The sequence below is a fragment of the Ranitomeya imitator genome, chromosome 6 (assembly GCF_032444005.1).
Source record: "Ranitomeya imitator isolate aRanImi1 chromosome 6, aRanImi1.pri, whole genome shotgun sequence".
Lineage (NCBI taxonomy): Eukaryota > Metazoa > Chordata > Amphibia > Anura > Dendrobatidae > Ranitomeya > Ranitomeya imitator.
The window spans coordinates 4,756,431-4,817,378 of NC_091287.1; the positions used below are offsets into that span (position 1 = coordinate 4,756,431).

Below are 60,948 nucleotides of genomic sequence, written 5' to 3' on the forward strand. Positions count from 1 at the left end.
AGATAATAAATGGGAAATGTTTAAGAACATCCTAAATAGGCAGTGTAAGCGGTTTATACCTTGTGGGAATAAAAGGACTAGAAATAGGAAAAACCCAATGTGGCTAAACAAAGAAGTAAGACAGGCAATTAACAGTAAAAAGAAAGAATTTGCACTACTAAAGCAGGATGGCACCATTGAAGCTCTAAAAAACTATAGGGAGAAAAATACTTTATCTAAAAAACTAATTAAAGCTGCCAAAAAGGAAACAGAGAAGCACATTGCTAAGGAGAGTAAAACTAATCCCAAACTGTTCTTCAACTATATCAATAGTAAAAGAATAAAAACTGAAAATGTAGGCCCCTTAAAAAATAGTGAGGAAAGAATGGTTGTAGATGACGAGGAAAAAGCTAACATATTAAACACCTTCTTCTCCACGGTATTCACGGTGGAAAATGAAATGCTAGGTGAAATCCCAAGAAACAATGAAAACCCTATATTAAGGGTCACCAATCTAACCCAAGAAGAGGTGCGAAACCGGCTAAATAAGATTAAAATAGATAAATCTCCGGGTCCGGATGGCATACACCCACGAGTACTAAGAGAACTAAGTAATGTAATAGATAAACCATTATTTCTTATTTTTAGGGACTCTATAGCGACAGGGTCTGTTCCGCAGGATTGGCGCATAGCAAATGTGGTGCCAATATTCAAAAAGGGCTCTAAAAGTGAACCTGGAAATTATAGGCCAGTAAGTCTAACCTCTATTGTTGGTAAAATATTTGAAGGGTTTCTGAGGGATGTTATTCTGGATTATCTCAATGAGAATAACTGTTTAACTCCATATCAGCATGGGTTTATGAGAAATCGCTCCTGTCAAACCAATCTAATCAGTTTTATGAAGAGGTAAGCTATAGACTGGACCACGGTGAGTCATTGGACGTGGTATATCTCGATTTTTCCAAAGCGTTTGATACCGTGCCGCACAAGAGGTTGGTACACAAAATGAGAATGCTTGGTCTGGGGGAAAATGTGTGTAAATGGGTTAGTAACTGGCTTAGCGATAGAAAGCAGAGGGTGGTTATAAATGGTATAGTCTCTAACTGGGTCGCTGTGACCAGTGGGGTACCGCAGGGGTCAGTATTGGGACCTGTTCTCTTCAACATATTCATTAATGATCTGGTAGAAGGTTTACACAGTAAAATATCGATATTTGCAGATGATACAAAACTATGTAAAGCAGTTAATACAAGAGAAGATAGTATTCTGCTACAGATGGATCTGGATAAGTTGGAAACTTGGGCTGAAAGGTGGCAGATGAGGTTTAACAATGATAAATGTAAGGTTATACACATGGGAAGAGGGAATCAATATCACCATTACACACTGAACGGGAAACCACTGGGTAAATCTGACAGGGAGAAGGACTTGGGGATCCTAGTTAATGATAAACTTACCTGGAGCAGCCAGTGCCAGGCAGCAGCTGCCAAGGCAAACAGGATCATGGGGTGCATTAAAAGAGGTCTGGATACACATGATGAGAGCATTATACTGCCTCTGTACAAATCCCTAGTTAGACCGCACATGGAGTACTGTGTCCAGTTTTGGGCACCGGTGCTCAGGAAGGATATAATGGAACTAGAGAGAGTACAAAGGAGGGCAACAAAATTAATTAAGGGGATGGGAGAACTACAATACCCAGATAGATTAGCGAAATTAGGATTATTTAGTCTAGAAAAAAGACGACTGAGGGGCGATCTAATAACCATGTATAAGTATATAAGGGGACAATACAAATATCTCGCTGAGGATCTGTTTATACCAAGGAAGGTGACTGGCACAAGGGGGCATTCATTGCATCTGGAGGAGAGAAGGTTTTTCCACCAACATAGAAGAGGATTCTTTACTGTTAGGGCAGTGAGAATCTGGAATTGCTTGCCTGAGGAGGTGGTGATGGCGAACTCAGTCGAGGGGTTCAAGAGAGGCCTGGATGTCTTCCTGGAGCAGAACAATATTGTATCATACAATTATTAGGTTCTGTAGAAGGACGTAGATCTGGGTATTTATTATAATGGAATATAGGCTGAACTGGATGGACAAATGTCTTTTTTCGGCCTTACTAACTATGTTACTATGTTACTATGTTACTATCTGTGTCCAGCACTCTGCCCCATCTGTGTCCAGCACTCTGCCCCATCTGTGTCCAATCCTGCCCCATCTGTGTCCAGCACTCTGCCCCATCTGTGTCCAATCCTGCCCCATCTGTGTCCAGCACTCTGCCCCATCTGTGTCCAATCCTGCCCCATCTGTGTCCAGCACTCTGCCCCATTTGTGTCCAATCCTGCCCCATCTGTGTCCAGCACTCTGCCCCATCTGTGTCCAATCCTGCCCCATCTGTGTCCAGCACTCTGCCCCATCTGTGTCCAGCACTCTGCCCCATCTGTGTCCAGCACTCTGCCCCATCTGTGTCCAGCACTCTGCCCCATCTGTGTCCAGCACTCTGCCCCATCTGTGTCCAGCACTCTGCCCCATCTGTGTCCAGCACTCTGCCCCATCTGTGTCCAGCACTCTGCTCCATCTGTGTCCAGCACTCTGCCCCATCTGTGTCCAGCACTCTGCCCCGTCTGTGTCCAGCACTCGGCCCCGTCTGTGTCCAACACTCTACCCCGTCTGTTTCCAATCCTGCCCCATCTCTGTCCAGCACTCTGCCCCATCTCTGTCCAGCACTCTGCCCCATTTCTGTCCAGCACTCTGCCCTATCTCTGTCCAGCACTCTGCCCCATCTCTGTCCAGCACTCTGCCCCATCTCTGTCCAGCACTCTGCCCCATATTGTAGTGCCTCTATATATTGTGCCCCCATACTCTGTAGAGCCCCCATATATTGTAGCACCCCCATTCATTGAGCCCCCATACATTGTGCCCCATACAGTGTAGCGCCCCCATACGTGGTGCCCAGCTTGTGCTTGTGGCGATACGAGCCTGTAAATCATGTGCCTTCTCTCCATTACGATAATGCCAAACATGTAGCCTCTTCCTGTGGTTTAGGCACAGGGGACTCAGGAAAGGGGGGGCATTTGGATTTGGGGGAGCAGATGTCACTGGATTTTATTTGGGGGCGGGAGCCGTGCTTTTCCCAGAGTCTTTGTTCTACCAGTAACATGGGACCCCATATAGTTAAAAAAACGAAAAAGACGATAGTGATGGGACACTGCCGGAAGAGAGACCGGTCCATCTGCCTCATAAGGTAGAGGTTCTGCTTGGGGTTTTGTCTGAATCGCAGTTTTGGGGAATTTACACGGAAACCCCGACGTAAGTGCCCAGCGGAGAGCGCAGGATAACTGTGAGCCGAGCCTTAGTCCGATTTCTGGGCGGTAGAATGAACAAACAGAGCAGTACAAGACTAGTTCTTATTTTTATTTTTGCGCGGTTCACCGTGCAGTACTAGTGAGGAGGCGGATTTAGTCTTCGGATCGGTGCGATTACACCGATACCAGATTTATATTGTTTTGTTATCACACAGTAATAATGCCTTTTAATATACAGTAGTTTTTTGTGGCCACATTCTGAGAGCTGTAATTTTTTTTTTTTGGCGAACAGAGCTGTATGAGGGCTTATTTTTTGCAGGCCGAGTTGCAGATTTTTTTGGTACCATTTTGGGACACAATGTTTTTTTATAGTTTTTATTCAGATTTTTGAGACACAGAATGATGCCAGCAATTCAATTATTGTTTTTACTTTACTTTTTTGCGCCATTCACCGTGCGGTACAAGTGATTAGACCGATTTGTTCGTCGGCAATTTTGTCTATTTTTTTTGTTTATTTTTGTATTATCATGAACGCTGCATTTTGAGTGGTGAAACGGATTCCCGTGATTTGTGTGCGCATTTAATTTTTTTAGATATTTTATTTTACTTTTTTTCACTTTTCACTGTGTAATTTTCAGTTTGCTGACTGCTCTCATACACTCAGCACTCGTGTGCGGCTTATTGCTGGATCTCACAGGCTACCGTACCTTGCCGTCATCACATGACCCCATCAGGGCCCGCGATGAGTCCGATGGTTACTTAGGGGTCCATGTGAGCCCCTGGCAACAACTTAAATATCACTGTCATATATAAGGGGTTAATCGGCCCGATAGATCGCAAAACTGGCCGGGGCCGATCCTGCAGGGCGTCACAAACAGCTGACATTTGCGGGAATCGCCGCCACTCTGCGGGTTATACTCTTTTTATACCGCTGAAGAATAAGTAGCTTTAACGGTCGTTAAGGGGTTAAAGAAACATTTACTGCAAGGTATTTGCTTCCTTTGTTTTTATCTTCGGTTTTGTCTGTTTAGTGCCAGTGTGAACATGCGCCTACACGCTGCATTCAGGCCAGATCATACCCCTGTGAAGGAGGACAGAGGAATAAGATAAAGATGTCTGGGGGGAAGAAGACAGGGTCTCGAGGAGGTCAGAGGAGTCTGAGGAGGACAGAGGAGTCTGAGGAGGACAGAGGGGTCTGGGGGGAAGAAGAGTCTGGAGGAGGAGGAGGACAGAAGGGTCTGGGGGGAAGAAGACAGGGTCTCGAGGAGGTCAGAGGAGTCTGAGGAGGACAGAGGAGTCTGAGGAGGACAGAGGGGTCTGGGGGGAAGAAGAGTCTGGAGGAGGAGGAGGACAGAAGGGTCTGGGGGGAAGAAGACAGGGTCTCGAGGAGGTCAGAGGAGTCTGAGGAGGACAGAGGAGTCTGAGGAGGACAGAGGGGTCTGGGGGGAAGAAGAGTCTGGAGGAGGAGGAGGACAGAAGGGTCTGGGGGGAAGAAGACAGGGTCTCGAGGAGGTCAGAGGAGTCTGAGGAGGACAGAGGAGTCTGAGGAGGACAGAGGGGTCTCGAGGAGGTCAGAGGAGTCTGAGGAGGACAGAGGGGTCTGGGGGGAAGAAGAGTCCGGAGGAGGACAGAGGTGTTTGGAGAAGGACAAAGGAGTCTGAAGGAAAAAACTCTGGAGGGGGAGATGGATCTGGACGGGACAGCCATGTCTTGAGAAGGATAGTGTAGTCTTGAAGACGGAAGAGTCTGGAGGATGACAGAAGAGTCTAGAATAAGAGAACAAAGGAGTCCGGAGGAGGACAGACGTGTCTGGAGGGGGACAGATGAGTCTAGAATAAGAGAACAGAGGAGTCCGGAGGAGGACAGAGGACTCTGGAGAGGGACAGAAGAGTCTAGAATAAGAGAACAGAGGAGTTCGGAGGAAGGGGAAAGAGGAGTCTGGAGGGGAACAGAAGAGTCTAGAATAAGAGAACAGAGAAGTCCGGAGGAGGAGGACAGAGGAGCCTGGAGGGGGAGATGGATCTGGAGGGGACAGCCATGTCTTGAGAAGGATAGCGTAGTCTAGAAGACGGAAGAGTCTGGAGGAGGACAGAAGAGTCTAGAATAAGAGAACAGAGGAGTCGGGAGGAGGACAGACGTGTCTGGAGGGGGACAGAAGAGTCTAGAATAAGAGAACACAGGGTTTGCAAAAGGAGAAGGACAAAGGAGTCTGGTGGGGACAGAAGAGTCTAGAAAAAGAGAACAGAGGAGTCTGGAGGAAGATAGAAGAGTCTGGAGTGAAAGCCACGTGGCTGGAGCAGAGAAGGATATATTGTGGAAGACAGAGAAGTCTGGAGAAGGACAGCACAGTCTAGAGAAGGAGGACAGAGAGGTCTGGAGGCAGACAGAATAATGTGGTGTATGGAGGAGTCAGACGTGTTTGGCGGCAGTGGTTGATGGTGTCTGGGCGCTATACACACTGGTAAGTCTCGGAATGCTGCTCTAGGGCCGCTCTGTGATCTCTGGGACTGCTCTCCAGCCCTTCCTGAACACTGGAATAACTCCTACGTCTGTTGACTTCCATTCACATTACCAGTGCAGTCTGGCTACTATAAGATAGGAGGCCCAGCTCGTACCATGTCACTACTCCTGATGCTGTGAGGATTTTGCAGGACGCCCCCGTGGTATGTTGGACCTTGGCAGATAAACAGTCTCCCTCTCTTCCACCCAGTAGGGGCCTGAGCCCACCAGATGATCGTACAGAGAACCCCCAGTCTAACTGTGGCCAGGGCAGCCTAAAAGTGAGGTCACTGCAGGCGAGTGATGGCGCGTTTCCTGTTTGCGGCTTTGCCTGTCCTTTGTCGTGCCGGCCTCCACGGAGCTCACAACGCACGGTGCCTCTCTCCAGACTCCTGTCTGTTTCTTACTTCCTCTGCGCCTTCTCCTTCTCATCTTTTCTCCACGCTTCTTGCTCTTCCTCCTTATTTCCCGGCCCCTGCGCTTGGGCTGATGGATCGGAACAATCAGCTTTTTGTTTCACGTCTCCACGCACTGCGTCTTGGGGCTTCCGATTCTTGGCCGGCCCACCAGGATTTCATTTGGGTTGGTGAATTGAGAGGAGAATTAGTCCCTCAGGTAGAGGAGCCATGCAGGCCACCGCAGCACTCAGCTCTGCGAACAAATCAGCGCTCTGTGCCTTCACAGCGCCTCAGCCGTGCAGCTTTACAGAAAAGAAACTTGCGGTAAAATTGTGGCATTAGTCAGATTTGGGGCCATGGTCTTATCATCGGGGATCTGGCCAGTATCATTTGCCTTGTGGCGTCACTGCATGGCCTTTTGGCTGCTGATATATATATATATATTATTCCCATAAATACATTTCTTTATCTAAAAAAACCCGAAACAATAAAAGTACACGTATTTAGTATCGCCACGTCCGTAAAGACCCGACCTATAAAACTGTCCCACTAGTTAACCCCTTCAGTGATCACCGTAAAAAAAAAAAACGAGGCAAAATACAACGCTTTATTATCATACCGCCAAACAAATAGTGGAATAACACGCGATCAAAAATACGGATATAAATAACCATGGTACCGCTGAAAACGTTATCTTGTTGACAATCCGCCATACAGCATCATCAACGAAAAAATAAAAAAGTTATAGTCCTCAGAATAAAGCGATGCAAAAATAATTATTTTTTTATATAAAATAGTTTTTATTGTATAACAGCACCAAAACATAAAAAAATGATATAAATAAAGTATCGCTGTAATCGTACTGACCCAAAGAATAAAACTGCTTTATCAATTTTATCAAACGTGGAATGGTATAAACCATTGGGATTAGGGGTGTGGTTAGGGTTGGGGTTAGGGGTGTGGTTGGGATTAGGGTTAGGGGCATGTTCGGGTTAGGGGCTAGGGTTATGGTTAGGGGTGTGTCAGGGTTAGAGGTGTGGTTAGGGTTACCGTTGGGATTAGGGTTAGGGGTGTGTGTGGATTAGGGTTTCAGTTAGAATTGGGGGCTTCCACTGTTTAGGCACATCAGGGGCTCTCCAAACATGACATGGCGTCCGATCTCAATTCCAGCCAATTCTGCTTTGAAAAAGTAAAACAGTGCTCCTTCCCTTCTGAGCTCTGCCATGCGCCTAAACGGTAGTTCCCCCACATATGGGGTATCAGTGTACTCAGGACAAATTGGACAACAATGTTTTGGGTCCTATTTCTCTTGTTACCCTTGGGAAAATAAAAATTTGGGGGCTAAATTTTTGTGAAAAAAAAATAAATTTTATTTTCACGGTTCTGTGTTATAAACTGTAGTGAAACACTTGCGGGTTCAAAGTTCTCATGACACATCTAGATAAGTTTCTTGGGGGGTCTAGCTTACAACATGGGGTCACTTGTGAGGGGTTTCTACTGTTTAGGTACATTAGGGGTTTTGCAAATGCAATGTGAAGCCTGCAGACCAATCCATCTAAGTCTGCATTCCAAATGGTGCTCCTTCCCCTCCGAGCCCTCCCATGCGCCCAAACGGTGGTTCCCCCCCACATATGGGGTATCAGCGTACTCAGGACAAATTGGACAACAACTTTTGGGGTCCAATTTCTCCTGTTACCCTTGGGAAAATACAAAACTGGGAGCTAAAAAATAATTTTTGTGAAAAAAAATAAGAATTTTTATATTCACGGTCCTGCGTTATAAACTTTAGTGAAACACTTGGGGGTTCAAAGCTCTCACACATCTAGATAAGTTCCTTAGGGGGATTGATTAACACAGTCTAATAAAACCCCTGGCAAAAATTATGGAATCATTGGCCTTGGAGGATGTTCATTCAGTTGTTTAATTTGGTAGAAAAAAAGCCGATCACAGACATGGCACAATACTACAGTCATTTCAGATGGCAACTTTCTGGCTTTAAGAAACACTAAAATAAATGAAGAAGAAACAATGTGGTAGTCAGTAATGGTTCCTTTTTTTAACCAAGCATAGGGAAAAAAATTATGGAATCACTTAATTCTGAGGAAAAAATTATGGAATCACCCTGTAAATTTTCATACCCAAAACTAACACCTGCATCAAATTACATCTGTTCGTTAGTCTGCATCTAAACAGGAGTGATCTCACCATGGAGAGCTGCTGCACCAAGTGGATGGACATGAATCATGGCTCCAACACAAGAGATGTCAATTGCAACAAAGGAGAGAATTCTAAAACTCTTAAAAGAGGGTAAATTATCACATAATGTTGCAAAAGATGTTGGTTTTTCACAGTCAGTTGTGTCTAAAATCTGGACCAAATACAAACAACATGGGAAGGTTGTTAAAGGCAAACATACTGGCAGGTCAAGGAAGACATCAAAGCGTGAAGACCGGAAACTTAAATCAATATGTCTCCAAAACAGTAAATACACAACAAAACAAATGAGGAACGAATGGGAGGAAACTGGAGTCAACGTCTGTGACCGAACTATAAGAAACCGCCTAAAGAAATGGGATTTACATACAGAAAAGCTAAACAAAAGCATCATTAACACCTAAACAGGAAAAAACAAGGTTACAATGGGCTAAGGAAAACCAATCGTGGACTGTGGATGACTGGATGAAAGTCATATTCAGTGATGAATCGTGAATCTGCATTGGGCAAGATGATGATGATGGAACTTCTGTTTGAGATTTATAAAGATGACTGCCTGAAGAGAACATGCAAATTCCACAGTCATTGATGATATGGGGCTGCATGTCAGGTAAAGGCACTGGGGAGATGGCTGTCATTACATCTTCAATAAATGCACAAGTTTATGATGATATTTTGGACACTTTTCTTATCCCATCAACTGAAAGGATGTTTGGGGAAGATGAAATCATTTTTGAAGGTGATAATGCATCCTGCCAGTGGCTGACTGGCAAATTTTAGCCTGGGGGGCAAGCACACAGCAGTGGCCCATGAGTAGCGGCTCATCCTTAAAGGGGTTGTCGGATCTTATGCTACATGTCTACAGACACTATGTGTGAATCCTCATATCATGCGTTATGAAGATTCTCTGGTGCCGGCAACAGGTGGTCTTGTGACTGCAAGCATGCGATATATATATTCCCAGCCACATTTCGACTAGACTGTTTTGGGCCTTGTTCAATACAGTTGCATTAGGCCATGCAAGTCTGGTCGGCATGTGACCGCATGTATGCAAATCACAAACTTACAGCCACACACCCGCCAAATGACCACAGCACTGCCAGCAATGTGAGAAGCACAAGTCTGCAGTCACATAGAATGACAGAGTGAATGCACCAATGGCACACACACACACACACAGCCCCACTGTATAATGACAGACACATGCACAGCCCCACTGTATAATGACACACACACACAGCTACACTGTATAATGACACACAGCCCCACTGTATAATGACACACACACACAGCCACACTGTATAATGACACACACATAGCCCCACTGTATGACAGGCACATGCACAGCCCCACTGTATAATGACAGGCACACGTACAGCCCCACTGTATAATGACACACACACAGCCCCACTGTATAATGACACACACACGCACAGCCCCACTGTATAATGACACACACGCACAGCCCCACTGTATAATGACACACACGCACAGCCACACTGTATAATGGCATACACACACAGCCCCACTATATAATGGCATACACACACACATAGCCCCACTGTATGACAGGCACATGCACAGCCCCACTGTATAATGACAGGCACACGCACAGCCCCACTGTATAATGACACACACACAGCCCCACTGTATAATGACACACACACAGCCCCACTGTATGACACACACACGCACAGCCCCACTGTATAATGACAGGCACACGTACAGCCCCACTGTATAATGACAGGCACACGCACAGCCCCACTGTATAATGACACACACACAGCCCCACTGTATAATGACACACACACAGCCCCACTGTATGACACACACACGCACAGCCCCACTGTATAATGACACACACGCACAGCCACACTGTATAATGGCATACACACACAGCCCCACTATATAATGGCATACACACACGCACAGCCCCACTGTATAATGACACACACACGCACAGCCCCACTGTATAATTACACATGCACAGCCCCACTGTATGACAGGCACACGCACAGCCCCACTGTATAATGACAAACACACACCCACAGCCCCACTGTATAATGACACACACGCACAGCCCCACTGTATAATGACAAACACACACCCACAGCCCCACTGTATAATGACACACACGCACAACCCCACTATATAATGACAGGCACACGCACAGCCCTACTGTATGACACGCACAGCCCCACTCTATAATGACACACGCACAGCCCCACTCTATAATGACACGCACACAGCCCTACTATATAATGACATACACACACACACACACGCACAGCCCCACTGTATAATGACACACACACAGCCCCACTATATAATGACATACACACACACACACATGTACAGCCCCACTGTATAATGACACACACACGCACAGCCCGACTGTATAATGACACACACACACGCAACAGCACCACTCTATAATGACAGGCACACGCACGGCCCCACTGTATGACAGGCACACGCACGGCCCCACTGTATAATGACAGGCAAACGCACGGCCCCACTGTATAATGACAGGCACACGCACGGCCCCACTGTATAATGACACACCTGCACAGCCCCACTGTATAATGACACACACACACAGCCCCACTGTATAATGACAGGCACACGCACGGCCCCACTGTATAATGACAGGCACACGCACGGCCCCACTGTATAATGACACACACACACACAGCCCCACTGTATAATGACAGGCACAAGCACAGCCCCACTATATAATGACAGGCACAAGCACAGCCCCACTGTATAATGACAGGCACACGCACGGCCCCACTGTATAATGACAGGCACACGCACGGCCCCACTGTATAATGACACACACACACACAGCCCCACTGTATAATGACAGGCACAAGCACAGCCCCACTATATAATGACAGGCACACGCACGGCCCCACTGTATAATGACACACACACGCACGGCCCCACTGTATAATGACACACACACTCACACACAGCCCCCCTCTGTATAATGACAGGCACACGCACAGCCCCACTATATAATGACAGGCACATGCACGGCCCCACTGTATAATGACAGGCACATGCACGGCCCCACTGTATAATGACACACACACACACACCCATTGTATAATGACAGGCACACGCACGGCCCCACTATATAATGACAGGCACACGCACGGCCCCACTGTATAATGACACGCACACGCACGGCCCCACTGTATAATGACACACATGCAGCTCACAGATGCACGCAGCACACACACGCACGCAGCTCACACACACGCACGCAGCTCACACACACGCACGCAGCTCACACACACGCACGCAGCTCACACACGCACGCAGCTCACACACACACGCACGCAGCTCACACACACGCACGCAGCTCACACACACACGCACGCAGCTCACACACACGCACGCAGCTCACACACACACATGCACGCAGCTCACACACACACGCACGCACGCAGCTCACACACACACACTCTCCTCATACACACACACACTCTCTCCTCATACACACACAGACACTCTCCTCTGTGGTGCAGGGGCGGCTGATGTCCATGTGCAGCTCTTCAGTTTCTCCTGCTCACAGCTCTGCACTGTCCCGGCACCTCCCCCATCTCTCCTTCTCTGCCGGGATAGCAGATAAGAGCAGGAGAAGCCGGAGCTCCGTGCACACACAGGCGGGTATGCCGGTATGCCGACCTTTCATCTTGGCTGCTGGCTCTCTCCCTCAGAGTGGCAGTGGCGCATAGGAGCCTGCTCATCACATACCCCTGCAGCCTGCATGTCAGGGCTGCTGGCGGGATGACACCATCGCGCACTACAGGTGCGCTATGTATTAGTCACTGCCAGTCCTCCAGCGGCCCTGTGCAGCTGCTTAGACACCGGCCCGGGGGGCATATGCATTTCTGCCACCTGGGCCAGCCCGCGCCTGCCTCCTGCCATAGAGCAAAAACTGTGCAAACATTCCTGGAAAAAAGACACATAAGGTCAATGTCATGGGCTGCAAATAGTCCGGAGCTCAATCCAATGGAAAATCTTTGGTGGAAGTTGCAGAAAATGGTCCATGACAAGAATCCAACCTGCAAAGCTGATCTGGGGACAGCAATCAGAGAAAGTAGGAGGCAGATTGATGAAGAGTCCTGTGTGACCCTCATTAAGTCCAGGCCTCAGAGACTGCAAGCTGTTAGAAAAGCCAGAGGTGGTGCAACAAAATACTAGTGACGTGTTGGAGGGTTTTTGTTTGTTTGTTTTTCACGATTCCACAATTTTTTCCTCAGAATTGAGTGATTCCATAATTTTTCCCCTATGCTTGGTTAAAAGAAGTAACCATCACTGACTGCCACATTGTTTCTTCTTGATTTCTTTTACAGTTTCTTAAAGCCAGAAAGTTGCCATTAGAAATAACCTTAGTTCTGTGCCAGGTCTGTGATCGGCTTTTTTTTCTACAAAATTAAACAACTGAATGAACATCCTCCAAGGCCGGTGATTCCAGAATTTTCGGGCAAAGTCGGGCAAAAACTGTCTACTCTGACATACATATATATATATATATATATATATATATATATATATATACCCTCTATGCAAATAAAGAGGGAAAAACAGTGAAATGCAAAATAATAATTTAAAATATAACTTTATTATATTATTACATAATAACTGAATATTCAAGCAAAAAACAGATAAAAGAGAGGGCATGAGCTTGGAATCACCAAAACATCTATGACATTAGTATGCATATGAAGCACATAATGAAAAAGTTACAAATAAATAGGAGTAAAAAATAAAGAAAAAAAAACTATTATATATCAATCTACAGGTCCTTCTCAAAAAATTAGCATATAGTGTTAAATTTCATTATTTACCTTAATGTAATGATTACAATTAAACTTTCATATATTATAGATTCATTATCCACCAACTGAAATTTGTCAGGTCTTTTATTGTTTTAATACTGATGATTTTGGCATACAACTCCTGATAACCCAAAAAACCTGTCTCAATAAATTAGCATATTTCACCCATCCAATCAAATAAAAGTGTTTTTTAATAACAAACAAAAAAAACATCAAATAATAATGTTCAGTTATGCACTCAATACTTGGTCGGGAATCCTTTGGCAGAAATGACTGCTTCAATGCGGCGTGGCATGGAGGCAATCAGCCTGTGACACTGCTGAGATGTTATGGAGGCCCAGGATGCTTCAATAGCGGCCTTAAGCTCATCCAGAGTGTTGGGTCTTGCGTCTCTCAACTTTCTCTTCACAATATCCCACAGATTCTCTATGGGGTTCAGGTCAGGAGAGTTGGCAGGCCAATTGAGCACAGTAATACCATGGTCAGTAAACCATTTACCAGTGGTTTTGGCACTGTGAGCAGGTGCCAGGTCGTGCTGAAAAATGAAATCTTCATCTCCATAAAGCATTTCAGCCGATGGAAGCATGAAGTGCTCCAAAATCTCCTGATAGCTAGCTGCATTGACCCTGCCCTTGATGAAACACAGTGGACCAACACCAGCAGCTGACATGGCACCCCACACCATCACTGACTGTGGGTACTTGACACTGGACTTCAGGCATTTTGGCATTTCCTTCTCCCCAGTCTTCCTCCAGACTCTGGCACCTTGATTTCCGAATGACATGCAAAATTTGCTTTCATCAGAAAAAAGTACTTGGGACCACTTAGCAACAGTCCAGTGCTGCTTCTCTGTAGCCCAGGTCAGGCGCCTCTGCCGCTGTTTATGGTTCAAAAGTGGCTTTACCTGGGGAATGCGGCACCTGTAGCCCATTTCCTGCACACGCCTGTGCACGGTGGCTCTGGATGTTTCCACACCAGACTCAGTCCACTGCTTCCTCAGGTTCCCCAAGGTCTGGAATCGGTCCTTCTCCACAATCTTCCTCAGGGTCCGGTCTCCTCTTCTCGTTGTACAGCGTTTTCTGCCACATTGTTTCCTTCCAACAGACTTACCATTGAGGTGCCTTGATACAGCACTCTGGGAACAGCCTATTTGTTGAGAAATTTCTTTCTGGGTCTTACCCTCTTGCTTGAGGGTGTCAATGATGGCCTTCTTGACATCTGTCAGGTCGCTAGTCTTACCCATGATGGGGGTTTTGAGTAATGAACCAGGCAGGGAGTTTATAAAAGCCTCAGGTATCTTTTGCATGTGTTTAGAGTTAATTAGTTGATTCAGAAGATTAGGGTAATAGGTCGTTTAGAGAACCTTTTCTTGATATGCTAATTTATTGAGACAGGTTTTTTGGGTTATCAGGAGTTGTATGCCAAAATCATCAGTATTAAAACAACAAAAGACCTGACAAATTTCAGTTGGTGGATAATGAATCTATAATATATGAAAGTTTAATTGTAATCATTACATTATGGTAAATAATGACATTTAACACTATATGCTAATTTTTTGAGAAGGACCTGTATATGTGCATAAACAGTGACGCCAGTTCCTATCAATTCATATATGAGTATGTCATAAAGTGCGTAGTGCCACTGTGATAAGGAGAGATGGGGGGGCACTCTGGTCTATAGTATGAGGTGCTGGTGTAACGGACCGTGATGGCCCCAGAATATAGTAGTAGGAATTCACCGCACACTCTCGTTTGTCAATTTGCAGACGTGCTGTACACACTTTATTCCAAAAAAGATTGTTTCAAACAGATAAACAGACCACAAGCAGTGTAGAGATAACATTTGTCATAACAACCCAACGTTTCGACCCTCCAGGGTCTTAGTCATGGGGTTACTGGTGAAAAATAAAAAGACAAAATATAAGGCACTGAATACCATACATATTATATACATTATATACAAAACAATATAAGATAGCAAGATTATCATGATAGCATAGACAATTATAGTCTGCAACTTAGAGAGAGGCATTAAAACAGAGAAGGGGCAGCCAGTAGTAGTAACAGTAACGTACTAAGATGCGGCATTATCTAAATGAAGAGCGTACACAGCTTGTATTACCTTGGTTGTAGGTGTCAGAACGGAAGGTGGAGAATGTGGTAGAGACCCTTATACTCAGAGGACCAGAAACTGCAATGGATAATAGAGATGTTATGGGGAGAGATATCTGAGCCAGTCAGTCCTAACGTGTGTGTGGCTGTCTGTGTGTTCTGTTTATATACACTGTCTGTTGTATAATGGTGCCATGATGAAGGAAGATGTTGCGTAATTAGATGGCATGGCAGTAGCCCCTTAGTGTAATAGAAAACTTACCGTAATATAGGATGGCTGAGATGGAAGCCCAGGGTACAAAACTGACAATAGTAGTGAGGTATATTCCTGCAGTAATATGCTGGATGATGCGGTAATAGGGGCTAGCTTATATATCTGCTGCCACTGCCGTGGAGAACTATGAGTGGGGATACACAAGAACGCCATGGGAAGTAATGTGGCAGTGATATAGATGGTTGTGGTACCTTGCTGGCCAGGGATGTCGCGGTAAAACATGACGATGTGGCAGTATTTACCTGCTTTTTGTGTGGTATCCCGGATGGTGGAGCGGCACATCCGCGTCCTGCTCAGCGTGCAGCCGTTTGGAGCGTGCTGCAGCATTTTAAACGCTGTGCCTCATATCGCCGGACCGGAAGTGACGTACCGCTATTGGAAACGGTACACTGCGCATGTGCGTTTGTGGAATAATAGCGATGGATGTAATGAGGCAAGGAAAGAGGCAGTAGGGGTGGCTATAGGTATAATATACGCTGCATAACAGATTTAGGAATAGGGACATGGTATAAATGGGCATGAGGAGGTAAAAATACCGCATGGAGAGTGCAAGAAAGCACAACAGAAAACCATAGTTACCTATAAAATGGAGCATATGAGAATATTGATAAATGGGTACAGGGTTAATGAAATAGTACGGCTGACTTTTAATAAAATGGAATAACTCGCCTAGAGGAAATCATATTTAGCGGGTCTGAAAAATAAATGGTAAAGTTAATAGAATCAAATTAACCAATCAATCTCCCTATGCAGACCTCTAGGGGCCAGGGTGTCAAGTTTATGGATCCAGTAAGCCTCTCTGGTTTTTAATAATCTGATGTGAATCTTTTTTGGAATAAGTCTGTACAGCACATCTGCAAATTGACAAACAAGAGTGTGCGGTTAATTCCTACTACTATAGTGCAACTGTGAACGGCCATAATCAATTAGACAATATATAATAAATAATAATCTTTATATAGCGCTAACATATTCCGCAGCGCTTGACATTTTGCACACGTTATCATCGCTGTCCCCAATGGGGCTCACAATCTAGATTCCCTATCAGTATGTCTTTGTAATGTGGGAGGAAACCGGAGAACCCGGAGGAAACCCACGCAAACACAGAGAGAACATACAAACTCTTTGCAGATGTTGTCCTGGGTTGGATTAGAACCCAGGACCACAGCGCTGCAAGGCTGCTGTGCTAACCACTGAGCCACCGTACAGTGCTAACCACTGAGCCACCATACAGTGCCAACCACTGAGCCACCATACAGTGCTAACCACTGAGCCACCATACAGTGCTAACCATTGAGCCACCATACAGTGCTAACCACTGAGCCACCATACAGTGCTAACCACTGCGCCCCCATACAGTGCTATCCACTGAGCCACCATACAGTGCTAACCACTGACCCACCATACAGTGCTAACCACTGAGCCACCATACAGTGCTATCCACTGAGCCACCATACAGTGCTAACCACTGACCCACCATACAGTGCTAACCACTGCGCCACCATACAGTGCTATCCACTGCGCCACCATACAGTGCTAACCACTGAGCCACCATACAGTGCTAACCACTGAGCCACCATACAGTGCTATCCACTGCGCCACCATACTGTGCTAACCACTGAGCCACCATACAGTGCTAACCACTGAGCCACCATACAGTGCTAACCACTGAGCCTCCATACTGTGCTATCCACTGCGCCACCATACAGTGCTAACCACTGCGCCACCATACAGTGCTAACCACTGCACCACCATACAGTGCTAACCTCTGAGCCACCATACAGTGCTATCCACTGCGCCACCATACAGTGCTAACCACTGCGCCACCATACAGTGCTAACCACTGAGCCACCATACAGTGCTATTCACTGAGCCACCATACAGTGCTAACCACTGAGCCACCCTACAGTGCTAATCACTGAGCCATAATACAGTGCTAACCACTGCGCCACCATACAGTGCTATCCACTGAGCCACCATACAGTGCTATCCACTGCGCCACCATACAGTGCTAACCACTGCGCCACCATACAGTGCTAACCACTGCGCCACCATACAGTGCTAACCACTGAGCCACCGTACAGTGCTAACCACTGCGCCACCATACAGTGCTATCCACTGAGCCACCATACAGTGCTAACCACTGACCCACCATACAGTGCTAACCACTGAGCCACCATACAGTGCTATCCACTGAGCCACCATACAGTGCTAACCACTGACCCACCATACAGTGCTAACCACTGCGCCACCATACAGTGCTATCCACTGCGCCACCATACAGTGCTAACCACTGAGCCACCATACAGTGCTAACCACTGAGCCACCATACAGTGCTATCCACTGCGCCACCATACTGTGCTAACCACTGAGCCACCATACAGTGCTAACCACTGAGCCACCATACAGTGCTAACCACTGAGCCTCCATACTGTGCTATCCACTGCGCCACCATACAGTGCTAACCACTGCGCCACCATACAGTGCTAACCACTGCACCACCATACAGTGCTAACCTCTGAGCCACCATACAGTGCTATCCACTGCGCCACCATACAGTGCTAACCACTGCGCCACCATACAGTGCTAACCACTGAGCCACCATACAGTGCTATTCACTGAGCCACCATACAGTGCTAACCACTGAGCCACCCTACAGTGCTAATCACTGAGCCATAATACAGTGCTAACCACTGCGCCACCATACAGTGCTATCCACTGAGCCACCATACAGTGCTATCCACTGCGCCACCATACAGTGCTAACCACTGCGCCACCATACAGTGCTAACCACTGCGCCACCATACAGTGCTAACCACTGAGCCATCATACAGTGCTATTCACTGAGCCACCATACAGTGCTAACCACTGAGCCACCCTACAGTGCTAATCACTGAGCCATAATACAGTGCTAACCACTGCGCCACCATACAGTGCTATCCACTGAGCCACCATACAGTGCTAACCACTGAGCCACCCTACAGTGCTAATCACTGAGCCATAACACAGTGCTAACCACTGAGCCACCATACAGTGCTATCCACTGCGCCACCATACAGTGCTAACCACTGAGCCTCCATACAGTGCTATCCACTGTGCCACCATACAGTGCTAACCACTGCGCCACCATACAGTGCTATCCACTGAGCCTCCATACAGTGCTATGCACTGAGCCACCATACAGTGCTATCCACTGAGCCACCATACAGTGCTAACCACTGCGCCATACAGTGCTCTCCACTGAGCCACCATACAGTGCTAACCACTGAGCCACCCTACAGTGCTAATCACTGAGCCATAATACAGTGCTAACCACTGAGCCTCCATACAGTGCTATCCACTGCGCCACCATACAGTGCTATCCACTGAGCCACCCTACAGTGCTAACCACTGAGCCACCATACAGTGCTATCCACTGAGCCACCATACAGTGCTAACCACTGAGCCACCATACAGTGCTATCCACTGAGCCTCCATACAGTGCTAACCACTGCGCCACCATACAGTGCTATCCACTGACCCTCCATACAGTGCTATCCACTGCGCCACCATACAGTGCTATCCACTGAGCCACCATACAGTGCTAACCACTGCGCCACCATACAGTGCTCTCCACTGAGCCACCATACAGTGCTAACCACTGAGCCACCCTACAGTGCTAATCACTGAGCCATAATACAGTGCTAACCACTGCGCCTCCATACAGTGCTATCCACTGCGCCACCATACAGTGCTATCCACTGAGCCACCCTACAGTGCTAACCACTGAGCCACCATACAGTGCTATCCACTGAGCCACCATACAGTGCTAACCACTGAGCCACCATACAGTGCTATCCACTGAGCCTCCATACAGTGCTAACCACTGCGCCACCATACAGTGCTATCCACTGACCCTCCATACAGTGCTATCCACTGCGCCACCATACAGTGCTATCCACTGAGCCACCATACAGTGCTAACCACTGCGCCACCATACAGTGCTCTCCACTGAGCCACCATACAGTGCTAACCACTGAGCCACCCTACAGTGCTAATCACTGAGCCATAATACAGTGCTAACCACTGCGCCTCCATACAGTGCTATCCACTGACCCTCCATACAGTGCTATCCACTGCGCCACCATACAGTGCTATCCACTGAGCCACCATACAGTGCTAACCACTGCGCCACCATACAGTGCTCTCCACTGAGCCACCATACAGTGCTAACCACTGAGCCACCCTACAGTGCTAATCACTGAGCCATAATACAGTGCTAACCACTGCGCCTCCATACAGTGCTAACCACTGAGCCACCATACAGTGCTAACCACTGAGCCACCGTGCTGCCCAATATATATTTTCACATACACTGTGGGCAGTTTATCACTAGTTATACAGGTCCTTCTCAAAAAATTAGCATATAGTGTTAAATTTCATTATTTACCATAATGTAATGATTACAATTAAACTTTCATATATTATAGATTCATTATCCACCAACTGAAATTTGTCAGGTCTTTTATTGTTTTAATACTGATGATTTTGGCATACAACTCCTGGGTGGTGCGCTTCTCCACTATAAGATCGCCCTGACTTCCGGTCGTGCGCAATAGACACATCCTGCGTTCCATGTATGCGGTCCAGCGCTTGAACTGGAGGAGCGCCCTCATTTGGCTCACATATGACTTTCACAGATCACTTTCCTTTCTCGCGTATTTAGGGCTCCACCTTAGCCATGTGACACAACGCCCCCATGAGGAAGCATTGTGCGAAACGGCGTACTCAGGACAAATTGTACAACAAGGTTTGGGGTCCAATTTCTCCTGTCACCCTTGGTAAAATAAAATAAATTGGAGCTGAAGTAAATTTTTTGTGAAAAAAGTTACATGTTCATTTTTTTTCATTCCCAAAAATTCCTGTGAAACACCTGAAGGGTTAATGAACTTCTTGAATGTGGTTTTGAGCACCTTGAGGGGTGCAGTTTTTAGAATGGTGTCACACTTGGGTATTTTCTATCATATAGACCCCTCAAAATGACTTCAAATGAGATGTGGTCCCTAAAAAAATGGTGTGAAAATGAGAAATTGCTGGTCAACTTTTCACCCTTATAACTCCCTAACAAAAAAAAATTTGGGTTCCAAAATTGTGCTGATGTAAAGTAGACATGTGGGAAATGTTACTTATTAAGTATTTTGTGTGACATATGGAGCGCCCCCAGACGCAGGGCCGCGGGGTACTCGGTCCGGGGTGGTCACGGTGGCTAGACCCGGTCCGTGACCCTGCTAAGGGGCGTCCAATGAAAGGTGATGGTGCGTGGTGCAAGACTGAAGGCTTCGGGGTCCGCAATCCAGAGCACTGCTAACAGGGCTGGCTGAGACCGGGAGGTCCGAAGGCACATCCAGAGTTCCCTTTGCAGGTGGGAATCAGTGCCTACCACTAGCGCCTGTGTATTGTAGTCCTCACAACTGTCGTATCTGTTCTTCCTCTCTCCGTCCCCCTGACAATATGGCTAGGACGCACCCGTATGACAGGTAGGCCTGGAGTTATTCTGGGACCCTAGAGACGCCCCTCTCCCACGATTGCCTCCTATGTCCGTTTAGGTGATTCAGGTCAGACAGCCAACCTGTAATTAACTGTCCTGCCGCTGTTTGACGTAATGTGTAGAGTGTGTTACTTCCTCGGTGCTCCGGCCACCGGCTACGCGCCTCAGAAGGATGTTGCCGCGGTATTAGGGACACGACTCCTTCTGGCTCTCCTTCGTTCTATGATGCCGCTTCTCACTTCTCCACAATATTCTTCACTTCGTGTCCTTCCTTAGGATACCGCCGCAAGGTAGTGCAGGCGCGGCTCCGTAACAATCTGTCCTTTCTGCTAGGTACCTGCCAGGATCCCACTTCTGACAGGTCCTCTCCCGAACTCTCCCGGGCTGCTTTCTGCCTAACTTCCTGTCCAACCCCCAGTTTTACCAGAGTGTGAGGAGTGGCCTAATAGATAGAACCACCCCCCCTGGTGGCCGGAGTGTGAAGTGTGCTGTGTGGCTGTGATACCTGGTCAGGTGAACTCCTTTAGTGCCATCAGACATAACATCACTCCCCTTAGTGGCAGAGCGACGTTACTGCAACGACCAGGACTCTGGGGCGCTGCACATATCTCTGCGATTTAAGGGCATAAAAATTCAAAGTTGGAAAATTTCGTAATTTTCAAAATTTTTGCCAAATTTCTGTTTTTTCACAAATAAACGCAGGTAATATCAAAGAAATTACCACTATCATGAAGTACAATATGTCACAAGAAAACAGTGTCAGAATCATCAGGATCCATTCAAGCGTTCCAGAGTTATAACCTCATAAAGGGACAGTGGTCAGAACTGTAAAAATTGGCCCGGTCATCAACGTGGAAACCACCCTTGGGGTTAAGGGGTTAAATAGAACCGGTTCCTGTGATACCTCATCCCGCTCCCAAGCGAGTAGCAGTGTTACAGCCCCTATACATGGCGGCGGCACAACAACAGATCCCTCAGAACCTCTATCGGACCTCAGACACGCGGCGCTCCACCGTGCGAAGGATCCGGATCAGGTGATCGCTCCCAGACTCGCGGTGTCTTTTCTTCCTCTAGTGCTGATCTCCTTGTGACTTATGTGACCTCCCAGAACAAACACCGAGTGCTCGGCTGAAATACAGGAGCTGAGCCCCGGAGACTGACTGCAGCGGGGAGAGTGCACACGAGGGTAAGCCGGGGCACGGCGTGGGTACAAGTATTGGCTGTATTATTGCAGCACTATGTGCAGCCCTTGTTTCTGGGTTAAAGGGACGTGTGGCGGCTCTGCACATGCGCTGCACTTCCTTTGTTCTGTTCTTGCTCTGTATAACGCAGTTCTCACACTGTATGTAGCCATTCTTTTCATTATTCGATGGTGGTGGCACTGTATGGCGGTATTATTAGGGGACTATAGGACAGTATACAGGATGGTATATTCAGGCATTAGTCACCCCTGGTATTTGTACATTCTGGTGACACTATGAGTGCACTGTATGGCGGTATTATTAGGGCACTATAGGACAGTGTACAGGACGGTATATTCAGGCATTATTCACCCCTGGTATTTGTACATTCTGGTGGCACTATGAGTGCACTGTATGGCGGTATCATTAGGGCACTATAGGACAGTGTACAGGATGGTATATTCAGGCATTAGTCACCCCTGGTATTTGTACATTCTGGTGGCACTATGAGTGCACTGTATGGCAGTATTATTAGGGCACTATAGGACAGTGTACAGGATGGTATATTCAGGCATTAGTCACCCCTGGTATTTGTACATTCTGGTGGCACTATGAGTGCACTGTATGGCAGTATTATTAGGGCACTATAGGACAGTATACAGGACGGTATATTCAGGCATTAGTCACCCCTGGTATTTGTACATTCTGGTGGCACTATGAGTGCACTGTATGGCGGTATTATTAGGGCACTATAGGACAGTGTACAGGACGGTATATTCAGGCATTAGTCACCCCTGGTATTTGTACATTCTGGTGACACTATGAGTGCACTGTATGGCGGTATTATTAGCACACTATAGGACAGTGTACAGGACGGTATATTCAGGCATTAGTCACCCCTGGTATTTGTACATTCTGGTGGCTCTATGAGTGCACTGTATGGCGGTATTATTAGGGCACTATAGGACAGTGTACTGGACGGTATATTCAGGCATTAGTCACCCCTGGTATTTGTACATTCTGGTGGCTCTATGAGTGCACTGTATGGCGGTATTATTAGGGCACTATAGGACAGTGTACAGGACGGTATATTCAGGCATTAGTCACCCCTGGTATTTGTACATTCTGGTGACACTATGAGTGCACTGTATGGCGGTATTATTAGCACACTATAGGACAGTGTACAGGACGGTATATTCAGGCATTAGTCACCCCTGGTATTTGTACATTCTGGTGGCTCTATGAGTGCACTGTATGGCGGTATTATTAGGGCACTATAGGACAGTGTACTGGACGGTATATTCAGGCATTAGTCACCCCTGGTATTTGTACATTCTGGTGGCTCTATGAGTGCACTGTATGGCGGTATTATTAGGGCACTATAGGACAGTATACAGGATGGTATATTCAGGCATTAGTCACCCCTGGTATTTGTACACTCTGGTGGCACTATGAGTGCACTGTATGGCGGTATTATTAGCACACTATAGGACAGTATACAGGACGGTATATTCAGGCATTAGTCACCCCTGGTATTTGTACATTCTGGTGGCTCTATGAGTGCACTGTATGGCAGTATTATTAGGGCACTATAGGACAGTGTACAGGACGGTATATTCAGGCATTAGTCACCCCTGGTATTTGTACATTCTGGTGACACTATGAGTGCACTGTATGGCGGTATTATTAGGGCACTATAGGACAGTGTACAGGACGGTATATTCAGGCATTAGTCACCCCTGGTATTTGTACATTCTGGTGGCTCTATGAGTGCACTGTATGGCGGTATTATTAGGGCACTATAGGACAGTATACAGGATGGTATATTCAGGCATTAGTCACCCCTGGTATTTGTACATTCTGGTGGCACTATGAGTGCACTGTATGGCGGTATTATTAGCACACTATAGGACAGTATACAGGACGGTATATTCAGGCATTAGTCACCCCTGGTATTTGTACATTCTGGTGGCACTATGAGTGCACTGTATGGCAGTATTATTAGGGCACTATAGGACAGTGTACAGGACGGTATATTCAGGCATTATTCACCCCTGGTATTTGTACATTCTGGTGACACTATGAGTGCACTGTATGGCGGTATTATTAGGGCACTATAGGACAGTGTACAGGACGGTATATTCAGGCATTAGTCACCCCTGGTATTTTTGCATTCTGGTGGCACTATGAGTGCACTGTATGGCGGTATTATTAGGGCACTATAGGACAGTATACAGGATGGTATATTCAGGCATTAGTCACCCCTGGTATTTGTACATTCTGGAGGCACTATGAGTGCACTGTATGGCGGTATTATTAGGGCACTATAGGACAGTGTACAGGACGGTATATTCAGGCATTATTCACCCCTGGTATTTGTACATTCTGGTGGCACTATGAGTGCACTGTATGGCGGTATTATTAGCACACTATAGGACAGTATACAGGACGGTATATTCAGGCATTAGTCACCCCTGGTATTTGTACATTCTGGTGGCACTATGAGTGCACTGTATGGCGGTATTATTAGGGCACTATAGGACAGTATACAGGACGGTATACTCAGGCATTAGTCACCCCTCATATTTGTACATTCTGGTGGCACTATGAGTGCACTGTATGGCGGTATTATTAGCACACTATAGGACAGTATACAGGACGGTATATTCAGGCATTAGTCACCCCTGGTATTTGTACATTCTGGTGGCACTATGAGTGCACTGTATGGCGGTATTATTAGGGCACTATAGGACAGTATACAGGACGGTATACTCAGGCATTAGTCACCCCTGGTATTTGTACATTCTGGTGGCACTATGAGTGCACTGTATGGCGGTATTATTAGCACACTATAGGACAGTATACAGGACGGTATATTCAGGCATTAGTCACCCCTGGTATTTGTACATTCTGGTGGCACTATGAGTGCACTGTATGGCGGTATTATTAGGGCACTATAGGACAGTGTACAGGACGGTATATTCAGGCATTATTCACCCCTGGTATTTGTACATTCTGGTGGCACTATGAGTGCACTGTATGGCGGTATTATTAGCACACTATAGGACAGTATACAGGACGGTATATTCAGGCATTAGTCACCCCTGGTATTTGTACATTCTGGTGGCACTATGAGTGCACTGTATGGCGGTATTATTAGGGCACTATAGGACAGTGTACAGGACGGTATATTCAGGCATTATTCACCCCTGGTATTTGTACATTCTGGTGGCACTATGAGTGCACTGTATGGCGGTATTATTAGCACACTATAGGACAGTATACAGGACGGTATATTCAGGCATTAGTCACCCCTGGTATTTGTACATTCTGGTGGCACTATGAGTGCACTGTATGGCGGTATTATTAGCACACTATAGGACAGTATACAGGATGGTATATTCAGGCATTAGTCACCCCTGGTATTTGTACATTCTGGTGGCACTATGAGTGCACTGTATGGCGGTATTATTAGCACACTATAGGACAGTATACAGGACGGTATATTCAGGCATTAGTCACCCCTGGTATTTGTACATTCTGGTGACACTATGAGTGCACTGTATGGCGGTATTATTAGGGCACTATAGGACAGTATACAGGACGGTATATTCAGGCATTAGTCACCCCTGGTATTTGTACATTCTGGTGGCACTATGAGTGCACTGTATGGCGGTATTATTAGGGCACTATAGGACAGTGTACAGGACGGTATATTCAGGCATTAGTCACCCCTGGTATTTTTGCATTCTGGTGGCACTATGAGTGCACTGTATGGCGGTATTATTAGGGCACTATAGGACAGTATACAGGATGGTGTATTCAGGCATTAGTCACCCCTGGTATTTGTACATTCTGGTGGCTCTATGAGTGCACTGTATGGCGGTATTATTAGCACACTATAGGACAGTATACAGGACGGTATATTCAGGCATTAGTCACCCCTGGTATTTGTACATTCTGGTGACACTATGAGTGCACTGTATGGCGGTATTATTAGGGCACTATAGGACAGTATACAGGACGGTATATTCAGGCATTAGTCACCCCTGGTATTTGTACATTCTGGTGGCTCTATGAGTGCACTGTATGGCGGTATTATTAGCACACTATAGGACAGTATACAGGACGGTATATTCAGGCATTAGTCACCCCTGGTATTGTACATTCTGGTGACACTATGAGTGCACTGTATGGCGGTATTATTAGGGCACTATAGGACAGTAAACAGGACGGTATATTCAGGCATTAGTCACCCCTGGTATTTGTACATTCTGGTGGCACTATGAGTGCACTGTATGGCGGTATTATTAGGGCACTATAGGACAGTATACAGGACGGTATATTCAGGCATTAGTCACCCCTGGTATTTGTACATTCTGGTGGCACTATGAGTGCACTGTATGGCGGTATTATTAGGGCACTATAGGACAGTGTGCAGGACGGTATATTCAGGCATTAGTCACCCCTCATATTTGTACATTCTGGAGGCACTATGAGCGCACTGTATGGCGGTATTATTAGCACACTATAGGACAGTATACAGGACGGTAAATTCAGGCATTAGTCACCCCTGGTATTTGTACATTCTGGTGGCACCATGAGTGCACTGTATGGCGGTATTATTAGGGCACTATAGGACAGTATACAGGACGGTATATTCAGGCATTAGTCACCCCTGGTATTTGCACATTCTGGTGGCACTATGAGTGCACTGTATGGCGGTATTATTAGCACACTATAGGACAGTATACAGGACGGTAAATTCAGGCATTAGTCACCCCTGGTATTTGTACATTCTGGTGGCACCATGAGTGCACTGTATGGCGGTATTATTAGGGCACTATAGGACAGTATACAGGACGGTAAATTCAGGCATTAGTCACCCCTGGTATTTGCAAATTCTGGTGGCACTATGAGTGCACTGTATGGCGGTATTATTAGGGCACTATAGGACAGTATACAGGACGGTATATTCAGGCATTAGTCACCCCTGGTATTTGTACATTCTGGTGGCTCTATGAGTGCACTGTATGGCAGTATTATTAGGGCACTATAGGACAGTGTACAGGACGGTATATTCAGGCATTAGTCACCCCTGGTATTTGTACATTCTGGTGGCACTATGAGTGCACTGTATGGCAGTATTATTAGGGCACTATAGGACAGTGTACAGGACGGTATATTCAGGCATTAGTCACCCCTGGTATTTGTACATTCTGGTGGCACTATGAGTGCACTGTATGGCAGTATTATTAGGGCACTATAGGACAGTGTACAGGACGGTATATTCAGGCATTAGTCACCCCTGGTATTTGTACATTCTGGTGGCTCTATGAGTGCACTGTATAGCAGTATTATTAGGTCACTATAGGACAGTGTACAGGACGGTATATTCAGGCATTAGTCACATTCAAGATGGATTGGAGAGGAGAAAGTTTGGAAAGAGGGAGACCGATCAGAAGAGAGTTGCAGTAGTCCAGACGGGAATGAATAAGAGCGACAGTAAGAGTCTTAGCAGTTTCAAAGTTGAGAAAAGGTCGGATTCTGGAGATGTTTTTAAGATGCAGGTGACAAGAGCGAATGAGTGATCGGATATAGGGAGTAAAGGAAAGTTCGGTGTCGAATATGAACCCAAGACAGCGGGCATGCTGCAGGGGAGTTATGGTGGAACCCTCCAGGGTAATTTCGATATTGGGTAGAGTGAGGTTAGTAGAAGGGAGAAACACAAGGAGTTCAGTTTTGGAGAGATTTAGTTTCAGGTAGAGGGAGGACATGATGTTAGAGACAGCAGACAGACAATCCTTGGTATTTTGAATTAGGGTAGGGGTGATGTCGGGGGAAGAAGTGTATAATTGGGTGTCGTCAGCATAGAGATGGTACTGGAACCCCAAATCTACTGATTGTTTGTCCAATAGGGGCCGTGTAAAGAGAGAAGAGGAGGGGGCCTAGGACTGAGCCCTGCGGAACCCCGATAGTAAGGGGACGAGGAGAGGAAGAGGAGCCGGCAAAAGATACAGTGAAGGAGCGGTCAGAGAGGTAGGAGGAGGACCAGGAGAGAGCTGTGTCCTTGAGGCCTATGGAGCGGAGCATAGTGAGAAGGAGCTGGTGATCCACAGTATCAAATGCGGCAGAGAGATCCAGGAGAATCAGCAGAGCAATGACCCTTGGATTTAGCTGTTATTAGATCATTAGAGAGTTTAGTGAGGGCAGTTTCAGTAGAGTGTAAAGAGCAGAAACCAGATTGTAAGGGGTCGAGAAGAGAGTTATCCGAGAGATAGCGGATTAGACGGGAGTGGACCAGGCGTTCCAGGAGTTTAGAGATGAAGGAAAGGTTAGAGACAGGTCTGTAGTTAGCCGTGCAGTTCTGGTCCAGGGATGGCTTTTTAAGTAAAGGGGTAATGATGGCATGTTTAAATGAGGAGGGAAAGATACCTGAAGAAAGAGAGAGGTTAAATATTTTAGTCAGGTGAGTTGTGACCACTGGTGAGAGAGACTGCAGGAGAAGTGAAGGAATGGGGTCACTGTTGCAGGTTGTAGGCCGAGCAGAAGTGAGGAGCTTGGAAACTTCTTCTGAAACAGGCTCAAAGATGTCTAATGAGCTTGAGGTGCGGCAGGGAAGAGGATCCAGGCACTGAGGAGATTGGGCTGAGAGATCCTGATGGATGTGGTTGATTTTTCTAGGAAATAAGTGGCCAGATCCTCACCACTGAGGTTGGTGATTGGGGCCTGTACTTTAGGTTTCAGGAGGGAGTTTAAGGTTTCAAAAAGTCATTTTGGGTTGTTGGATAGTGAGGTGATGAGGGTGGTGAAGTAGGATTGTTTGGCCAGAGAAAAGGCAGAGTTATAGGACTTAAGCATAACATAGGACATAAGCATGAACTTATAGTGGATGAAGTCTGCTGCTAAGAGAGATTTTCTCCACTGCCGCTCTGCACACCTTGAGCAACGCTGAAGAAAGCGTGTTTGCATAGTGTACCAGGGCTGCCGTTGTCTGTGTCGGGTCTTTCTGCATGTAGAAGGTGCTGCTTCATCCAGGGCATTCTTCAGTGTATTATTGAAGTGTGACAATGCTAAGTCTGGACAGGAGAGGGAGGAGATGGGGGCTAAAGAAGTGTGGAGGTTGTCCATATGCTGCTGGGTATTAATGGTACGTGTATTCCGATAAGTGTGGTAAGTGGGGGTGTCCTGGGTGGGGAGACAATTCTTGATAGAGAAGGTAAGAAGGTTGTGGTCCGAGAGCGGGAGAGGGGAGTTAGTAAAGTCGTGAAGAGAGTCAGGACAGGAGAAAACCAGGTCCAGAGTATTCCCGTCCTCATGCGTAGGAGAATTAGTATACTGTGAGAGGTCGAATGAAGAAGTTAGAGAAGATAAGAGGCAGATTGGGAGAGGGGATCATTGATGGGGATGTTAAAGTCTCCCATGATGAGGGTGGGGATGTCACAGGATAGGAAGTAAGCCAGGTGGCAAAGTGGTCTAGAAACAGGCGGGAGGAGCCTGGAGGGCGATATAACAACCGCCAAACCTCAAGGAGAAGGGCTTAAAGAGTCTGACGGCGTGGACTTCAAAGGAAGGAAATGTAAGTGAGGGAACCGGGAGGATGACCTGGAAAGCACATTGTGATGAAAGGAGCAAACCAACCCCTCCACCCTGTCTGTTCTCAGGTCTGGTGGTATGAGAAAATTTTAGCCCACAAATGAGAGAGAGGCAGCAGCAGTGGTGTCTGAATGCTGGATCCAGGTTTCTGTAATAGCCAGAAGGTTAAGGGAATTAGAGAGGAAGAAATCATGAATGTAAGTTAGTTTGTTACACACAGACCGTGCATTCCAGACAGCACAGTGGAAAGTGATAGAAGGCATGCACTGAATGTTAATAAGATTAGCAGGGTTTTTCTATGCAGCTGGAGGAGAGTAATGTACGCTGGTGGAGGGAGGCCCAGGGTTGGGGGATATGTCGCCTGCAACTAGTAAAGGGGGAAAAAACAGAAAGAGCAGGTGGTGGGATGATTTGTATGAACGTTTTGAGTGCTGCATAGAGGTATTTGATGGTTTGGAGTGGGTAAGAAATGTCAGTAGAGCCTCAGAGTTATACATGGGAGAGGGGAGAAGGGAGGGGTGGATACGGAGAGAGTGCACAGAATGTGTTAAAGGGCAGACGAGTTGTGAGAAAGCAGAAGTAAAAACAAATAAGCAGCAGATTGATATGATCAATGCATAGTGTAGTATGACTGACCAAGAAGCATGATTGTTTTGAAAACCTTACCTGTCTCCTGCCCAACTGCCATTCTCTAACTGCCAAGCACTTGATCCTGCTGCACTTAATATCTGTTGCGCGTGCTATCCCAGCCAGAGCTAAATATATATGAAATGAAATGGCTGCTACCTTCAGGCACCAAATGGCCACAATCAGCAATTAGCCAATTAGCAAAGGCCAGAGCAGGCATTACTATGCGGGGTAAACAACCAATACTGCACAAGGCCATAAAACAGTGTGGAAAAAGAAAAAAAAAAAAGCTTTGAACACTTTAAAGCAGAAACCAAAAAGAGAAGAAGAGGAAAATAAAAAAAAAGAAAACCATAGGAGTGATGGATTAAAATACCATGAAAAAAGCTTGCTAGATATGGTTCTGTTCGCACTTGTAAGACACAGCACACAAACGGATGATGGATTAAAATACCATGAAGAAAAGCTTGTTGTGGATATAATGCTGCAGCTCAGTTTATGCTGAGAGAAAAGAAAAACAAACGAAGTCGGTGCGAGATTTCTATAAATCCCGTTTGGAAACTGCAGCGAAAATACATTAAAACTCACCAAAAACTCATTGTGGGGACTCACTGTTCAGCCGCTGTTCACACTGAGCTCACACAAGGTTTCATTCAAGCAAAAACTTCTTCTGGTAACTCGTGTTTGTGGAGGTTATAGGCTCAGCTCACACTGGGCGTTTTTGCTGCGTTTATGCTTATTTTCGAGCAAAAGAGGGGAGAAGCCAGTGCTGCCTAAGGTTAAGACGCTATGCATAAAGTGCAAATGCACATATTGATTTCTAACTGTATTTTCAAAATGAGACATTTAGCAAACAATTGATCAGTTCTTTGAGCCACCCCGCCACTTCACGGCATTCTCATAATGGGGCAGTCCTAATCTACGTTTTTTATATTCGCTGTGCCATAAAGGCCTCCTAAATGAACTAAAAGCAAGACCACATTAAATGCAAGCTGTGCCTGGAGCATTACTGAGTCACCCCCATGGCGCCAGAGGGGCAAGCGAGGATAAAGGTTGACCAGGTCCAGACAGACTGTTAAAAATTGTTATTGCTCAAAAATATCTAATCAAGACTTAACCAGGTGCGTTATTCTTAAAAGAAAAATGTCATGATTTTCTGAAGAAAGTATAGTGGTTTATTGACTAGTCCACAGAAAAACCAAATTGCAGAAAACATAAAAGGTAGATGAAACAATTACAAACAGAGTGTCCATGTGTAGATATCAGCGCTTTTCTTGTTAGGCTACGTTCACATTAGCGTTACGCTAATGTGCGTCGCTGTTGCGTCGGCGACGCAGCGGCGACGCGCCCCTATGTTTAACATAGGGGACGCGTGCGTCTTTTTGCACGCGTTTTCCGACACGTGCGTCGTTTTAGACGCTAGCGTCGGACGCAAAAAAACGCTACAAGTTGCATTTTCTGTGCGTCCGATTTCGTCAAAAAACGACGCACGCGTCGCAAAACGCGCGCGTTTTTCCGTGCGTCGCCGCTGCGTCGCCGACGCAACAGCGACGCGACGCTAATGTGAACGTAGCCTAACTCATCTTTAAAAGGTAGAATGGTAAAAGTCATCTGTCTGTGTGAAGTCATCATGGCATGGAGTAGCTAACAGCTGTTGTTCCTCGTGTCTTGTCCCATGTCCATGGAGAATGATGGTGAAGGAAGGGAGGTGACCGTCCCACGTGACAAAAAGCCCCCACACCCTCCTAAGAGACGTTTATATATGTTCAACACTGATCACGTGTCTTCTGTATATGGAGTTAACTTATACTCTGAGCTACATACACAGAAATAGCTTTTGATAGTGTCAGCAAGAAACCATGTGCTCGGTACAGAATAAAAATAAGAATAATTAATATTTAACAATTCCCCCTTTTGAGGGTGACAGACATTGATTGGAACCCTCAAATTAAAATATTAATAAAATCTTCTTTCTTCTTTGGCAAAATGATGTAATAAATAATAATATTTATAATATAATTATTAATAATAATATCGTTTTATGTTCTCAATAATATAATGATATGTAAATTCATGTTATGGTAAGCCGTGATTAATATTTATATAAAATATATATTATTATACCTCCCTATATCTACTCGAAGCATCTCAGGTCTGATGTCATCTGGTCTTCATATTGATGTCTTCTTGGTTCTTTTAAACCAATCTTTAATATAAGTCTTTTGCAATAGATGATAACATGTAGATATGTAGAGACCGTGTGTCATGTGTTAATCAAAGTCCATAAAATCAAATGTTGATAAGAAAACAAAGTTCATAGATGAAATGTCGCTTTAATATCTGTGCAGTGTCACCTTTAGAGACCTGGACTTACGTTGGCTCGCCTTGGAAATCATCTGGAATCCTCATATCATCCACGCTGGTCTTGGGACACGTGTGACGTCTTTGGTCAGCACAGCAAGGGTTACATTGACTCTTCCTTGCCAAACATAGCACCATAACCAGTCCTTAGTGCACAGGACACATGTCAGGGTTGTAGCGTCCTGACAATTACCTGAGTGTTCACCAGCTTTCATGGAAGTCTTAGGCTATGTTCACACTTTGCGGATTCCACTGCGGATTTTTCCGCAGCAGAATTCCAAAATCCGCAGTGAAAACCCGTTGCGGTTTTTACTGCGGATTTATCGCGGTTTTTACTGCGTTTTCTTCTGCGGATTTTCATCTGCAGTTTTCTATTGGAGCAGGTGAAAATCCGCAGAAAAGAAGTGACATGCTGCGGAATGTAATCCGCAGCGTTTCCGCGCGGATTTTTCTGCAGCATGTGCACAGCGTTTTTTGTTTCCCATAGGTTTACATTGTAATGTAAACTCATGGGAAACTGCTGCGGATCCGCAGCGGTCAAATCCGCTGCGGATCCGCAGCAAAATCCGCAAAGTGTGAACATAGCCTTATAGGTGATAGGAAACCACTGGAACATAATAACACAGTTCATCTTTGATACTGTACTCAGTTGTCAGTGATGGATGCTGTAGTTGTTGTCAGTAGTGACATGTATTGTATTTGACACAGTCTATTATTACTCAGAAATCATAGCATTGTTACCTTGTGGAACTTCTGGATAACGGCTTTTCTTCTTGTAACTTTTAAGAATCAATTGAATTTAGAAAAATGAAAAATCTTTATTAACGTATCTCCGGTATCTTGATTGAAGTCTTCATTCCCTATTCTATACCAAATCTGGTAATTTCCATAACTTATAATATCACAGCGTACCATAGCAATCAATAATATCCATATAATTATTAAATGATATTAAAATGGAGTTTATATTTGGAAAAATAAAATAATAATAATAAATGATAAATGATAGTATATTATTAACCATATTCTTCATGTGATTGGACATTTTTATGTCATAGGTGTAATTTCTTTTTGAACCCATAGATGTCAGTATGTCTTTTATGTAACAAGTGCTGATATTTAGTATTAAAACTTTATTAATTTATGTTCAGTAGACCAATAATATGTAAGTATGTATAGCCATGAACCAAAATAAGTATATATATATGAATGAATGAATGAATGAGTGAAAGAATTGTTGTATTTAACTCAGGAATTGAAACATTTCTTATATAATGAAACCATATGATCACTATATTTGATAAAGCAATATGCTTGTAGACATTACTTTATTAAATATTGATTTTTCCTTGATGAAAAATAAGAATGAAAAATAAAAATTGAAAGAAAAGTGGAAAAAAATGAAAAAAAATGAGAATAAAAAATAAAAATAAGGCCTTTATATGTTGATGACAAATGCTAAGATTATGTCTCAGTAACACATTCCCTTAATATTTTTGTAGATGTTGTCATAACCTTGGATTACCAAAATATTGAAATTATGCAACTTTGCATATAATACCCTTCATAAGAGAAAAAAAAATGACTTTTATAATATTTATTGTTATTATACCCAATAATACCTTATTCATATTTCTTCGTTATTAAAATGTGTGAAGAAGAGGTATTGATGAAATGTGATGATGTGATCAGGATCAAAAACACATTTCCCCCTTAATATCAAAAAATATTATTTTATGAAAAAATTAATTTGTAAAAACCCAAGTGAAAAATCATTATTTTTATAACTGTCATATCAACTTGTGCCATATATTTGTTTGAAGATGTGTACTCATCTATGTAACCATAAAAAAACACTGAATATGAAAAAAATTATAATTTGGAAAATGTTATTGTACTTATTCACTAATAATCACTAAAGAAATATATGTTGAATAATAATATTTAAATATATCTTAATATTCTAATAATTTAACTGAATCTTATTTTCTCATTAACACAAGGTGTTTTTTTTTGTTTGTTTTTTTTTCATACATACCATAAATCATGAGGCCTCAATCAAACTGTGCATCCACATTCCATATACCACATACCACGCTCTGGTCACTCTTACATTACACACTTAGCAGCTGCCCATATTCTCTGTTACCTGTCACTCAAACTGTGACTCACATAGACGTTCACAATACATTTCACATACAAAGAATAAAAAACATGTATATTAACCCAAAATATTGTATCCTAATTATCAATCAATGCGCATTGTAATCTATTAAATTTAGTATTCTAATATTCCTTTGAATATTCCCCAAATATTATCTAACACTATGTTTTAACCTATAGAAAGGACTCCTCCATAAGAAACTTGAGTTGAATGTTCCAACACTATTTCGGTACAGGCCTGTAACTAAAACCATTTGAATGTAAGGCTGAGGAAAATTCCTAAAATTAAAAACAAGGCTATATGATATTCCTTAACTCACAGCTGTCACGCCATGCAGTGGGAGGAAAAAAACACGTTTTAGATTATTACAGAAAGAAAATTTACTTGTAGTACACACATTTTTAGGTTGTTAGATATATTATTTATTTTTAAGTGTTAAATATATATAAAAATCATGCAGTTAACCCCTTCCCGACCTTTGACGCCACGTAGGCGTCATGAAAGTCGGTGCCAGTCCGTCATGGAAAGATCGCGTCCCTGCAGATCGGGTGAAAGGGTTAACTCCCATTTCACCCGATCTGCAGGGACAGGGGGAGTGGTAGTTTAGCCCAGGGGGGGTGGCTTCACCCCCTCGTGGCTACGATCGCTCTGATTGGCTGTTGAAAGTGAAACTGCCAATCAGAGCGATTTGTAATATTTCACCCATTATAACGGGTGAAATATTACAATCCAGCCATGGCCGATGCTGAAATATCATCGGCCATGGCTGGAAATACTAGTGTGCCCCCACCCCACCCCTCCGATCGCCCCCCCAGCCCTCCGATCTGGCCGGTACACTGCTCCGGCTCCCCTCCGTCCAGTGTTCCGCTCCCCCCCGTGCTCTTGTCCGCTCCCCCCGTGCTCCAATCACCCCCCCGTGCTCCAATCACCCCCCCTGCACTCCGATCCACCCCCCCCCGGTGCTCCGTTCCACCCCCCCGTGCTCCATTCCAGCCCCCCCGTGCTCCGTTCCACGCCCCCGTGCTCCGTTCCACCCCTCCCGCACTCCGATCCCCCCCCCGTGCTCCGATCCCCCCCCCGTGGTCCCCCCCCACCCCATCATACTTACCGATCCAGCCGGGGTCCCGTCCGTCTTCTCCCTGGGCGCCGCCATCTTCCAAAATGGCGGGCGCATGCGCAGTGCGCCCGCCGAATCTGCCGGCCGGCAGATTCGTTCCAAAGTGCATTTTGATCACTGAGATATAATCTATCTCAGTGATCAAAATAAAAAAAATAAATGACCCCCCCCCTTTGTCACCCCCATAGGTAGGGACAATAAAAAAATAAAGAAATTTTTTTTTTTCCACTAATGTTAGAATAGGGTTAGGGTTAGGGGTAGGGTTAGGGTTAGGGTTAGGGTTAGGGCTAGGGTTAGGGTTAGGGCTAGGGGTAGGGTTAGGGTATGTGCACACGTATTCTGGTCCTCTGCGGATTTTTCCGCTGCGGATTTGATAAATCCGCAGTGCTAAACCGCTGCGGTTTATGGCGGATTTACCGCGGTTTTTCTGCGCATTTCACTGCGGTTTTACAACTGCAATTTTCTATTTGAGCAGTTGTAAAACCGCTGCGGAATCCGCACAAAGAAGTGACATGCTGCGGAATGTAAACCGCTGCGTTTCCGTGCAGTTTTTCCGCAGCATGGGCACAGCGATTTTTGTTTCCCGTAGGTTTACATTGAACTGTAAACTCATGGGAAACTGCTGCGGATCCGCAGCGTTTTCCGCTGCGTGTGCACATACCTTTAGAATTAGGCTATGTGCACACGGTGCGGATTTGGCTGCGGATTCGCAGCAGTGTTCCATCAGGTTTACAGTACCATGTAAACATATGGAAACCAAATCCGCTGTGCCCATGGTGCAGAAAATACCACGCGGAAACGCTGCGTTGTATTTTCCGCAGCATGTCAATTCTTTGTGCGGATTCCGCAGCGTTTTACACCTGTTCCTCAATAGGAATCCGCAGGTGAAATCCGCACAAAAAACACTGGAAATCCGCGGAAAATCCGCAGGTAAAACGCAGTGCCTTTTACCCGCGGATTTTTCAAAAATGGTGCGAAAATATCTCACACGAATCCGCAACGTGGGCACATAGCCTTAGGGTTAGGGTTGGAATTAGGGTTGTGGTTATGGTTAGGGGTGTGTTGGGGTTAGGGTTGTGGTTAGGGGTGTGTTGCGGTTAGGGTTGTGTTTAGGGTTATGGCTACAGTTGGGATTAGGGTTAGGGGTGTGTTGGGGTTAGTGTTGGAGGTAGAATTGAGGGGTTACCACTGTTTAGGCACATCAGGGGTCTCCAAACGCAACATGGCGCCACCATTGATTCCAGCCAATCTCGTATTCAAAAAGTCAAATGGTGCTCCCTCACTTCCGAGCCCTGACGTGTGCCCAAACAGTGGTTTACCCCCACATATGGGGTACCAGCATACTCAGGACAAACTGCGCAACAATTACTGGGGTCCAATTTCTCCTGTTACCCTTGTGAATCAAAAAAAATGCTTGCTAAAACATAATTTTTGAGGAAAGAAAAATGATTTTTTATTTTCACGGCTCTGCGTTGTAAACGTCTGTGAAGCACTTGGGGGTTCAAAGTGCTCACCACATATCTAGATAAGTTCCTTGGGGGGTCTAATTTCTAAAATGGGGTCACTTGTGGGGGTTTCTACTGTTTAGGCACACCAGGGGCTCTGCAAACGCAACGTGACACCCGCAGACCATTCCATCAAAGTCTGCATTTCAAAAGTCACTACTTCCCTTCTGAGCCCCGACGTGTGCCCAAACAGTGGTTTACCCCCACTCATGGGGTATCAGCGTACTCAGGAGAAACTGGACAACAACTTTTGGGGTCCAATTTCTCCTGTAACCCTTGGGAAAATAAAAAATTCTGGGCTAAATAATTATTTTTGAGGAAAGAAAACGTATTTATTATTTTCACGGCTCTGCATTATAAACTTCTATGAAGCACTTGGGGGTTCAAAGTGCTCACCACACATCTAGATAAGTTCCTTTCGGGGTCTAGTTTCCAAAATGGGGTCACTTGTGGGGGGTTTCTACTGTTTAGGCACATCAGGGGCTCTGCAAACGCAACGTGACGCCCGCAGAGCATTCCATCAAAGTCTGCATTTCAAAACGTCACTACTTCAATTCCAAGCCCCGGCATGTGCCCAAACAGTAGTTTACCCCCACATATGGGGTATCACCATACTCAGGAGAAACTGGACAACAAATATTGGGGTCAAATTTCTCCTGTTACCCTTGGGAAAATTAAAAAATTCTGGGCTAAATAATTATTTTTGAGGAAAGAAAACGTATTTATTATTTTCACGGCTCTGCATTATAAACTTCTATGAAGCACTTGGGGGTTCAAAGTGCTCACCACACATCTAGATAAGTTCCTTTGGGGGTCTAGTTTCCAAAATGGGGTCACTTGTGGGGGGTTTCTACTGTTAAGCCACATCAGGGGCTCTGCAAACGCAACGTGACGCCCACAGAGCATTCCATCAAAGTCTGCATTTCAAAACGTCACTACTTCACTTCCGAGCCCCGGCATGTGCCCAAACAGTGATTTACCCCCACATATGGGGTATCAGCGTACTCAGGAGAAACTGGACAACAACTTTTGGGGTCAAATTTCTCCTGTTACCCTTGGGAAAATAAAAAATTGCAGGCTAAAAGATCATTTTTGAGAAAATAATTTTTTTTTTTTTCATGGCTCTGCGTTATAAACTTCTGTGAAGCACTTGGGGGTTCAAAGTCCTCACCACACATCTAGATTAGTTCCTTTGGGGGTCTAGTTTCCAAAATGGTGTCATTTCTGTGGGATCTCCAATGTTTAGGCACACAGGGGCTCTCCAAACGTGACATGGTGTCCGCTAATGATTGGAGCTAATTTTCCATTTAAAAAGCCAAATGGCGTGCCTTCCCTTCCGAGCCCTGCCGTGCGCCCAAACAGTGGTTTACCCCCACATATTGGGTATCTGCGTACTCAGGACAAACAGGACAACAATATTTGGGGTCCAATTTCTCCTATTATCCTTGGCAAAAAAGGATATTCCAGGCTAAAAAATCATTTTTGAGGAAAGAAAAATTATTTTTTATTTTCATGGCTCTGCGTTATAAACTTCTGTGAAGCACCTGGGGGTTTAAAGTGCTCAATATGCATCTAGATAAGTTCCTTGGGGGGTCTAGTTTCCAAAATGGGGTCACTTGTGGGGAAGCTCCAATGTTTAGGCACACAGGGGCTCTCCAAACGCGACATGGTGTCCGCTAACAATTGGAGCTAATTTTCCATTCAAAAAGTCAAATGGCGCGCCTTCCCTTCCGAGCCCTGCCGTGTGCCCAAACAGTGGTTTACCCCCACATATGAGGTATCGACGTACTCGGGAGAAATTGCCCAACAAATTTTATGATCCATTTTACCCTACTGCCCATGTGAAAATGAAAAAATTGAGGCGAAAAGAATTTTTTTGTGAAAAAAAAGTACTTTTTCATTTTTACAGATCAATTTGTGAAGCACCTGAGGGTTTAAAGTGCTCACTAGGCATCTAAATAAGTTCCTTGGGGGGTCTAGTTTCCAAAATGGGGTCACTTGTGGGGGAGCGCCAATGTTTAGGCACACAGGAGCTCTCCAAACGCGACATGGTGTCCGCTAACGATGGAAATAATTTTTCATTCAAAAAGTCAAATGGCGCTCCTTCCCTTCCGAGCCTTACCATGTGCCCAAACAGTGGTTTACCCCCACATGTGAGGTATTGGTGTACTCAGGAGAAATTGCCCAACACATTTTAGGATCCATTTTATCCTGTTGCCCATGAGAAAATGAAAAAATTGAGGCTAAAAGAATTTTTTTGTGAAAAAAAAGTACTTTTTCATTTTTACGGATTAATTTGTGAAGCACCTGGGGGTTCAAAGTGCTCACTATGCATCTAGATAAGTTCCTTGGGGCGTCTAGTTTCCAAAATGGGGTCACTTGTGGGGGAGCTCCAATTTTTAGGCACACGGGGGCTCTCCAAACGTGACATGGTGTCCGCTAAAGAGTGGAGCCAATTTTTGATTCAAAAAGTCAAATGGCGCTCCTTCCCTTCCAAGCCCTGCCGTGCGCCCAAACAGTGGTTTACCCCCACATATGAGGTATCAGCGTACTCAGGACAAATTGGACAACAACTTTCGTGGTTCAGTTTCTCCTTTTACCATTGGGAAAATAAAAAAATTGTTGCTAAAAGATAATTTTTGTGACTAAAAAGTTAAATGTTCATTTTTTCCTTCCATGTTGCTTCAGCTGCTGTGAAGCACCTGAAGGGTTAATAAACTTCTTGAATGTGGTTTTGAGTACCTTGAGTGGTGCAGTTTTTAGAATGGTGTCACTTTTGGGTATTTTCAGCCATATAGACCCCTCAAACTGACTTCAAATGTGAGGTGGTCCCTAAAAAAAATGGTTTTGTAAATTTCGTTGTAAAAATGACAAATCGCTGGTCAAATTTTAACCCTTATAACTTCCTAACAAAAAAAAATTTTGTTTCCAAAATTGTGCTGATGTAAAGTAAACATGTGGGAAATGTTATTTATTAACTATTTTGTGTCACATATCTCTCTGGTTTAACAGAATAAAAATTAAAAATGTGAAAATTGCGAAATTTTCAAAATTTTCGCCAAATTTCCGTTTTTATCACAAATAAACGCAGAATTTATTGACCTAAATTTACCACTAACATGAAGCCCAATATGTCACGAAAAAACAATCTCAGAACCGCTAGGATCCGTTGAAGCGTTCCTGAGTTATTACCTCATAAAGGGACACTGGTCAGAATTGCAAAAAATGGCAAGGTCTTTAAGGTCAAAATAGGCTGGGTCATGAAGGGGTTAATATAACTTCCTGTGTGAATAAGACATAAATTCATGAAACAGGTATTTTTTGTTCAATCCTCGCTTTGAAAGTAAAATTCTTGAAATCTCAGCTTGTAATCCCTTTGCTTTTACAACGCTGGGCTCCGGACTTCAGCACGGCTATTTTCAGCACGTCTATCTTCAGCACTACCAATGCTTGCTGTCAATCCGTCTGACACCTGTTAAAGGGAACCTGTCACCTGAATTTGGCGGGACTGGTTTTGGGTCATATGGGCGGAGTTTTCGGGTGTTTGATTCACCCTTTCCTTACCCGCTGGCTGCATGCTGGCTGCAATATTGGATTGAAGTTCATTCTCTGTCCTCCATAGTACACGCCTGCACAAGGCAAGATTGCTACGAGGCAAGATGTACTACGGAGGACAGAGAATGAACTTCAATCCAATATTGCAGCCAGCATGCAGCCAGCGGGTAAGGAAAGGGTGAATCAAACACCCGAAAACTCCGCCCATATGACCCAAAACCAGTCCCGCCAAATTCAGGTGACAGAGTCCCTTTAAAGTCTTCGTAATTCGTAGGTTCTTGTATGAGTTCTTTGTGACTTGAAATTTTGAAGTGGAATTCCTGAATACTTGCACAATCTAGCGGAGCTCTTCTGTCTTCCCCCGTGTGCAAGAAGAAGGAAATTCACGCAAAAATAGCACAAAAAATCAAAACTGGCTGGCTAGGCCAATGTTAAAAATCATTATTGCTCAAAAATATCTAATCAAGACTTAACCAGGTGCGTTATTCTTAAAAGAAAAATGTCATGATTTTCTGAAGAAAGTATAGTGGTTTATTGACTAGTCCACAGAAAAACCAAATTGCAGAAAACATAAAAGGTAGATGAAACAATTACAAACAGAGTGTCCATGTGTAGATATCAGCGCTTTTCTTGTTACTCATCTTTAAAAGGTAGAATGGTAAAAGTCATCTGTCTGTGTGAAGTCATCATGGCATGGAGTAGCTAACAGCTGTTGTTCCTCGTGTCTTGTCTCATGTCCATGGAAAATGATGGTGAAGGAAGGGAGGTGACCGTCCCACGTGACAAAAAGCCCCCACACCCTCCTAAGAGACGTTTATATATGTTCAACACTGATCACGTGTCTTCTGTATATGGAGTTAACTTATACTCTGAGCTACATACACAGAAATAGCTTTTGATAGTGTCAGCAAGAAACCATGTGCTCGGTACAGAATAAAAATAAGAATAATTAATATTTAACACAGACATTTCAGGTCCAACCTCCACACTGCCCATCCAGCACCACAGATAGAGGGTGAGACAGGTTGAGACACAGGTGCATAATTAAACAAAGCCTAGGGCAGGGCTGCCGGGTTACGTGCGCCATTCTTTCTGTTTCTGTGATTGATAGGCTGCTGTACACACACAGCAGCCCTGCCCTAGGCTTTGTTTAATTATGCAGCCTGTCTCACCCTCTATCTGTGGCTCTGGATGGGCAGTGTGGAGGTTGGACCTGAAATGTCTATGTCTGGACCTGGTCATCCTCGCTTGCCTCCTCTGGTGCCATGGGAGTGATTCAGTAACGCTCCAGGTACAGCTTGCATTTAATGTGGTCTTGCTCCTTATTCATTTAGGAGGCCTTTATGGCACAGCGAATATAAAAAACGTAGAGTAGGACTGCCCCATTATGAGATTGCCGTGAAGTGGCGGGGTGGCTCAAAGAACTGATCAATTGTTTGCTAAATGTCTCATTTTGAAAATACAGTTAGAAATTAATATATGCATGTGCACTTTATGTATTGCGTTTTAACCTTAGGCACCGCTGGCGTCTCCCCTCTTTTGCCATGCTTATTTTCAGCTACTTTTCACAGTATCAGCAAAGCCTGTGAGATCTCAGAAATCTCATGTACACACATTGGTTTTCTGTCACAGTATTTTGTGCTTTGCATGGTTTTTTGGATATACAGCTTGTCACTTCTTACAGCGTTTTTCACCCTTGAAAGTAATGGGTGATGAAAAAAATGCTGATAAAGTGAAAAAAGCAAGAACAGCAGTATATGAAAATGAAACCCATATAGTTTTGTGATGTTTTTCCAGGTTTGACATCTTGTCTTGGTCACCTGAGATGCCGTTTGGATGACCGCCAATACGTCTTTTAACTGACCTGAGATATAAGAGACTAGCCTCCCCATACAGGTGACAATCCAGCATCTGTCGACTGTCCACTATAGCTGACAACTTGCTGTATCAGCCACGATCAGTGCTTGCACCGTCCAAATCTGTTTAACCCCTTAGATGCTGCTGTAAATAGTGACTACATCATTATAAATGGTTAACAGAGTGTGGGTGCTTCCTCTTTATCCCAATTGGTGCCCTCAGATCATGATTGTGTTGTCCTGATGTTTGCCATGGCAATTCATGACCAAATAGCGGCCTTATAGTCTGACGGCTGTTGTAACCTGTTCAGAAGTTAGTGGCATTTAGGTGGTAAAAATACACATTTACATTCCTGTCATGCCACTTTGCATTAATTCCTGTAAAGCACCTGAAGGGTTAATAAACTACCTGACAGTAGTTTTCAATATGTCAGTGGGTGCTGTTTCTAAAATGGTATCACTTTTGGGGGTTTCCCAATATATGAGACCCCTAAAGTCACTTCAAACATGGATAAGTTCGTAAAAAAATAAATTTTGTAAATTTCCTAGAAAAAATGAAAAATTACCTCCACATTTTTAAACCTCATAAAATGCTAACAAAATGAAAGAACATTTTATAAATGGTGCTGATGTAAAGCAGACATGTGGGAAATGCTGTTTATTAATGTTTTGTTGTGGTATGACCATCTGGATTAAAGGGATAATCATTCAAAGTCTGAAAATTGCTAATTTTGTAATATTTTTCTCAAATTTCTGATATTTTTTTATAAATAAACACAAAACATATCAACCTAAATTTACCATTAACATAAAGTATAATGTGTCACGAAAAAACAATCTGAAAATCACTGGGATTTGTTGAAGCGTTCCAGAGTTATTACCACATAAATTGACACTGATCAGATTTAAAAAATTTGGCTCCATCACTAAGGGGTTAATTAAATTAGTGATGCCTACAAAGTAAACATTGGCTGACAGAGGTGTGAGATTGAACAATGCCTGTAGCTGACCACGGTGTGAGATTGAACAAAGCCTTTGGCTGACCAAGGTGTGCGATTGAACAAAGCCTTTGGCTGACCAAGGTGTGAGATTGAACAATGCGTGTGGCTGACCAAGGTGTGAGATTGAACAATGCGTGTAGCTGACCAAGATGTGAGATTAAACAAAGCCTGTGGCTGACCACGGTGTGAGATTGAATGCCTGTGGCTGACCAAGGCATGAGATTGAACAAAGCCTGTGGCTGACCAAGGTGTGAGATTGAACAAAGCCTGTGGCTGACCAAGGTGTGAGATTGAACAAAGCTTGTGGTTGACCATGGTGTGAGATTGAACAATGCCTGTAGCTGACCACGGTGTGAGATTGAACAAAGCCTTTGGCTGACCAAGGTGTGCGATTGAACAAAGCCTTTGGCTGACCAAGGTGTGAGATTGAACAATGCGTGTGGCTGACCAAGGTGTGAGATTGAACAATGCCTGTAGCTGACCAAGATGTGAGATTAAACAAAGCCTGTGGCTGACCAGTATGTGAGATTAAACAAAGCCTGTGGCTGACCACGGTGTGAGATTGAATGCCTGTGGCTGACCAAGGCATGAGATTGAACAAAGCCTGTGGCTGACCAAGGTGTGAGATTGAACAAAGCTTGTGGCTGACCATGGTGTGAGATTGAACAAAGCCTGTGGCTGACCAAGATGTGAGATTGAGCAAAGCCTGTGGCTGACCAAGATGTAAGATTAAACAAAGCCTGTGGCTGACCAAGATGTGAGATTGCACAAAGCTTGTGGCTGACCACGGTGTGAGATTAAACAAAGCGTGTGGCTGACCAAGGTGTGAGATTGAACAATGCCTGTAGCTGACCAAGATGTAAGATTAAACAAAGCCTGTGGCTGACCAATATGTGAGATTAAACAAAGCCTGTGGCTGACCAAGATGTGAGATTGAACAAAGCCTGTGGCTGACCAAGATGTGAGATTAAACAAAGCCTGTGGCTGACCAAGATGTGAGATTGAATAAAGCCCGTGGCTGAGATTGAACAAAGCCTGTGGCTGACCAAGATGGGAGATTGAACAAAGCCTGTGGCTGACCAAGGTGTGAGTGAACAAAGCCTGTGGCTGACCAAGTTGTGAGATTGAACAAAGCCTGTGGCTGACCAAGATGTGAGTTAACAAAGCCTGTGGCTGACGAAGATGTGAGATTAAACAAAGCCTGTGGCTGACCAAGGTGTGAGATTGAACAATGCCTGTAGCTGACCACGGTGTGAGATTAAACAATGCCTGTGGCTGACCAAGGTGTGAGACTGACTAAAACCTGTGGCTGACCAAGGTTTGAGAGTGAACAAAGCCTGTGGCTGACCAAGGTGTGAGATTAAACAAAGACTGTGGCTGACCAAGGTGTGAGATTGAACAATGCCTGTGGCTGACCACGGTGTGAGATTGAACAAAGCCTGTGGCTGACCAAGATGTGCGATTGAACAATGCCTGTGGCTGACCAAGATGTGAGATTGAACAATACCTGTGACTGACCAAGGTGTGAGATTTAACAATGCCTGAGCCACTCAATGGCAGACCAAAATGTGACAGTGTCCTACAAACGCAATGCACTGCCAGTGATTTTGGTAATTTATTCCCGACCAATTCACCTCCCCACTGTTACATTTGTATGTGTATTTTTTAATTTATTATTATTATTATTTATTATTATAGCGCCATTTATTCCATGGCGCTTTACATGTGAGGAGGGGTATACATAATAAAAACAAGTACAATAATCTTAAACAATACAAGTCATAACTGGTACAGGAGGAGAGAGGACCCTGCCCGCGAGAGCTCACAATCTACAAGGGATGGGTGAGGATACAGGAGGAGAGAGGACCCTGCCCGCGAGGGCTCACAATCTACAAGGGATGGGTGAGGATATAGGAGGAGAGAGGACCCTGCCTGCGAGGGCTCACAATCTACAAGGGATGGGTGAGGATACAGGAGGAGAGAGGACCCTGCCTGCGAGGGCTCACAGTCTACAAGGGATGGGTGAGGATACAGGAGGAGAGAGGACCCTGCCCGCGAGGGCTCACAATCTACAAGGGATGGGTGAGGATACAGGAGGAGAGAGGACCCTGCCCGCGAGGGCTCACAATCTACAAGGGATGGGTGAGGATACAGGAGGAGAGAGGACCCTGCCCGCGAGGGCTCACAATCTACAAGGGATGGGTGAGGATACAGGAGGAGAGAGGACCCTGCCCGCGAGGGCTCACAATCTACAAGGGATGGGTGAGGATACAGGAGGAGAGAGGACCCTGCCCGCGAGGGCTCACAATCTACAAGGGATGGGTGAGGATACAGGAGGAGAGAGGACCCTGCCCACGAGGGCTCACACTCTACAAGCTTCATGAACATTTGTCTTATATTGGTGACCTGTGTTCAGGCTTCTGTGGTGGAAGCAAAGCTGAAGATTGGGATCCTGCAAAACGCACCAAAAAAACGCACAAAGTCATGCGTTTTTTACCCTGATGCAGGTTTTCACAACGTTTTTGAAAAATTTCTGCTCCAGAAAAAAACTCAGGGTAACACATTGTCAGTGGTGGAGATATGTCTTATGTGTATAGCAAGATGCGATACTGCAGAACTATGACTGCAGTTCTGGAGGTGACTGGAGGATAGGTGCCCACAATCAGCCACACCCTGCTAGGAGCAGCACGTCTTGTGAGCTCCAGCACTTCCAGCAGGAGGCCCAGAGTCGGCCTCTCTTCTCCCCAGGGAGAGGCAGGCTTCCTGGGAGGCCGGCATGGCTTCCCAGGCTTCTGTTCCCCGGTCTATGCCGGTGGGGGACAGAGAGCAGCAGCAGCAACCGGCCCAAGAGGGACTGAGGAGGTCGGGACGGGTGATAAGAACCATACCCACCTACACCAACCCTGAGACGGCTCATAGTCCGCCCAGAGAGGGAGACAGGGGCGCCCCAGGCCCCAGGAAGGAGAGCCCAGGAACATCCTGGGGGGAGACGAGCTCCGGCGAGTCCACGAGTACCTTCTCCTCCCGAGTAGTCGCCATGCTACGTGAGTACGAGGACGCCGGCAAAGCACTGACCGGGCTGAAGGAGAAGCTGCGGGTGGCTCGGGTCCTGAACACCTAAGCCTCTAACAAAGAGAAACCCGCGACCTCCCAGAGGTTCAGAGCCCTCAAAGATGAGGTGGTCCAGTTAGTGCTCCTCCGGGAGGGGATTGAGAAAAGTGCAGGTCCCTTCCTGGAGAGGTTTAAGAATCAGCGGCGGTTCTCAGAAATGAAGGGGTTAAATACCTCAGGAGAGCCGCCAGCCGGCGTCCTAAGCGACGAGGAGGAGGAGGAGGACGACGTGGCTGTGACTGGAGTCCTACAAGCTGGAACCAGCCGGGAGAGTGAGTCGCAGAGCCGACAACAGGGGAGCGGCCTCCAGGCACGGCAGAGGACTCCGACAGCACAGGTTGGAGTGTCAGCGGAGGAAGAGGAGGAGGGCGGTCTGCTAGAGGAGGAGGGTGGTCTGCTAGAGGAGATCCGACAGCTGGAGTCTCCAGTGAACCTGGACCGCTTTTCCTTTGGTGAGGACGAGCCAGCAGAGGAATCCAAGAAGAGGAAGAAGACGAAGGAGACTGCACGGGAGGTGGTGAGTTACAGATATGTACTGATGGATGATGTTACACCTACCGCCTCCTGTGTAAACCCCACCAAACCTAAAGGCACGGGCTCTGCAGTGGGTCCGGGGCATAGAAAAGGTGGGGAGAGGAGGAGGACGTCCGGCGGTGCTGCCGTCTGTGCGGGGAACAGTGCAGGGGGCGAGGCTGTGGTGGTACTCATGGCGCCGGACATAGGGGACCCCGAGGAGTTTCCCTCCCTGCCCTCTGCGGCTAAGCCGGTTATCACCGGGGCTGAGGGGGGCGAGGGGGATGTCCACGCCGTTGCAAAAGGGGGACGGTGTGGGCAGACTCCATCCCTGCTCACTACGGCTGAGACGGCCGACGCCGGGGCTGTGGGGGGCAGGTCCGAGAGACTTGGTGCGGCGAAAGGGCGGCGCACTGTTGTGACAGGGGCGCAGTGCGCCTCAGTAGAGAAGAGGCATGCGGCTGCGACAGGAGAGCAGCGAGTCCAAAAAGGACAAAAAAAGCAGGATAAATCATCTGCAGGGAACACTGGGCGCCCTGCTGCGACGGGGGGACAGAGCGCTCCAGCGCCCAAACGTGACACCAGGACCCCGAAGTCTGTGGGTGCGGGGCAGGCGGCGCCCCCCAACAAGCAGCAGGCCCAGAATAATAAAATACAAACTGCTGCAGTGGGGGGGCAAGGTGCTCCAGAGACACAACAGAGCACCAATCAAGGGAAAACGGGTGTGGTGCTGCACCCCTCCCCCGGTCCAGCAGGTGTGAGTGCAGAGAAGCCAGACACAAGTGAGGAAGGAATGGATGTGACTGTGGAAGGGGCAGAGAACACTGGGAAAAATGGTGGTGGCACTACTGGTAATAAAGTGACGGGAAGTGGTGGCAATGGTAAGGGGAATGATGGGAGTAGTGGTGGAGTGAATGATGGGAGTAGTGGTGGAGTGAATGATGGGAGTAGTGGTGGAGTGAATGATGGGAGTAGTGGTGGAGTGAATGATGGGAGTAGTGGTGGAGTGAATGGTGGGAGTAGTGGTGGAGTGAATGGTGGGAGTAGTGGTGGAGTGAATGGTGGGAGTAGTGGTGGAGTGAATGGTGGGAGTAGTGGTGTTGCGAATGATGGGAGTAGTGGTGGAGTGAATGAGGAGAGCATTACTGGTGTTGGTGGAGGGGAAGCAGGTAGTGGTCCCGCTGCCCCCCCAGCGGTGGCGGGGGCTTCAGCCCCAAGCTATTCAGGAGCTGTCACTGCTGGGGGTAGTAGTGCGCCCTTGTCTGGTGACCCTGAGGATGGTGACTTGCAGCAGCGCTTCCTGGACGCCCTGAGGAGAGGGGAGAGTTCCATCAATGTAGAGGGGAGGGAGGTTGATCTGTCTTTCTGGAAAGAGAGACACGGTCTTTCCGCCTTCCGAGATAGAGGGGCAGAGACTGTCTGGTCTCTGCCGACACCGGGGCAGAGGAGTAACCGTAGGAATGTGGCCCGTCTCCAGCGGATAAGCAAGGATGCCTGTCCTGATCGGTCAAAGGTTGCTGAGCACCTGCTGGGGATGGGCTTCGCGGCATATGACATCTTCGCCTTGATCCATCCCTATGGGACCTCCTACTTCGATGTCAGCTTCGTGAGACCGGAGGGCCTTAAGCTTTTCTGGTTTCGCCACGAGTTGGCTTGGGGTCGCCCCGAATGGCGGGGTTTCCTCGTTGTAGCAATATCCCGCCAGAACTCAGTCAGGAAGGTGACCGTTTTGACCAGTAACGAGTCACTTTCCTGTGTCGACATCTGCACCTGGGTTGGACGATACGGCAACATCGTCGGTATTCCCGAGAAGACCCTCGATGAGCATGGTATCTGGTCAGGAGCCTGGACCTTCATGGTGAAATTGAAGGTTTCAGGAAACACTGTTACCCATATCCCTTCCTCAACATTTTTGGGGAGGGACAGGATCTTGATTTTCTACCGGGGGCAGCCTAAGGTCTGTCACAGGTGCGGCAGCCCCACACACTTCAGTGCGCAGTGTACCACCCAGAAATGCGCACTGTGTGGGGACCTCGGCCATCTCGCTGCGACCTGTGGCAGGATTAGGTGTAACTTGTGTGGTGACCTCGGTCACACGTTCAGTCGCTGTCCGCGTTCCTTTGCCAATGCGGTCCTGAAAGCGGCGAGTGTGGGACAGGCGAAAGCCGGGACCAATCTCGCCGGTGAAGGACCAGTAGAGGCGGAGGAGGCAGGGAACCGGTGAGGAGCAGGCTGCCGCCATCCAATATCAGGCGGCAGGAGCAGCGCCATGGGAACAGGGGGCAGGGAGTAATGACCCTAAACTCTGACCCGGGTGCTTCACTTGCAGCTGAGGATCCTAAAGACAGCGAATTGAGCGAGGAAGTCAAGAGACTTGAAAGGGAGGAGCAAAATGACGCCATGTCTGCCCAGGAACCTTCATCCGGTGACAGTCTGGATGAGGGAGATGGGGAGTGGTCACAGCAAAAGAAAAAGGGTAACAGGAAAACAACTAAGGATAAGAGGGGGTCCGGGCCTCGAGCCTCCTCCTTGGAGTGCGACCCCTCTGACTCCGTAACCCTGATCCAGCCGCCCCCCCTCTGGTGGATCTCTCTAACCGGTTCCGGGCCCTCCAGGACTCCCCTCCAGAGGGGGGGCGATGGGGACCCGGGGCCTGAGGTTGCGGACAAGGTTGTTGGGGCTCAGGAGGTCACTGGGTCTTCTTCTCAGGGGGCAAATACAAAGCCTTCTGGGGGGGGGACTACCTCAGGACCACCAGACAAGGGCCAGAGTGTATGTAAGGAGAGAATGGATGAGTCTGTTTGTCTTAAGCGCACTAAAAACTCATCATTGTCAGAGGAAGAGGGTGAAACTGTTGGGGGTGGGAAGAAAAAGGCTATCTAATTCAATCAATCATGATGGCGGCACCCACCCCGTTGACGCTGGCAACCATTAATGTTGCCAGCATAAAGTCAGAAGCAGCAAGGTACATGGCCTTTCATTTTCTCGGCCAACTTGACGCCGACATTTTGTTTTTGCAGGAGACCAGGTTGACCGACCTATCAACCATGCATAAGGCAAGGCGGGAGTGGAGGCACGGGCCCTCCTACTGGTCTCTTCCGGCCGAGCCGTATAGCGGGGTGGCGGTCCTTTTTAAGACCGCAGCGGTTGAATGCAGACGATTGATCGAGTTAGAAATGGGGAGATGCTTGATCCTAGATGTCTCCATGGGGGGACAGGAGCTTTGGCTCATTAACATCTACGGTCCCCAGTCCAAGTGGGACCGCAAGTGTCTCTTCATGAAGATCAAACCTTTCTTATTTTCGAGTCGGCAGGTGGTCTTTGGAGGGGATTTCAACAACGTCACGAGACCCTGTGATAGAGGAGGTTCCGGAGACCGGCTGGCTTACGATTGCGTTGCGCTAAATAGGATAGTAAGTGAGGCACGCCTGGTGGATGTCCACATCCGGCACAACACAGGCCACGCGGGGTTCACCTTTTTTAGAGGTAGTCAGTGCAGGTCTAGGATAGATAGGTTTTATTTGAAGGAGGAGGCCGTCTCCTCGCCGTTGTCGGTTGTGGAGGTGGAATTCTCCGATCACTGTTTGATTGTTTTCTCTGAGCGTTACAGAGACTCCTCGGATGGGAAGAGGTTATTGGAAGCTGAATTCGTCACTCCTTGAGGAAGAAGCTGTAAGACGGTCCTTTGAGGAATTTCTTCAAAGCCAGGTACCGCTGCTGGGCCTAAGTAACACTAAGTCTGAGTGGTGGGAGATGTTCAAACATCGGGTGGCGAGATTCTTCCGGCAACTCTCGAACCTCAGAAGCCTGAACAGGGATCGCCTGTATCAGAGCCTGAGGAGGAAACTCGAGCATCTTGTCTCGACTGGGGGTAGCCGCGAGGCGATCTCCAGTGTGAAATCCTTGCTAAAGAGGTGTAAGTACGATAGGCACGCATCTTTGGTTTTTGAGAGGGACTACGGGAAGTACTACTCACCCGACCCTTACAGAAGCTGCAAGATGTCAGTGAATAGTAAGATAGTGACAAGGCTGATGGACAGTACGGGATCCCTGAGAAGGTCCAGATCAGGGATCTTGGAGGTCGTCAGTTCATACTACTCGCACCTCTTGGGAAGGAAGGAACTGGATCGTGACAGGATGTCGGCTTTCCTGGCTGAAGCTGTTCCAGAGCCAGGGGCTGACCTCTCGCTGGGCGGTTTGACAGAAGCGATCAAAGAAGAGGAAGTGAGACTGGTGATCGATGGGCTCTGGCCCAAAAAATCGCCAGGTCCGGATGGCTTAACATTCGAGTTCTTTAAGACCTTTAGGGACTCCTTGGTCCCCCTCTTGACTCAGGTGTTTAATGAGTGTCTCTCCTCGGGCACTCTGCCGAGATCATTAAGGAGGTCGGCTTTGATCATTTTGTCAAAGGGTAAGGATCCGTCACGCATTGAGAATTGGCGTCCCATATCACTTCTCAATGTGGACAGGAAGGTTTTGGCTAAGATACTCTTCAACAGGCTGGTGAAGTTTGCGCCATGGCTCCTTTCGGAGGCCCAGCACTGTTGCGTTCCTGTCCGTAGCACTTTCAGTGCTGTTCTGGGTGTCCGAGAGGCCGTGGAGCGGGGCAGGGCGGGCCTTTGGAAGGGGTTCTTGCTGACCCTGGATCAGGCAAAAGCCTTTGATCGGGTCGACCACGAGTACCTCTGGTCCACTCTTTTGAGGTATGGTCTGCCTGGAGGGTTTGTGGACTGGCTTAAGACCTTGTACACAGGGGCTGAGACTTTCCCTCTGGTAAACGGGTGGATTGGACAACCTTTCGGGGTGGGATCTGGTGTCCGCCAGGGCTGCCCTCTTAGCCCTTTGCTTTACGCGTTTGCGATCGATCCCTTCCTCAGAAGGGTTGATTGTGGACCGTTGGCGGGGGTGAGGATGGGCGGGTTGGCGCCAGAGGCTATCCTGAGGGTAGTGGCCTACGCGGACGACGTTACCGTATTTGTTTCTTCGCAAGAGGTGGTGATGTCAGAAGTGGAGAGCTACTCGGAGGCATCCAGGTCCAAGGTCAACCAGGGCTGTTTTACTCTGAAATTGGAGGTTCTGAGGGTGAGGGGAGCTACTTGGTCAAGGATGCTTCTAAGAGTGTCATTGTAGTGATGTACCGCCCCTCCCCCCCACCCCCCTTCCCCCGGAGCTACAACAGTGAGTACTGAAAACCATGTAACTGATGATGAATTTTAGCACAGAAGTTGAATGACATGAAATTACCATTCAGGGTGCTTGCTCACACACAGAAAATCATTGCAAGAAAGGTTTTAGATACTTACAGACTCTTATGTTTGCCACTTGGATATTCTGGATCTTTCTTATTGAGCCTCATCTCTACATTGATGTCTTTCTCGTTGCAGTATTGGACATGGTCCTGTTGCTCCCGATACTCCTGGCCCTGTTGGCTTCGGTTCTTGGAGGTCTCTACATGTTGGGGATGTTCCGGAAGAGAAGACCCAATGAGCCCCCTCTAGATAAAGGCACCATACCATGGCTGGGATACGCTCTCGACTTCCGAAAAAACACTGCAGGGTTTTTAAGAAAGATGCAGAAAAAGCATGGCGACATCTTTACCATCCAGATCGGAGGCTATTACTACACCTTCGTCACAGACCCATTATCGTTTGGTCCCATCGTGAGAGAGGCCAGGGCCAGGCTTGACTTCGAGAAGTTTGCTATGGAGTTGGTGGCCAGAGTGTTTGGCTACCATTCTGGAACCAATGATCACAAGTTACTGGAGAAGGCAAGTACAAAGCACCTTATGGGAGATGGTCTAGTGCTCATGACCCAGGCCATGATGGACAACCTTCAGAACTTGATGCTCCATGGTGTTGGCTCCGTGGACCGCGAGAAAAAGTGGCAGCAAGATGGACTATTCAACTACAGCTACAACATAGTCTTCCGGGCGGGGTATCTTGCCTTATTTGGGAACGAGCCCATAAAAAGTCACGGAAACTCAGAGAAAGCCAAGAAACATGACAGAGACCACTCAGAAGAGTTGTTTGGTGAGTTTAGAAAGTATGATAAACTGTTCCCACGCCTGGCCTATGCCGTACTCCCACCAAAAGACAAGCTGGAGGCCGAGAGACTGAAGAGGCTCTTCTGGAACATGCTGTCTATAAAGAAAACCCTACAGAAAGAAAACATTAGTGGCTGGATTACTGACCAGTTCCAGGACCGAGCAGACAATGGGATGCCAGAATACATGCAGGACAGGTTTATGCTCCTGCTTCTGTGGGCATCTCAAGGTAACACTGGACCTGCCAGCTTCTGGCTCCTGCTCTACTTAATGAAGCATCCAGAGGCCATGAAGGCCGTCAGTGAAGAGGTTGATAGAGTTCTGAAGGAAAATGGACAAGAGGTAAAACCTGGAGGTGCCCAGATCAACCTAACCAGGGATATGCTACTGAAGACACCTGTCCTGGATAGTGTAGTAGAAGAGACCTTGAGGTTGACTGCTGCCCCAGTGCTGATCAGAGCCGTCAAGGAAAACTTGAACCTCAAAATTTCATCTGGAAAGGAATATGCCATACGTAAAGGAGACCGCGTTGCCATTTTCCCATACACTGCTGTTCAGATGGATCCAGAAGTTCATCCAGAACCCGAGAAGTTCAAATACAACAGATTCCTGAATGAAGACGGCACCAAAAAGTCTGAGTTCTTCAAGAATGGGAAGCGGCTGAAGTATTTCACCATGCCTTGGGGAGCCGGCACCACCATATGCCCTGGTCGCTTTTTTGCTGTCAATGAACTGAAGCAGTTTGTCTTTCTGATGCTGAGCTACTTCGAATTTGAGTTGGTCAATCCAAAAGAGGAGATTCCAGACATCGATCCGAACCGATGGGGATTTGGCACCATGCAGCCCACCCATGACGTCCAGTTCAAATACCGGTTACGTTACTAGCTCCACAAGAGAAGGTCCAAGTGCAAAAAGAAACCACCTACTGATGATTCCAGAATACCTGACACCTAGGAGCAGAGGACTCTTCAGGGGACACCCCGTCCAAAGAAAGGCCTAGTGGGAGAAATTGGATTTTATAATATTTATTTGGTGTTAGTTTCAGCCACACTCAAGTAATCTCCACGACCTCCATCATGACTCACGCTCCATCTATACTACTGGCTACAGCCACCTGAGATTTTTGTATTGTATATATTGAGTCTAAGAGGAACCCTAGTTAGTTAGATCTTCCACATCAAGGAAGGATTGAGTACATGTCTTCAGTCAATTCTATTAGCTTATACAGCCACTAATCCCTAGAACATGGGTCCTCCATGGATGGATATGGTGGGGTTCCACATCACACACTACACTAATGGAATCTTCTCACCTGACCCCATGGTATATAAGAAGTCTATTTGTGGTGGAGCTCCCCTCTATATATAGTAGCTTTATAGTCTCACTCCCGCAATCTCTCCATGAACCACGAGCTGTGATTATAATGTTATGTCTAATAAACCTAATTTGGATACGTTCTCAGTTTTCTTTATGTTTTGTGGCTGAACAGGAAGACAGGAACATGAAGGAGACAGAGGGGTTTGGAGAAAGACAGAGGGGTCTGGAAGATGACTGAGGGATCAGGAGAAGGAAGATAGAGTGGTCTGTTGGAGGACCAAGGACTCTGGAAGGGACAGGATAGTCTGGAGAAGGAAAGAAGAGTCTGGTGGAGGAAGAGCAAGTAGAAAAGAGGAAAATAGAGGAGGACAGAGGAGAAGAGAGGACAGATGGGTCTGGAGAGGACCGAGCAGTTTGGAGTAGGAGGACAGAGGGGCCTGGAAGAGGACAGAGGGGTCAGGAGAAGGAAGATATAGTGGTCTGTTGGAGGACTCTGGAGAAGGAGAACAGAGGTGTGTAGAGGGGACAGAGAGATCTGTAGGAAAACAGAAAGGTCTGGAGAAAGGGTGGGGACAGGAGAGTCTGAATGGGGACCTGGAGTAAGGCAGGGAAGGTATAGCTGAAAAAAAAGAGTTGTACAAGGACTGATGGGTCTGGAGGCGGAGGTCAGATACATCTGGAGGAGGACATGAGTGTAGAAGAGATAGAAGAGTGGGGAGAAGTCAGAAGGGTCAGAAATGTTTGGTGGGCAGCAATTAAATGTGTATAGGTACCCCCTAGCACTATACATGCAGATACAGTGTCTTGAAAAAGTATTCATACCCCGTGAACTAATCCATATTTTTTCACTTTACACCCTGAAACATAAAATGTATTTTCTGAGATATAACACGAAGTAACAAGTATTTCTGAAGTCTAAAGGAGATTATATGGGGTTTTCTAATTATTTTAAAGTTATAAATCTAAAAATTGTGAAGGTGCATTTGTATTAATCTCCTTTTAGTCTGATGCCCCTAAATAAAATCCTGAGTGAACAATCTCCCCCAGAAGTCACATAATTAGTACATTGTATCCCAATAGGTGTGATTCCTTTAAAGTATAAGGACAGTTGTTCTGTGAAGGTCTCTGAGGTTTGTGTGAGAACATTAGGGATAAAGCACCATCAAGGAAACCACGGAGCCCACCAGACAGGTCAGGGATAAAGCTGTTGAGAAGAGTAAAGGGTTAGGTTATAAAAAAAAGCCCAAGCTCTGAACATCTCATAGAGCACCGTACAATCCATCATCCAAAAACAAGAGTATAGCTACAACTGCAAACCTAAAAAACACATGTGACAAGACGTGAAAAAAGCTGATCAGACGTCCCCATCCAATCGCACTGAGCGAGAGCGGGTGTGCAAAGAAGAAGGGGCAAAATGTAACCTCCTAGATGTGCGAAGCTGGAGGCACAGACCCCCAAAAACTGCAGAGAAAGGTGGTCCTACAAAGTACTGACTCTGGAGCTTAAAACAAATGCATGGCACAGTGTTCAGATTTATATTTTTACAATATTTAGTACACCTTTTATCATTTCCATTGCACATCACAAATAATTGTTAACTATTACTTGGTGTTGGAAACACATAAAATCCCAATAAAATACATTTAAGCTTGAGGGAGTAATGTGAAAAATGTTGTGAAACGTTCACGGGGTATGAAGACTTTAAGGAAGTGTAAATCTCGGTATGCTGCTCTAGGGCCGCTCTGTGATCTCTGGGGCAGGGGCTGTTCTCCAGCCCTTCCTGAAGAATGGAACTACTCCTACGTCTGTTGAGTTCCATTCACATTTGATTCCCAGTACCTCGCTGCACTGTGTATACGGGAGGGTGTGCCCCCAATATGGCCGCCCAGGGAAGCCTCAAAATCTGATAGACAGAACATAAAGATTAAGAAGAACCCATCATGTCTCCTCTAAAGTGACCGCAGTTACCCACTAGTACGTCTCCTGAGGGCGCATGGTCTGCACTAAGACCTGGGATCATGTACATGGAGAAGATGGAGGACTTGGCCACATCACCAATGCGCTCTGCTCATATCATGACATAAGATCGTGGACACAGGAGAGAAGCTCCATCTATCCAAGGCCGAAAGCAAGCGAATAAGTCCACGAGTTCGGTAATAAAACAGCGAAAGTCCCATCTTAAAAGTGCAGTCGGAGGATGGCGAGGGCACAGCGTCTAAGAGCGGGAGACACAGCACAGTACGGCAGTTACATGTCCACATCCCACAAGACCCTCATTAGGATGGCGAGGGCACAGCGTCTAAGAGCGGGAGACACAGCACAGTACGGCAGTTACATGTCCACATCCCACAAGACCCTCATTAGGATGGCGAGGGCACAGCGTCTAAGAGCGGGAGACACAGCACAGTACGGCAGTTACATGTCCACATCCCACAAGACCCTCATTAGGATGGCGAGGACACAGCGTCTAAGAGCGGGAGACATAGCGCAGTACAGCAGCATGGCCACATCCCACAAGACCCTCATTAGGATGGCGAGGGCACAGCGTCTAAGAGCGGGAGACACAGCACAGTACGGCAGCATGGCCACATCCCACAAGAGCCTCATTAGGATGGCGAGGGCACAGCGTCTAAGAGCGGGAGACACAGCGCAGTACAGCAGCATGGCCACATCCCACAAGACCCTCATTAGGATGGCGAGGACACAGCGTCTAAGAGCGGGAGACACAGCGCAGTACAGCAGCTACATGTCCACATCCCACAAGACCCTCATTAGGATGGCGAGGGCACAGCGTCTAAGAGCGGGAGACACAGCGCAGTACAGCAGCTACATGTCCACATCCCACAAGACCCTCATTAGGATGGCGAGGGCACAGCATCTAAGAGCGGGAGACACAGCTCAGTACGGCAGTTACATGGCCACATCCCACAAGACCCTCATTAGGATGGCGAGGGCACAGCGTCTAAGAGCGGGAGACACAGCACAGTACGGCAGCTCCATGTCCACATCCCACAAGACCCTCATTAGGATGGCGAGGACACAGCGTCTAAGAGCGGGAGACACAGCGCAGTACAGCAGCATGGCCACATCCCACAAGACCCTCATTAGGATGGCGAGGGCACAGCGTCTAAGAGCGGGAGACACAGCACAGTACGGCAGCATGGCCACATCCCACAAGACCCTCATTAGGATGGCGAGGGCACAGCGTCTAAGAGCGGGGGACAGCACAGTATGGCAGCTACATGTCCACATCCCACAAGACCCTCATTAGGATGGCGAGGGCACAGCGTCTAAGAGCGGGAGACACAGCGCAGTACAGCAGCTACATGTCCACATCCCACAAGACCCTCATTAGGATGGCGAGAGCACAGCGTTTAAGAGCGGGAGACACAGCACAGTACGGCAGTTACATGTCCACATCCCACAAGACTCTCATTAGGATGGCGAGGGCACAGCGTCTAAGAGCGGGGGACAGCACAGTACAGCAGCATGGCCACATCCCACAAGACCCTCATTAGGATGGCGAGGGCACAGCGTCTAAGAGCGGGAGACACAGCACAGTACGGCAGCTACATGTCCACATCCCACAAGACCCTCATTAGGATGGCGAGGACACAGCGTCTAAGAGCGGGAGACACAGCGCAGTACAGCAGCTACATGTCCACATCCCACAAGACCCTCATTAGGATGGCGAGGGCACAGCGTCTAAGAGCGGGAGACACAGCACAGTACGGCAGCTACATGTCCACATCCCACAAGACCCTCATTAGGATGGCGAGGGCACAGCGTCTAAGAGCGGGAGACAGCGCAGTACGGCAGTTATATGTCTACATCCCACAAGACCCTCATTAGGATGGCGAGGACACAGCGTCTAAGAGCGGGAGACACAGCTCAGTACGGCAGTTACATGTCCACATCCCACAAGACCCTCATTAGGATGGCGAGGGCACAGCGTCTAAGAGCGGGAGACACAGAGCAGTACAGCAGCATGGCCACATCCCACAAGACCCTCATTAGGATGGCGAGGGCACAGCGTCTAACAGCGGGAGACACAGCGCAGTACAGCAGCATGGCCACATCCCACAAGACCCTCATTAGGATGGCGAGGGCACAGCGTCTAAGAGCGGGAGGCACAGCGCAGTACGGCAGCTACATGTCCACATCCCACAAGACCCTCATTAGGATGGCGAGGGCACAGCGTCTAAGAACGGGAGACACAGCACAGTACGGCAGCTCCATGTCCACATCCCACAAGACCCTCATTAGGATGGCGAGGACACAGCGTCTAAGAGCGGGAGACACAGCGCAGTACAGCAGCATGGCCACATCCCACAAGACCCTCATTAGGATGGCGAGGGCACAGCGTCTACGAGCGGGGGACATAGCACAGTACGGCAGCTACACGTTCACATCCCACAAGACTCTCATTAGGATGGCGAGGGCACAGCGTCTAAGAGCGGGAGACACAGCACAGTACGGCAGTTACATGTCCACATCCCACAAGACCCTCATTAGGATGGCGAGGGCACAGCGTCTAAGAGCGGGAGACAGCACAGTACGGCAGTTACATGTCCACATCCCACAAGACCCTCATTAGGATGGCGAGGGCACAGCGTCTAAGAGCGGGAGACAGCACAGTACGGCAGTTACATGTCCACATCCCACAAGACTCTCATTAGGATGGCGAGGGCACAGCGTCTAAGAGCGGGAGACACAGCACAGTACGGAAGTTACATGTCCACATCCCACAAGACCCTCATTAGGAAGGCGAGGGCACAGCGTCTAAGAGAGGGAGACACAGCGCAGTACGGCAGTTATATGTCTACATCCCACAAGACCCTCATTAGGATGGCAAGGGCACAGCGTCTAAGAGCAGGAGACAGCACAGTACAGCAGTTATATGTCTACATCCCACAAGACCCTCATTAGGAAGGCGAGGGCACAGCGTCTAAGAGCGGGAGACACAGCGCAGTACGGCAGTTACATGTCCACATCCCACAAGACCCTCATTAGGATGGCGAGGACACAGCGTCTAAGAGCGGGAGACACAGCGCAGTACAGCAGCATGGCCACATCCCACAAGACCCTCATTAGGATGGCGAGGGCACAGCGTCTAAGAGCGGGAGACACAGCTCAGTACGGCAGTTACATGGCCACATCCCACAAGACCCTCATTAGGATGGCGAGGGCACAGCGTCTACGAGCGGGGGACATAGCACAGTACGGCAGCTACACGTTCACATCCCACAAGACTCTCATTAGGATGGCGAGGACACAGCGTCTAAGAGCGGGAGACACAGCACAGTACGGCAGTTACATGTCCACATCCCACAAGACCCTCATTAGGATGGCGAGGGCACAGCGTCTAAGAGCGGGAGACAGCACAGTACGGCAGTTACATGTCCACATCCCACAAGACCCTCATTAGGATGGCGAGGGCACAGCGTCTAAGAGCGGGAGACACAGCACAGTACGGAAGTTACATGTCCACATCCCACAAGACCCTCATTAGGATGGCGAGGGCACAGCGTCTAAGAGCGGGAGACACAGCACAGTACGGCAGCTACATGTCCACATCCCACAAGACCCTCATTAGGATGGCGAGGGCACAGCGTCTAAGAGCGGGAGACACAGCACAGTACGGAAGTTACATGTCCACATCCCACAAGACCCTCATTAGGATGGCGAGGGCACAGCGTTTAAGAGCAGGAGACAGCGCAGTACGGCAGTTATATGTCTACATCCCACAAGACTCTCATTAGGATGGCGAGGGCACAGCGTCTAAGAGAGGGAGACACAGCACAGTAGGGCAGCTACATGTCCACATCCCACAAGACC

At 46.9% G+C, this 60,948-nt stretch overlaps 1 protein-coding gene across 4 annotated transcripts; it reads left to right on the forward strand.

Annotated features, from left to right (window-relative positions):
* The first annotated feature begins 22,255 nt into the window (after positions 1-22,255).
* LOC138641593 (5-beta-cholestane-3-alpha,7-alpha-diol 12-alpha-hydroxylase-like) lies at positions 22,256-55,250 on the forward strand. Of its 4 annotated transcripts, none has more exons than XM_069729087.1 (3): positions 22,304-22,349; positions 28,263-28,383; positions 53,135-55,250. In XM_069729087.1, the coding sequence occupies exon 3, from the start codon at positions 53,143-53,145 to the stop codon at positions 54,676-54,678; it is 1,536 nt and encodes a 511-aa protein (XP_069585188.1). In that variant the 5' UTR covers positions 22,304-22,349; positions 28,263-28,383; positions 53,135-53,142; the 3' UTR covers positions 54,679-55,250. The 4 variants fall into 4 exon arrangements, with proteins under 4 accessions (XP_069585187.1, XP_069585188.1, XP_069585190.1 ...); XM_069729089.1 differs by lacking the exon at positions 28,263-28,383 and adding an exon at positions 43,067-43,165 and having other exon boundaries at positions 22,327-22,349; XM_069729086.1 differs by lacking the exon at positions 28,263-28,383 and having other exon boundaries at positions 22,256-22,349.
* Positions 55,251-60,948: the final 5,698 nt, after the last annotated feature.

Excerpts from the sequence above, each read along its gene's own strand:
- LOC138641593 (XM_069729086.1), top strand. The coding sequence starts at position 53,143 with ATGGTCCTGTTGCTCCCGATACTCCTGGCCCTGTTGGCTTCGGTTCTT.